At 40.5% G+C, this 71,523-nt stretch overlaps 4 protein-coding genes across 9 annotated transcripts in view; 1 reads left to right on the top strand and 3 right to left on the bottom strand.

The window, feature by feature from the left end:
• The window catches only part of LOC117776027 (RING finger protein 122-like), an 11,630-nt gene extending 3,705 nt beyond the window's left edge, over positions 1–7,925 (bottom strand). Inside the window, exons 1-5 of one of the 2 annotated variants that reach the window (XM_034609704.1) lie at positions 7,283–7,925; positions 3,627–3,783; positions 2,148–2,190; positions 2,005–2,046; positions 833–915 (exon numbers count right to left, since the gene is read on the bottom strand). In XM_034609704.1, coding sequence (XP_034465595.1) covers positions 833–915; positions 2,005–2,046; positions 2,148–2,190; positions 3,627–3,736 — 278 coding nt within the window. In that variant the 5' untranslated portion in view covers positions 3,737–3,783; positions 7,283–7,925. Of the gene's footprint in view, positions 1–832; positions 916–2,004; positions 2,047–2,147; positions 2,191–3,626; positions 3,784–6,982 lie in introns of both variants that reach the window. The other variant, XM_034609703.1, reaches the window with a different exon arrangement.
• A 9,012-nt stretch (positions 7,926–16,937) lies between these two features.
• xpo1b (exportin 1 (CRM1 homolog, yeast) b) lies at positions 16,938–45,006 on the top strand. Of its 5 annotated transcripts, none has more exons than XM_034609693.1 (25): positions 16,938–17,310; positions 18,876–19,007; positions 19,287–19,388; positions 22,795–22,867; positions 24,272–24,333; positions 27,733–27,777; positions 30,057–30,238; positions 31,684–31,732; positions 31,850–31,969; positions 32,088–32,216; positions 32,300–32,458; positions 33,215–33,412; positions 33,832–33,970; positions 34,950–35,131; positions 35,507–35,663; positions 35,778–35,941; positions 36,094–36,228; positions 36,347–36,539; positions 38,285–38,391; positions 38,836–39,030; positions 41,074–41,242; positions 41,602–41,736; positions 41,864–42,023; positions 42,252–42,348; positions 43,502–43,648. In XM_034609693.1, the coding sequence occupies exons 2-25, from the start codon at positions 18,882–18,884 to the stop codon at positions 43,646–43,648; spliced, it is 3,225 nt and encodes a 1,074-aa protein (XP_034465584.1). In that variant the 5' UTR covers positions 16,938–17,310; positions 18,876–18,881. The 5 variants fall into 5 exon arrangements, with proteins under 5 accessions (XP_034465584.1, XP_034465585.1, XP_034465586.1 ...); XM_034609697.1 differs by lacking the exon at positions 16,938–17,310 and adding an exon at positions 23,747–23,795 and having other exon boundaries at positions 18,973–19,007; positions 43,502–45,006; XM_034609694.1 differs by lacking the exon at positions 16,938–17,310 and having other exon boundaries at positions 18,882–19,007; positions 43,502–45,006.
• Positions 45,007–47,096: 2,090 nt separating this feature from the next.
• kiaa1841 (KIAA1841 ortholog) lies at positions 47,097–59,988 on the bottom strand. The gene is made up of 21 exons (XM_034608315.1): positions 59,309–59,988; positions 57,201–57,352; positions 56,924–57,095; positions 56,622–56,721; positions 56,145–56,383; positions 55,857–55,915; positions 55,319–55,479; positions 53,978–54,064; positions 53,770–53,880; positions 53,479–53,602; positions 53,089–53,241; positions 52,188–52,330; positions 51,988–52,084; positions 51,845–51,877; positions 51,571–51,670; positions 50,570–50,655; positions 49,616–49,644; positions 49,373–49,446; positions 48,303–48,391; positions 47,949–48,031; positions 47,097–47,851 (listed from the first exon to the last, which is right to left on the bottom strand). Exons 2-21 carry the CDS (start codon positions 57,348–57,350, stop codon positions 47,815–47,817), a joined length of 2,127 nt encoding a protein of 708 aa, XP_034464206.1. The 5' UTR covers positions 57,351–57,352; positions 59,309–59,988; the 3' UTR covers positions 47,097–47,814.
• A 2,323-nt stretch (positions 59,989–62,311) lies between these two features.
• On the bottom strand, positions 62,312–65,776 carry pex13 (peroxisomal biogenesis factor 13). The gene is made up of 4 exons (XM_034608317.1): positions 65,531–65,776; positions 64,088–64,815; positions 63,312–63,434; positions 62,312–62,994 (listed from the first exon to the last, which is right to left on the bottom strand). Exons 1-4 carry the CDS (start codon positions 65,602–65,604, stop codon positions 62,648–62,650), a joined length of 1,272 nt encoding a protein of 423 aa, XP_034464208.1. The 5' UTR covers positions 65,605–65,776; the 3' UTR covers positions 62,312–62,647.
• Between the last annotated feature and the right edge of the window lie 5,747 nt (positions 65,777–71,523).

Here is a 71,523-nt window from a genome sequence, read left to right as displayed (position 1 = left end):
TACAAAGTAACTCAAACACACATTTTCTGCAAACCTGGTGGGAATATTACTTAGGAGGGTCTGAAGTCTGCCTGCTGCTTAGAACTGTATTCCTGATACACAGGTAAAGAGGTATCTACTGAGTTTATGCTGAATTTTGACTGCCTGCTGTAGTTGTACAACAGGACTGACACAGTTCACAGATGCTGGTGACAAAGACAGAGAAATATCAGTCAGAAATAAACCAGGCAAAAAAAAAGCTACTGTTACCATCACACCTATGCTGCAGGGCAAAAACAGGTCTCAGTTGCATAGAGCTTGTTCATTTTCAAACATGCAGGGACATATGTTGTGAGGAATTTCCTAATCGTTTTCTCAAGGACACCCTGGAAAAGCTGCTTTTCCTGAAAGTCACTCCCTTTCAGAATGCGTTCAGCTGTTAACTTAAAGGCATAAATCAAACAAAAAGGGGAATTTAAACTTATGTGTCATTCCTCATGAATGGTTTAGTCAATATGTTTGCACACCAGTAAGTCTAGGAGTTCAAGGCTAGAACAACATATTGTGGTTTTTAGCCTATTGAGCCACATAATGGATTTGCAGACACAATGGCTGCCACAAAAGTGCTATTCCACATGGTTTCAATTGAAGAGTGTTTCCATCCACAGTCTCAAACATAATAAATGAATCACAAAAATTAGCTGCGTGATATCAATTGTAAAACAGCTTAAGCATTGAATCAAGTCTGGAGTTTTTTCATTTGACTGTGACTTATAAAAACTGTTGCATGTTAACAAGCGTGGAGTCAGCTGTCCAATCTCATGGAGGTTTGAACCAAGTTTGTAGAACTTACTTCTTGTGAAAAGCATGTGAACAAGGGCACACCCCGAGCTCGTCCTTACTGCGAAACTCTTCTAAACACACCGCACATGTTTGCTGAGAAGGGAAAATGACAAGTTAAGAAATTGGGTCAGAGGTGATATGACTGCCATTTTAACTATAACTGTGTAATCCTATGTTAAAATATTACAGATGTAAATGTTCATGACTGCACCGAAATAATTTGATCAATACCTTATTTATAATAATACTACATATACTTCTAATGTCAGCAATACCCAGTTTTTGCATACCTGGAATGAATGTAGATAGAAAATGCACACCAACGTTAGCCTACTACTAATAATATGGTATTTTTAAAAAAGACAGTAAACTGATTTTCAAAGGATTAAACACATGTTGTTTCGGTGATTTTCTCAAAGCTCCCATAGTTTGTAGTTTGTAATCAGCTGTGAGTAATTTTCCTATTTCAGTTGTGTACAATATGCAACAATTCCTGCGGGATGCGCATGTCTTCCTGTTTACACCAGTTTGCACATGCCCAGTGTATGTGAGTGGTTTTGTGATGTGCGTTGTCAGGGGTGTTAGTGTGGATGGGGATTAAAACTGATACAGAGCCAAAACACTAGATATCGTTCTAGTTTAACAAAAACATGGCAGTATACTTTTTTGGGAGAATACTCAGTTTCCTTACTTTAGTCAAATCTGGCCACAATTAGTATTTATTATGTAATTGGAAAATAGTTTATAAGTATAGTTTATACAGCCATAAGAAATGTTATATATGATTGCAATGCAGCACAGCATCAAGGGGAAGCTAGCTGCTGTAGCTAGCTAATCAAAATCTCACAAATCAGTAGTTACGTTATTTTGTCAGCATTTCAGAGACACGCCAGAGAACGCCTGTGGCTAAAATAAAGAGATATTATTTCAACGTGATTATTTTCCCACATAACTTACTAAAAGTATTAGCATAGCACTTTATTTAGTGTAATTTGTTACAGCAGTGAGTTTGCTTGTAGCCACTGAGTCATGTTGCTAGATTTTAAACACGAGTTGCAAACACTGCTGAGTATGTTTCCCACATTCATTTTTGTCCCATTAGCCCATTAGCATTGGTCTGCTATGCCTCTTTCAACTGTTTCATAAAAGTGTTTCATCACATTCACTGTGTGTTGGACTTACACCAAGAAGGCTCAGTTTCTTCTCCGCTCCTTTCAAAACAACCTGCGAACGAGAAGGGATTTGTCACAAAATGAGTTCAAAGGACAAAACGATATAATCTGAATAACAGTTGCTTAACAAACTCGAAAATGCTGTAATGTTACCTCACTGTAGCCATACTGTTCTCGAGCACCTCGTCGCCTCAATCTGTAAAGCACAAAACACAAACAAACTTGTCATACTTTAGTTTAGAGTCTCAAAATTCTACGATGTGCCTGGAGGCTCCACGTTTGTCTTCAGTGCAACATGTCTTGTCATGCTTCATGAATCAGCTGAAGTCCTGGAATTCACACAATGCCACATTCCAGTACCAGCCTGTGTGTCTACACTCTCATTGAAAGTATACACTTCCATTATTTTGGGTTCAGTGACCATAAAATAATAATAAAAAACATAAAAATGTTAATTCCTCATTGAGATATACACCATTTGAGAAGCTTGAGATGTCAAAAATGATCCAATTAGAGCAGTTAGAGGCACCTTCATCTTCAAGGTACAGTATCTGTTTGAACTTGTCCATTTAGACTTTTTAATCCCACAAACATAGTCTTACATTCTGTCCTTTAGTATCAGAGCTAAATAAAACCAAGAACTAAACTCCATCTAATCAATTCAAACTCCAGATTCAGATCATCACTACAGTCTTCTTAGCTGGTGCTTCTTAATCCAATGCCTGGCTGGGAACCCAAATTATATACTGTATTTCCCACAGTCGTGTATATGTTTTTCAAATATCTGGTTGTCAGATAATTAACTAGAAGATCAGAGAACACCATTGCTGTAAGAGTTAACAGGTTTTTCCAGTTTTTTACTTTGTCTTAACCCGTCTGCAGTTGCCTTAAGCAGTGCTTACTTAAACCTTGATGGCCTTAATAAGCTGCGTTTCTTTAGTTCTTTGCAATACTAAAAACCAGTCTGTTCAGAGATTTAAGAAGATCTCCCAGAGCACACAAGATACCATTTGCTAACGCACAGTCAGCTAATAAGATGAGCACACGTGAAAATGGCCCATGATAAAACTTAGGTGGTTTCAGCGGATACGAAGCGAACCCATGTGAAAGTCAGATGATCTGGCTGCTGATAGTTGGATCTCACTGCAAGGAAAATCGAGACGTTTAGTTGTGTCATATACTTTGAGCAGAGGAAGTAAATTTGCCTTTGCGTTATTTTCAGATTTTTAGATTGATTAATAAGATTAAGCTTATGGCTACTATTATTCATGTACAGTTAAAGTCAAATTTCTTAAGCTAAAGTCGATTTAAAGAAGCAATAATTACAGTATATTGTATGCAAGAAGTTCAGGTGTGGTCTCTTAGGGTTGTTGAAAGATAAATACAAAATTTCACTTCACATAGTGACTACAAAATAACTCCTGAAATGCAGGTTAGAGGTTAATGGTATGTGGCACTCAGAGAGGTCCCAAAGAAGGCAGTTCACTGGATGTTTGACATACTGGAGTTTAACTACAATGATGTCTCCAGTCAGAAGTGGGTGAATTTATCTGCTCTTAAATAACATGGTGATACTGATCCTGTGTAGCTGTCTGACACTACCTCAGCCTTGTCTGTCTGTCTGTCTTGTACCTGAAGAGGTAGCAGCAGAAGATGAGGCTGAGCATGAGGACGAAGAGGCCAATGCCCAGGATGATGATGTAGATGTTGAGTGGCAGGTTGAAGAGCTCCTCGGACGTCATCTTGCAGTGGAGTTTGGAGTTCTGCAATCCAAGGTCACACAGACACCCTGAGAGGACGGCACACAGGGAAAAAGAAATTAGATGACTTCATGAGGAAAAAATAATGGTTTGGCTGCAATAAAGAAAAATTCAATCCAGTAGGAAAATGCAATATCTCCTCAAGTGCTTATTCTTATCAGGGTGGAATACTTCTTAAAAAGCATTTAGAAAAGACCATTTTGAATATGTATTATGTCAGTAAGTATGTGCATACTTGTGCTGAAGAGTGTAATTTAAAAGTTTGATTCGAACTTCCTACAGAATTGTTTTAAGTTTTCAATGTTTCTACAATGTATACATTTAGTTTTTAAACTGTGTCATATCCATTATGTTAATATTTTCATGAATGGATGGTACTGCTCAGTATGCAGGTCTAATCGGACTGGGTTCTGCATCGACTTTGTCCTCCACACAAAGAACAATGCAGTCTTGAATATAGCCTACTCTTTGTTATAAAGCTTGACGCACATTCATGTTTTTTACTGCCTGATAAAATTTTTACAAAATCTCATTTTTTATACATAAAGAGCAACAAAAAAACAAAGCCACAGTCAGATAATTGAGTCGTGAGGATTGTAACCTACATTATGAGTCATTTAGAGTCCCAGCACAAATCACAATGACAGAATGTATGACAGATGTCAGCATGAATAGTTTGAAAAAGTCATAGTGACATGGGTTTCCATGTTTTGTCTATCTAAATGACATCATTATTGAACTGTTTTTTTAAAATAACAATGAATCAAAGGTGCAATGTGTCAGCTGTCACATTTAGTGACAGACAAACAAAGAACAATCGGTCTGTTCTGCAGCCCCCCTCAGCTCTGCAGAGCAACAGAGCATCTGTAGGTTATTGTGTTGGTTTCACAACCTACATCCTTACTGTTTTGCAGAAGGGACATGAACTCAAAATGTCAAATAAATTTCTCTCAAAGACTATTTCTGTCATTTATGGTGGTTCTTATCACACTGGTGTATGTTCAAGTGCTCATTTTTGCCAGTAAGTTTGGTTTGAATTATCTGATGCTATAAAAATGAGGTGAGACATTATGATTGACTAACATTTGGACAAGCACATGTATCACATCCGATGCTAAAACATTGCTTGTATCTGCTGAATGTGGCACTTGACAAGAATTACCTGACAAGTTTGCCATAAGAATCTCAAAAGGAGATAATATGTCATTATGTGTATAGCTTGTGTTGCCCCAGTCAGGACAAACCTTGCTAACGCAGAGTTGGGCATGTAGATCTGATCGTTAAGATTAAGGTGAAAAGAAATGTTACGTCAGTTGTGTCACCACTGTATGTAGACTGGGAATATTTTCAGATTTCTGGTGGAATATTAGCCCAATCCACCCTGTCAGAGCCAGTGTGTTTCCATGGCCCACAGAGCGCTGCAGGCCAAAGATAGACCATCATACATGACCTTGTCTGGCAATACCAGACTTCACCTTTGTCCACCTCCTGTGGCAGGGATGTGGGGTTGGATTTTAAGAAGGTGCATGTGTGTGGACGTATCTGTAACTTGCAGAGCCTGGCACACTGACTCCACACTGCATCTGTGAAGCCTCTTGTTTCAAGCTGCAATGTAATACTGCTTTCACTGCAGACATTCTTGGGCTGCACAAAGTTTCGGACTTGGGTGAAAGTTGAGATAATGAGTGCATGTGTGCAGGTGGTATGTGTAACAGTTATGGAAGAACCTAATTTAGGACTTTGTTTTAACCGAGAAGTGAGCGGGAAATGAAGTGGGAGAACTGTGTTGAGGAAATAAGTTATTATTTTCTTGCCTTTTATCAAAGTTCCAAGTTTTTATGGCTGTAAAATCTCTGAGGCATAAAATCCACATTAATCTGGATAAAACTGAATTAATCGACAGAAAAACCGGGTCAGATGAGGTTTATTTCTACAAGTGGTTGCTATCCTCATGACGAGAAGAGGATTTTTGGACACATTTATAAAACTTAACACATCTCCACACTGTGAAATACTTTTCATTCACCACCATCCAACACAGGAATGTGTTCCACTTGCATCTTTGCCTGAAAGTGGTTACTCACTGGAGTTTGAGCTTGGAGGGACAGAAGTGCATGAACTCTGAGGGCCTTGAAAATGGCACTTTTCATTCCAGGCGACGCACATCAGCTCTACTTAACTCTTTCTTGAGGTCAAGTGTCACAACTGATCCTGTAATGGTGACCTCCTGGTTCAAGAGTAATTCTATAATGGACAATGGTTATGGCAGTGAAGTGCAGTTTTGCTGTACACTGAGGGGTTTTGGGGAGTGTTTGACAGGAGATTTGGCTAAAGAAGTCGGCGGCTGTAATCTTAGCACAATGTGAGTGAATCATTGATAGTGGAGCACTGACAGGTAGGCCACTGTGCAAATGCATGTGTTGTGAACAGGATTGTGGCTGAACACTGTTAAACAGGAATAATAGCTTTGGTTTGGTGTGTTTTGGCTGTTAAACTAAATAGTCCTCCCTTGCTTGGATACTGGTATTGGGTATGAATGTCTGATTTTGCTTGCCTCACTGACATTGTTTAGAGTGACGTTGTGTGGCTTCACATTTTGTCATCTTATACTAAACAGCCTTTTGATCAAATTACTACTTTTCACTATAAGACTGTAACTTGTTGTATATTAGCAAACATTTAGCTCAGCATTAATTCCGTTGTGCAATGACTAATCTCTACATTGGAACGAGTTTCTAGGCTGTGACCCATTTTAACTTAGCGTTTTGTAAATGTTCACTTAGCAAACACTTGACAAACAATCGGTTCAGTGTGAAGGATTTAGCGACATCTAGTGTTATTGGTGCAGATTGCAACCAACTGAATTCTCCTCAACCGTTCCTTTCCAAGAGTGTAAGCAATTCTACTGTGGCCTTCAGGTAATGTAAATACACGAGAGGTCCTCTCTAGAGCCATTGTATGGTTTGTTCTTTCTGGGCTACAGTAGAAACATGGTGGTGCAACATGGTGGAACCCATAGACATATGTAGAAATGAAGGATTCATTCTAAGCCTGAGCAAATGAATATAACTCACTGTTTCATTTGAGCTAATGAAACACTACTGAAAACATAATTATGAATATCGTATGGTATTTCTCCCATTAGATTACACTAAATTCTACACACTGGCCCTTAAGATTACAAACTGTCACAGTCATATCTTGCAAAAAGCCTGTGCTGGCACTTACCGTTACACCATTTGACAGGATGCATTAAATGCAGCTGTTCAGATGGCAAAGCTTCACAAATTTCCACAACTTTTGTGAAGTTTGTTTAAAAGGGGATCGGCGGTGGATATAATGTCCACTACCTTTTAAGTTCAGACTAGTTGACCCTGAGAGTTGATGGTGAGAGTTATATCCTTGTGGTCTGGAGTAAATAGACCTGAGATTCCAGTTCTTCAAGAAGACATCAGCCCAGCAAGCAGCTGCTCAACTCAACAGAGTAATAAATCAGTCAGCAGAGATTATTAACTACAAAACATCCACCTCAGTAGAGATTTAGACTCCCAGCTGTGTCCTTCCTCAGCATGGAGACAATCCTGTGGGCGACGTGGATGAAAAGACACCAATGCCACAGACAATATGAGGAAAAAAGCTCAAAATCCAACCCAGCGCTCTGGAAATAAACCTGTCCGAGCACGACTCCCTGCTGTTTAGCTTCGTCTCCTCTTCAGATCATCGTTATGAGGCTCTTCCTTCTCCTTCTTTCTCTCCTCTGTCACTCTCTCCTCTCTTCTCCAGACCTCCACGTCGCTGTCCTCCTCTCAAGGCTGTGAAAACCTGCCGTGGCCAATTATGGAGAGACAAAGGGGAGGACATGGATGGGTTCCCCCGGCAGTCAGGCAGTCAGTCAGTCAGTCAGTGAGCCTCAGTAATGTTGCTGTGGAAAGCAGCTCCTCATCTCTTCCTGGAGGGTTGACACACTGCGGCTAATGCGGATTCAGCCTCTCCTCTCTTCTCTCGTCTGTTCCTCTCACGTTCACCGCGCTCCTCTCTTCTTCCTCGTCTCTGTGCTCCACTTCAGTTTGTAAACAGATCCGTGCTCATGTGATCCGCTGTCTGCATCACAGCTCCGCTTCTCACCGCCCCCTCCTTCCCTCTGTCCTCCCTCCTCCCTCCCCCTGCTGCCCGCCTGCCTGACCTGCCTTTACCCCTGCCCCCCCCCCTATCTGCATATAAACCAGACCGTATATACTTTATATACACTCTATGATCCACTCATTGCTGATCTAGATGCTATCTTGCTAACCAGCTGGGCTAGTGTTAGCTCTAAAAAATAGCTCCTAGCTTTTTACTATGTTGTCGCCTCTGGTCTGTTTACTTCAGGCTGCTCTTCAACACTGTTTTTCAATAGAAGCCATCGACTGGGGTGAATTAAAGGGACAGTTCACCGAAAAAAATGAAAATTCACTCATTAACTACTCACCACTGTGCCGATGGGGGGGGGGGGGGGGGGGTGAAGTGTTTGAGTCCACAAAACACTTTTGAAGTCTCAGGGGTAAACTGTGTTGCAGCTGAATCCGATACAATTGAAGTACATGGTGATTCTTCAAATGTAAATAAACAACATCAACTTTCACCATACTGCTCCTGTGGTGTCATCCAAGTGTCCATAAGCCTCGACATTAAAATCTGACTCGAAACGTCGTTATTTCCACCATGATTTTGGATTTGTCTGCAACTCTGTTCACCCCTGAGACTCCAGAAGTGTTTTTTTTGGACTCAAACATTTCCCCCGCCGCTCCATCGGCATAGTGATGAGGAGATAATGGGTGACATTTTATTTTTCGCTAAACTATCCCTTAAGCCCTCAAAGCTAGTAAGGACATGATCAGTTCACAATCCCATGTGGTTGCTAGCTTAGCATGGTTGCTAACAGGATAATAAGATAACAAATGTGATCTAAAGAGGTAAGTTTGAACAAAACTTGTGTGGATCAGCAGTGAGTGGAACAAAGACTGTATGTATATGTACAGTATATTCAGTCTATGTTCCAATCAGCGCTGACCTAACTGCTTACTTGCTAGCCAGCTAGGCTAGTGCTAGCCAGTAAAACTAGCTCTCAGCTTTTAACTATGTATATATGTATATAACCACTGTTGTATTTACTTCAGACCGGTATTTTGTTCAACATTGTTCAGCATTCTGTTCAATAGATTTGACTGAATTGGTCAAATAAAGAGCAAACAAAATCTCGTTAGCATACTGTATTTACAGTCCATGGTCCACTCACTGCTGATCTAGCTGCTAACTTGCTAACCAGCTGGGGTAGTGTTAACTCTAAAAATAGCTTGTATTTTCTTATTATGTTCTCACCTCTGACCCGTTACTTCAGCCTGCTCTTCTTTTCACCACTGAACAACATTTTGTTTGATAAAAGTCATCAACTAGGGAAAATAAAGCTCTCAAGCTAGCTTGCCAATGGTTAGCTCAGAAGCTCATTACCTTGTTAGCTTAGCTTGGTTGCAAACAGGATTATAATTTCAAACATTTTATTTAAAAGAGGTATTTGTACAAAGAACTGTCATAACTGTTCAAAGGTTTTACTCATTGAGAGGAGGTTATCTGCAAATTGAAGGGTGACACACACCAACTTGGTGTTTCTCCAGATAGCAGTTTACCTCTGGCCTGTAAATTTGCAGGTCAGAGGTAAAAGGGTTAGCATTGAACTTACAGCAGTGTGATAAGAACTAGGCCCACCTAAGTGACAGAGACCATCTTTGAGAAAACTTGATTTGACATGTACTTTGTACTTGACAAAGAAGTCTGTTGTTCATGTCCTGTCAGTGGTGCACTGTCTTTGAAAGTCAATGGCCAGTTGTTCATTAAACCCCCGTAAGGTTTGTTTATGAGTTAGAGTAATTGGCTCCTGTATTAGTTATGATTCAACAATCTGATCTGTCATAGAAGCTGTTCTAGTTTTTCACTAACATCAATATTGGTCACTGTTCCAATAAGCCTCATGTTTTGTAACCCTGGTACATTGACAGTAATTTATAAATACACGTTATTAAAAACATTTAGAAAGGTTCATGTCATTCAAAAAAATTTAATAAAAGAAACCATACATAATTACATTGCTATAACAGCATGGTTACCCCACTTTCCATTTATTTATACACAGTGGTAATCCTTCCACATAATATTGAAATAGTAATTTGAAAATTACAAAAGTATCACATCAGTATCTTGAACCTAATAAATAATAAAAATTTAATTTTAGGCTTTTACAGAAAGCCTGTTTTATATGTATTTTTACATGTCTCGCACATGTCCCGCAAAATTGCAGTATGTCTTTAAATTAATAAACACATGGTTCAGAGGGTAGTGCTTAATTGACTCTTAATTAATCCTGTGGGTGTTTTGGGCAGACAATTCAATTAACGTGATATCAGGTTTCAAAAGACTTATTGATCAAACCATAGTAAATGTCAGGGACCCACAGAAATTCAGTCAGTATTGTGAAGATGAATAAGTGTCAGTGACAGACAAAAAAAGACAGTAAAGAGAGATGAGCAGAAAGTTAAACAATAGGTTATGACAATGTGAAATTTTGATTTAAAAAACATAGATATTGATGCAATGGTGTTTTGGTCTTGTTGTTTCCTGTGGCTCGTTCCCACCTCATTAATAAGCCGTAACACAGTTCTGTTGGCAGAGAGTTGAGACTCACATTTTCAGCTGTCCTACTGTGTTCCTCATTTGCTGCCCCTGAACTAAGCCAAAGGAGTAAACATCCCAGAGTTAAAAAAAAAAATAAACACTCCACACATGGTGTGAACGTGCCCTGAGGTTGTCGGCCATAAAAATCACACATCTTCAGCTCTGTCCAGTGGGGAATAAACAGTTTCAGTTTAAAGTACACAACAAAACATTTTATTGGAGGTAAAAATGTCTGCGTTAACAAGCAACACAAATAAATTTGATTTTAGGAAGCTATGAAAAAAATATATTAAAGCATGTTACGAAGTTGGAAGAGTTTCTCAGCTGAATGAGTCTGATATAACCACAATGCCATGAAATGAAAACAGAAACAGAATGGACAACATGTCACCCCCTCAAAGTCTCTGAAATGTTAACATGAAACAAGTAATACGTTTAAGCTATATGGAAGAATTAGAAGCAAACAAACACATGTTTTGTTGGCGAACTATACATTTAATGTTTGTTCACCTTTCATTTACTTGTAATTAAGACCTAATATTATGTACTTGTTTTCATCCTTCAACTGGACATTAGTTATATTAAAATGAATGGAAAGGTGAGACCCCAGACAAAGAATAAAACCTTTCTATATGGTTGTAAAACCACATAAAACGTCCATGTGTCTTTCTGTAACTGAAGCTTACTTCAGAGCTACTAAAGTTCTGACTGTTCTGGTTGGTGTACAGAAGTGCGGCAAATACATTTGCTGACCTCAACATTATTTTAATTTAAATATTTTATATTGAGCCAGGCAACACAAGCTATTATTCAGCTTACACAAAATTAAATGTGTGTTGCAAAAAATAAGTGAATAAATAACCAAAGTCTAAATCAGCTATATCAAAATTACTGTACAAATTACAATGCTGTAGAAATGTCTGAATCAAGTTTAAATACCACTGACACTTCGATGTTTTGAAGTTATAATTCTTAAGATTTTCATGAAAAACTATTTTGCTTTTGCAATGCTTTTTATGAATTTACATTTGGTAAATATCTTTTTATATTGTGGTATTCACCATGTATATAGATGAATGGAACGTGACACAAGCCTGTTGTAATCGGGTTGAATTATGGGAAATGTAGTGTTGAGTTCTTGGAGCTCGATCATCAAGTGGTTTAAAGATAATGTTAGCTGTTGTCTAACAGGAAGGAAGACATCATTTCAGTCTTCTAACAATTCCTTTATTATCAATATGATAAACGAAGTGCATACTGTGCACCACTCTCCCAGGTACCTCATACACACCCAGGAGCCAAGGACACCACAGGCCCCAACTGTGGCCTGGATGACAGTGTACTGGTTTGGCTGGGATGGCCTGAGATGGAGCAGTTAGCCCCCTATATACTGAGCCTTGAGGGGAAGAAACATTGAGGTCATCCTAATTACTGTTTGCAGCAGCGACAAGGGGAAGATCCCAGGTGTGGAGCTGGTCGTGGCAATGAAGCTGGTCCTGCATTTCCTCCACCAGACGTTTGTGGAGATGCTGATCATCTTGTCCTTCATCGCCCACAGGCGCTGGTGGAGAGTTGCTAACACGGGACAGTTAAATTAGTCACAAACATATGTGAACATTGTGAGTCAAACTGTTAATTTGCATATACACAAAACTATTGTAACTCAGCCCATAATAGCAGATCTTTGTAAAAGTCCCAGTCTGAAGAGTCTACAGGCCAAATGTCAGTCTTGGTCATAGTGCCACCTACTGGCACTAACTCGGTACTTTGAGGAAGCTGTTTCTTAGGGGCCTGGCTTACTTGAAAACTCACAAATCTAGCACACACTTTAGAAGACTTAAAATTTGTCATTTCTTTGGGTTATTTGACATCAATTTGGAATGTACAAAAGTCTTCTTGAAAAAAAGTCTGTTGGGTCCATGACCTTATTTTCCTGTGGGGCCCAAAACAGGTTCAACCAACTATGGTAAACTGAATGTGTACCCCTTTGAGTATTTAAAACTACTTTATAACACTGGCTTTCAACAACTGCCTCCGAAACTTGCTGTAACTATTTCAAGTTTCAACACACACAGGCCACTCGGAATGCAGCCATGATGGTCAAATATTCACTAAAATAAGTCCTTAATAGGTCCGTTTTGTGTGTCTTAGTAAACAATTGTCATGTAAAGACAATCCTGTTTAAGACCCAGGTGTGGATGTAATAATACCACAGTACTCTTGTACACTCCGACAATTTGGTCTCCAAAGTATAAATGCATGACTGGCCAGAGCAACTTCTTACTTTTTTGTTGTGGTTCCTGTGGAACTGGGGTATGATTCTGCCCTGAAATACTAAACAATTAACATTCACTTTAAGACCAATATTGTCACTGATATTTTTGTTTTTGTATGAATATTAGGCAAGACAATTCAAAACACTTTTGAAAGGTCATATCTTCATATGTTAGTGGGACAAAAATACAGCTGCTACTGATAAGACAAGTGCTGCTACTGTCAACCCTGTAATCACTCATAGACTGTATGCAATCACTGCACACGAGCAAACTCGCGAGTCCTAATCATAGTAAGAGTGTACTTTTATCTCGAGTGTCACTCATGAGGCCAGATTTTAGGCTGAACTTGAATTGCTTAGCCAGAGCCATGCTGGCTGTCTGGAAATCCCTATCCTCTCTACAGTATTGCTATTATGATCTGACATGTACCAGTTCATGTTGGCCACACTGGTATAACAAGTTACAAATGTTTACTACAGTGGATCAATAGCTACACTTTTAAAACCTTGAATTTGTGACTGGGCCTCACTCATTTTTGCCATCTGCCTGAAAAAAATATGTCTGCCTGTAAAGTCATAATTTTGTGCTGATAGGTTAATTCACTCATATATCTGATATTTCAACTTGAAGACAGCATCAAATCACATGCCATGTGATTCAGATCATGTAAACCAGATCATGTGATCCAGACCCGGACAAGACATCACAGTTTGAATTACAGCAGGGATTGTCTACTTTCCATCAAACTGAGCAACTTGTAAAACATACAAAGCTTATGTAGTTTGTTCTTATTTAATTATAAACGCCAATTTTATTTTGAAGGGGTAAAAACATAACCTCCTTGGTGTAGGTAACTGTGGAAGCAGAAATGCAGAGCCATGCACAAATATTCCAAAGTGCCAACATGACAATGATAGATCCGAGACATTTAATGACTAATGTTTGATTAAACATTTTAGATTTGTCAGCTCTCCCCGGAATCAGTGCTTTGTTTGCAATAACATGTCTTTTTTGTTGACATAATAAACTCAACTATTCATTGTATTAATTATATTCAATGAGTTTAATTTGTCTTCATTCCAGTTTAGCTGATTTTGATCTCAGTTCATATGTTTAAATTTCTTATCTTGATGTCGTGTGACTTTCAGTGAGATAACGCTTCAGTTTTTCCAGCAGAGGGCGCGGCAGGATCACACATCAGATGCGGGCAGTCTAAAGACTCGTGTTTCAGAAGATGGCGCTGTTATTTGTTTACATAATGTCCGGACTGAAGCATGGACTGGAGTAGAAGGCTAATCACAAGGCAGTATTCTTGTCCTGTGTTAACAAAATCCAATTTCCTGCACACACTCTCTCCAAGTATAAGCACAGGAAATGATACATATATATATTACTCTGAGAGAAATATATATGATAGCAGCTTTACATGTGTTGTCACATTGGCATTATTGTGCAATATCTCTGAAACCGTGCAGCAGTTTCCATTTCTCCTTTCCCTGTTGTAAGCTTCCATGGCGAGGCTGAGCTTTTAGGCAGTGGGACAAGAGCAGCGTGAGCCAGCACAACAAATTACAAGTTTCTTTAGTTGATTGCCACATGGAGGTCAGCCCCCTGGTGTGGTGCAATGTTAATATATGTAAATGGGCTACAATGCCGCGACCAGACAGAACGAGATTTAACCAGCCTACGCCTGGCCGAGGTTGCTTACCTCCAAACTTCACACATGTCTAACAGTAAATTCCAGCACTGCAACAAGAGAGATGGGAGTTGCTGACAGTGAGGGCCTGAAAGCAGCTGATGTTTTGTGGACAAAATCGCTCAGCATGAAATAATGAGGATTTAACAGCAAACTATATCAGCCTGATGTAAACTTTTTAAAGTATTTTGATTGTAAAGCATTAGTGAACATGTATGAATATATTGTGCTTCTTGCTTGTGAAAAGTACTTTTCGACAATAGCTTGAGTGGACCCAGCTTTTAAATCATTATCGCTTCAATGCCATTGACTACCTGATACATTTTCAAGTAGATGAAAATTGTGAAGGGTCCCTACACATGCGCAAACTTATACACACGCTTAGTTTTGCAGGTTTTAGTATATTTGCACTTCTGTGGTTTGAGATGTCATTGGAGACCAAATGGAAAAATACACTTTATACCAAGGATTCAATTAAAACATTTTTTTTAAATGGCAGTCTATCCTGCATTTTAATTTGTTTGCAAATCTTATATCTGCAGTCAAATTCATGTGTGGACAACCGTGAACATGTACATGTAAATAACAAAAACCACAACAGTTAAAGTAGCAGTCATGGGACTTCTTTCACCCCAGACACCATTTGTCATGAACTGAACTTTAGGCAATGTTTTCTTTTACTTCCAAGACTAATGAATTCATAAGAAGTTGTCTGACCTGTTTGTTTGTCTGTAGTGACGTGCATGCATTTAATTTCTTGCTGAAGTAGAGGACTATGGGAATGTGACAGCATGGAGGGCACAGCAAATGGCATCCATGAATCAACGCAGAGATAATAGGCTTTGAAATCTTGTTTGTTAATAACAAAGGCTCAGATATAGGCCAACTGTCTGGGGTGTGAGGCTGATCCAAGGACGTCGACTCAAACAGTGCACAGATACTGTAAGTGAGATTGACAGAATGCTTGCATTTGAGGATGAAACATGGTATACTCAGAATTCAAAATGATTTAAGGTGACTCTTTGTTTTAAGGGCTTTGTGATGCACGGGGCATATGATACCTATATTACAATCAGAAATCCACTCACCATGTAATCCATTATGACATATACCTTGTGGCCCTAACACTGCATGCTATGAGCTGAATTATTATTAGAATTATTACATGTTTCATTTATCCTTTTTTTTTTTGCCACCACTTTTAAACAATGTTGTATTATTTAATGAGCTGTCTTTCATTTCTAAATGTCACTGTATTGATTTGCTTCTTGCCTTTGATGTTTCATATTCCTGATTTGATCAGTCATCTTTGTACATCAGTTTTGAAAGGTGCTATATAAATAAAGTTATCATTATGACCGATGTGCAATCCTGAAACAACACAGCTCAAATAATTGCAGCTTTTGCTGCTGTCAAGATGTTTTCAGGATTAAATGACATTTTCTGTCCAATCCACATCCAACATGCACTTCAAAAACAGATATTGTGCACACACAGCTTTGATCAAATGCAACAAAGTATTTCAAATGACCTGTGCATGTTGTGTGGGTGGAAGAGACATGTAGAAATGAGTGGTGGACAGTGTTGCTGGGTAGGGACTCAAACGCCCTTCGAAAAATCCTCTGTGAATGACTTTCCTGGGCTGTGTACTGTCTCCACTACACACCAAATCCAGTATTTTTCCATCAAGTAGCGCGCTGGACCACGTGACCACAGAGGAGAGGAGGGGGGGGGGGGGGGGGGGGGGACGCTGTCATGTTTGCATCCTCAGTTGACAGCGGTGATCTCCGCTACTCGGCTCTCAATCTGCAAAACGTACACGGCGCTATCACACATCTCGTCCGTGCTGCTGCTGACACCGTGTATTTAAAATCCACTCCACCATTGACTTTGCCACTGTTGCCCGGTCGCGGAACAACATTCTCCTCCAGGTCGTTTTTCTAACCCCGTGCGTTCATGATCGTGTAACCACTCCCACTCGTGGCTGGTGGAAAATTACCAGCGTACAAGCAACAGGCAAATGAATGGTACTTGCGGTTTGTCACGTCACTCAAGCGAGCGGTGAACCTGCAAGAGACAGCCACTGCCTGTGTATCACGTTTAAAGAGGGACACACACTGTCTTAAGTGGATCAAAGCCTTCAAATGGCTGCACTTTCACTCCTCGCACTTTACGCACGTGTAGTAACGCTGTGTGGCGTCTACAGGAAGCGAGGTAATATGTGAGTGAACCCTCAGGAGGAGCAATCAAACAGATGTGGCTGAAGTTATTCTCCATTCTGATAAGCGGAGTCATGAAGGAGTCCATTCTGCATGGGAGTCTGTCTGCCCTCTTTTTCTCTCCGGGCGGAGTAGTCGCGTGGGCGCTTGAGCGAATTGAAATAAACGGACAGCCTTCTCAGCCAATGGGACGCCGACAAGGAAGCGCTCACCGAGGCCGCAGCCAATCGCGGCGCGGTGTGGGCGTAGCACCGGTCCAAACTTTACGCGGCGCCATCGGCTGAAAACTAAACCGAGATGGAATCTCCCAGTCTGAACCGGTTTCAACCGGTTGCGAGTTAGTTGCTTGAGAGAGGAGAGGAGGCGCAGGCACAGAACCTCCACACAGCCCCGCTGGAAATCTATCAGAGTCACCAATTAATTAGTGAAGTAAGGTTTTGTAAAATGTATCGGAGCGACAGATCGCTGGGTTTGCCGTGGTAGTAAGAATTGGAGTCAGTGGTGGTTAGCAGCCATACATCACTCACGGCTGGAGCTGGAGAGTCAACGCTGCAGAATTAGGAAGTCTTTCTCCAATCAACTGTGGTCCTCAACTACTCTCTTTATCTTTTAGTGTCTTTGGCCAACGCCACTCTTTCCAGCCAGAGCCTCGGACTTTCGGTAGGTAACTGGGCTGAAGCGCCAACCTGCTATGCTGTGATTACCTTGACTGTGTGTGTACATGGGATCCAATGCATTGTCCTGCTGGGTGGAAGTTGTGTTAGCTTATAGTTCACATCGTCTGTCACAATGCACCTGAAAAGACTAGCTAATTCAGAATGCAGTAGCATCCACGGGATAACCGCCACCGACTGCCCGCTAGCTAGCCTCCACCACTTTATAAGGATTAGCTAACGTCAGCTGTCATACAAAGTGCTGTAACTTAACCTAAGTAACTGCACAGATAACGCAGGCTGCATGTGTTAACGGTGTGACTGCAGATGAATAAGTAACCAGAGTGCTGTGTGGATAAATCCGTGCCTCTCCCACTACAGCAGCATCACTCGTGTGCGTGATGTGAGCGGATGTCAAGTTGGTGTTGCTAGGTGCCTAGCGGCAGCCAACGTGAACTTTATATCTGTGTAGTGTAAAGAAATGCTAACTATTGGGACGAGCTGCTGCAATTGTTTCTGTAGAGCAGTTGTAATACACAGCATCAGCTTCTCCAAACAGTTAAATGATACCCTGAGTGTAATTCTGAGCGCTCCCAGTCCCTGGGACCACTGGTGGGAGTGGTTGTAGTCAGCAGTGAACCACCACATGTGAACTGTTTGTGCCCCACACTGCTAACACACAGCTAGCCTCGATGCTAGCTCCTGTTAGCATTGTGTGTGAAGTGCGCAGCCTCCGCTCCAACACTGTTTACTTTAGCCATATTGCAGGTAATGCTAGTAGCTCTGTAAACACAGTTGTAGGCTGCACTCAGTCTGTGTTTGAATCGCCAGTGGGCTGAGGCTGCGGAGTGTGTCGTTAGGAGGAGTTAGCGCCGTCACATACGGATGTAAACAACGTGACGTCGTCTTGTATATTTGGCACGTGGCTGCCGTAACCTCCTTAATATGATCGTGGAATAAGTGTTGTGAGGAATCTAACGGAGTGTGCAGCGTCCTGTGTACTAGCTGCTTATTTCCTCTTTTGAATCTGTTATATGTTTAAGTTCACTGGAAATTTCATTGACGCTGGTTGCATGGATGGTGTGCTCACCCCTTTACAGATCGCTGTTCACGTGTTTTTGCTATAAAATAGAGTAGGTCTGTGGTAACCTTAGGTTTTGAGACATTTTCACAGTAACACTCTGGTGTTAAAGGCCACTGAGTGAGACAATTAAGTTAATTTGTCATTGCTGTCTGAGTCCTCACTTGCAATTCCAGACTCCTGGGGTAGATCAGGACACCTTGTCTAGAATCTCCAGCCAAAATGCAGAATTCCAAAATCAGAAATATACACAGTTTAATTGTCCAAATCATAAAAACTTGAACTTCCCTTTGTATACTGTCTGAGCAGTGACAGGCTTGTGGCACTGTGAGCTTAACTTCTTTGAATGATTGCTGGCTGCAGGGACTTGGGGGGTGTTTGTGACATGGTCAGCTGTTTGGAATTGTTTCTAAACACACAGTTCACATGACTTTGCCTATTGAATGTGTTCTGTGCACTCTTGACCCCTCCCTCTGCTGTCCTTGTTGCAGAGCTCTATGCCAGCAGTTATGACAATGTTAGCAGACCATGCAGCACAGCAGCTGCTGGACTTCAACCAGAAACTGGATATCAACCTGCTGGATAATGTGGTGAACTGTCTATACCATGGGGTGGGACCACAGGTTAGTTTTTGAAGCATATACAAATGCACAAAGTGTGAGTGTGTGTACTTTCTGATTATGCCTGAAATAAAAAAAAAGGTGTTTTTCAACTTGAACGTTAACTAATACCTAACCTAAAAATATAGCATGTTAATTATTAATTTCCTGTTCCACCTGTAAAATTAATTGACATGATTGTTTAAGCACAAAAATGTGTGGAAATTGCAGTTGCAATGAAATTAAGTCTCTTGACCCCACCCAAGTGTTTAATCTAAAGTGTCATTCATATTTGCATCACAGCAAAGAATGGCACAGGAAGTGTTGACACACTTAAAAGAGCACCCGGATGCCTGGACGAGAGTGGACACCATCCTTGAGTTCTCCCAGAACATGAACACTAAGGTAAGCCAGCTTCAGTTCAGAAAACATTGGTGAAAAGACTCGTACTTGTGCTTTGAGGACGGAGTCTTTTACAAACAATGTGTGGAGAGAAACAGAACAAAAAAATACACTAGGTCACAGTGGTTTGTCTATAGCATGCTTTTTATAAAAAATATGCTATACGGTGGATCTTAAATTTTTTAAAAATAATATAATAATAACTTTATTTGTATATCACTTTATCACTAAACAAGGTCACAAAGTGCATCACAAAATACAGATATATATATATATATATATATATATATATATATATATATATATATATATATATATAAGTTTAAGCACTAAATCATAGCGTATCAAGGTCGAGACCTTAAACATTATAGAGAAAACTGTTAACCCTAATGGTTAAAAACAAACCTAATGTACTGTGTGTGTGCATTTTAGGTGCACATTGCTCCAGCAGAAGTTGGCTACATAGCCCTTGGAGTATTTACTTCATGCACTAACTCTTGGGCTATGCAGGACCTCTGTTTTTCTGATAAAACAAATTATGTTGGATCTGTACCTACCAGACAAACAAGTATGTTGCCTGTCACCTCTTGGTGGTTTTAAAATCTAAATACCAAATAAGCCTGTTGACATTCTGGCCTGTTGGTTCTGGAAGGGAATTGGCTCCTGCTATTTCACTCATCTATCTTAATCAAACCATCTTATCAGCTGAATTGATGTCAAAAGTTGTCTCGTGTTAATTTGTAGTCAATTGCAATATTGTTTTTTTGTTTACTCCCTTGTCATACAGAAAATGGCCACACAAAATAATAGTGTGGAAACATATTTCTCTGCTCCCTTGAAATGCTTCAGTGCACATAAATTAGATGACACTCAAGATGCAGGAAAAGTCCAACCTATTTTTTTATAAAGAAAAATGAGTGTAGCTTATAAATGATGACATCAAGTCGAAATATAAAATGGGCTGCCCAATTTGGGCACATTTGTACGGCCAGGCTGCGACTAACTCTTCATAAAATGTGATTTGGTGTATCAGTTTTACAAGAGATAATGAGGTTAACAAAGGCCTGGCATAATTACCGGTTAGATAAAGAGATGCAGTTAACAGATGTGTAGTTTGAGTGAAGGCACGCACCCAGAAGCATGTCAGCGTCACCTCTTACCAGCCTTACAGTTTCATGCAATGAAAACACATAATTGTAATAGATTGATGTTAATTATGTATAAATAAATAATTTTATTCATTTTATAAATAAATCATTAACATTCCTTCAATCTCTTCTGTTATTTGAGGTCCTCAGATTAATTCCTTTCCCAGCATGATAACTGTGGCCATCCTATGTTTTGTGATTCAGCTGATAATGCAAACTGATTGTGAATAGTGAACCCAGTGCTTCAATTTTCAGAAGCACCCGCAAGAGATTCACAATTGTATCAACAACACAGAATCACTGATATGATTAATATTTAAACCATATCTATGTCCATGGAAAGTCTGTCTGAACCCGAATGAAGTAATCAAAGTGCCAAACATCCAAAACTTCCTCAAAGTCACAGTGACTAGGTTTTTTTCTGTTTTGCTTGTCCAAGTTTGCTTTTAACACTGACATTCTTCACTAATGTCTGAGTTGATGTATCATCCATATTATTTCTAGTTTTAAATTTGTAATTTGCCCCAAAAATTGGGGCATTAGAGGAAAAGAGGAAACTAAAGGTAAAACCTCTTGAATTCTGCATTTGCCTTGTTTCTTTAGTTTAAAAAGTGCATAATTTCAAAGCACTTTGAATATTTGGCCTCCTTTTCTTTGTAGCTATAGTATTTATAATATTTGAAAAAACATGTAATGAATTCAAGCTGTGACTATTTGATGTTAATCACAATGTCCATTATGTTTATGGCTTGTAATAGGAAGAAAAGGGGTGTGTCATCCTGTGCATCATGACACAGCTAGGCTTTGACGGCAGGTCTCCACAAGGTCTACCCTTTTTGAATTCCCTTTGACTGAATTCTGTTCATCCGTCTCTATTGCATCTGTTTCATTGGACAGAGGGAATGCCATTGCAAAGTGCCTTGTCATGAAGGTGTCTGGGGTTTAAAGGAAAAACGGATACATATTTACAGTTTTTGAGTTTTACAATATCCCCATTTAACACTTGGTTGTATTAAACTTAGACACGCGTTAGATCGTGGGGCATTACGACTATAACTGGGGGTTTAAAAAGCTGCATTCTTGGTGGGCGATCACACCAAAAACAGCCCTGTGTTTAAAAAAATACAAAGCTGCATTGTTGAGGCTGTGTTGCTTCAGGTATTGGTGAAATCAAAGAGGTCCAGTTTGAGTAATACATCCATGAATTCAAAAGCTCATCAAACTGCACAGTGCTTTAATATTTTGGTGGAGGATTTACTTTATTTAGAAAGTTATAATTTTATTTACAGAAGCCATGATCTTAATAAACAAAACATTCATTGTGTAGTATAATTTCCAAGGAATATGCACTTCCACATGTTTCATTTACAACTGCCGCACGTTGACCGTTGATTGGTGCCATTGCAGTAAAACCTGAGGTGTGACTTCTTTGTGGGGCGACCCTGCACTGGCACCCCTGCTGTATCAATAAAATAGTTCCATTAAAATGAATGCAAGGGATGCAGTTTTCATACGCCCAACTTTTCCATGTAAAGTTGTTCTGAATGTGACCTCATTGAAATAAAGGCCTTGTTACCACACATGGATATTCTTTCTTGCACAAGTCCTTTTCAGCTGTGATTACATTTCACTGTTTTAAACGTAGCTGCTCTTTTGAACTTAAGCTCCAGTCTGTCTGCTGTAAGAACTGTACCTGTGTGTGGACACATGCACCTTGAGAGGCAGATGGAGACACTGACGGTTCAAATGTTGCCTTCAGGAATTGTAAATGAAAATCCGATATCAAGTTTTTTTTTTAACAAATTCAAACCAGTCCCAATCGAAAACCAGTTGTCGATGTCCGACCTTCCATAGGTTCCGTAGTCTCTGTAAAATAACGTTTAACATTGCCCTTGTTATGTTTTCTAGGCTACTAGACTCACCCTTGGAGCAATCAGAGCCAAAGCTGCTTAATGAATTGTTTTATTTTTCTGCTGTGTTTTGCTGTCTGGTGTGATGCTGGGAGAAACAGCAGGATTTCTGCAGTGTTCCAGCTCAATGCTGGTTGTGTAGATATAAAAAAAAGAAGATGTGAATATTCTGCATACTACAAAATCTGCATGAAAGCTGTGGTTCAGTCAAATCCAGTGAAGAAATGCAAGTTATCACAGACTGGTTCACTTCATACTATTTTTGGTTTGTACAAAAATTACACAGTGCTTGTTGTTGACTGTGATCATAAGTCTTTATGCTAATGCTTCTCCCTCCTCTGCGTGTTACAGTACTATGCTCTTCAGATTTTGGAAACGGTTATCAAAACAAGATGGAAGATTCTTCCCAGGAATCAGTGTGAAGGTAACACTTTCTTTTTTGGTTTAAATCACCAAATCCTTGCATTCTGTCACCATTGGTGGCCTTTTAAACATTGTGACGTGCTTTTGCCAAGTTGAGAAGTATTCCCCCGTTAAGCATGCTGGTTTGCTTTGTGCTCGACTGGCTTGCACTGGCCACTGCAAAATGGTTGGATTCTGCACTGTAGAAGTTGTTTTATTGCAGAAACCACTAAAAACACCCGATCACTGATTTAATGAAGTAGGGATACCTAAAATCAGAGTTATCAGCTCACTTACTTACTTTGCTTTACAATGTAAAGACCCCAATTTACACATTTTTATGTGACAGATTATTCACATGTTTTTTTGTAGAATAAAAGACATTCCCAGTGTTACTATAATCCTATTAATCTCATTGTACCCACAGGAAAAAGTTACCAAAGTCAGAAGTTTTCACATCCAATCTGAGGGATTCCATTATGTGTCTTTGGAAAAATAAATTTTCCTTCACTATTATTATGAACAATATGAAAAGTTGTTTACAGTATAAATCCTTCTTTTTAAATTCAGGACAATGGGTAGGAACATTAAAGTCTACAGAGTGTTGTAATATATCAGGACCATAATGTAAAGTTTTGAATTTAATTGTTGCATAATTGCCAATTCTGATTTTACCTTACTGCCTACAGCTAGAGTCATTTTAGATTTATTTTTAAGAATCTGAAAAAAGTGGGATAAAATGTCTAAAGAAGATTTTGGTTTGAGCAAAACAGGAATTTTTCTGAAATAGAATAAAACAATCATGTGCAAATCAGTTGATTCTGCCTCCCTCCATTCTTTTATAATTTTGCTCAAAATTCATTTTTTCATTGACCTAAGACTTCCCTACTTCTGACCGTAGATGCCTGAATTTTGTTCAAGTGGCAAACCCAGTGCAGGGCGACCGGCAAGTATGTCTTTTCCCCCCTTGTGCCAGAGTATTGCCTTGTTTTCGGCTCCGCTCACCACACCCCAGCACATCATTGTCAAAACTGAGTACAGTTACAGTCTAGAAACAACCATGAGGGAGCTGAAAACCCAGTTTTTAAAGATGCTCTGCTCACATTGACAATCTTGACTTGTCTGTGAAAACAACTGGTGACATGTCGCTTCCACTGAACTGACCAAACTTTTTCCCAGTAGAGAAGTTCAGTGGGAGCTGCAGCCCATATCCATGTATTTACAAACTGGCTTGGCAAGAGTAAGTCAATGGAGGACCACGCCTTTAAAAATTTTTTTTACTGGGATATGATTGTCAGATTTAGTTACTTATGAGCCAGCAGACAGAGTAACATGCTCCAGGCAGCTGGTCATGTCAGGATATGTTGAGATTTACAGATTTATTTGATGCACACTAACTCTTCTTACATCTTTGTGTATTTTCCAGGTATAAAAAAGTATGTTGTTGGTCTCATAATCAAGACATCATCAGATGCATCAAATGTGGAGGTGAGTAAATTTAATTTGATTTAAACCCATACATTTGTGGGGTAATTGTATGGGTGCACCAATGTTGCCAATAATATTTGATATGAGTCTTTAACAGACATAACATATTGGTATCTGTTTATTGCTGATAAGCACTAATATGAATACCTTAATTTTTCAGAATAAACAATGATAAGATGTGCATTTATGTTCATGAAAAATGTTTCCTTTCTGAATTCAAGTTCTTTATATTTGGTTTTATTTGTGTTTTCTTTTATAGAGTATTAATAATGAAGTTTATGGTTATACTGTGAAATATCAAGCCTCAAATACATTTTTTGTCACAAGGGCTTGAAAACCTCATCTCAAGAATCATTGCCAATTTTTATACATATATATACATACATCGGCTCGTATCAGAAATATTTTACCCCCTCATCGGTTGGACTCTAGTAATCGGGGTAACTATAGTGCTGAGTAATTTAGACCAAAAATGCCAACTTTACCACTTAAGCAGAAGGTAGAATTGTCAAGAAAAAAAGCAGAAGGTAAAACGACTCAAGTGAGAATACTGTCAGCAAGTGACTTTGGTTGGTTGTCAACCAACTGTATGATTGTAGCGTGGGAAGTAGGAAGTCATGGTGTGTGAGTGTCTGTAATAGTCCAACCTAACAAAAGTTACAAGTCATAGCAGAAGCACTATTTTTCCCTTTAGTGCCTAATATTAGAAGTATTATTGCTATCATGCTAAAAACAATAGTACTGCAAAACTAAAAGCAAAGCAAAATTGAAAACCTAATTAAATAAACCCTAAAATGAAACTATAGAGGGGCAATATTATAATATATGTATAACTGTTCAACTGTTGAATTCATACTCCCCCCCCACCCTTCTCAATCACAACCAAGTTTCACTCGTCATGTTGAGCTAACATTAGCTTGAATAAATCTGAGCTCAGTTTACTGTAGAGCAGTTGTTGACATGTTGCCAAACCTGCATGAATTGGGGAATTGCAACCGGATTATGTAACTAGTCTGTAATTTTTTGGGGTTATTCTTAGACTAACGGCAATGATTTCAAAATCAGTCAGAGACGGGTAAGATATAGAGGTGGCAGGAGTGGAGGGCGAGCCGCGAGTGGTGGAGTGACACGAATGAGAGAAGCATCAGTATCTGCAACTTGGGTTTATAGCCTCACAGTTACTGCTCCCTTATCCTCTCAAATTGTACTGAGGGCAGATTAGAAGCTCCAGTGACTAAATTTTGCCTTTTGAGGTACAAAATGGACGTGGTCCAAAAAGGAGGCAGCCTTCATAGTTCATGTAGACGGCTATGGCCGAATTGAAATGAGACTGTCTGGTCTACAGAGGTTTAACACTATTTGCATCATCAGCTTGTCCCAGTCCTAACGCTGCCACCTACCAGGAGAGCTACAGTTGGAAAGGACGGGAAAGTTTTAAAAACGTGTTTTTTTTATACTAGAATTTAAAAGTGTAATCATCAGACGTTTTGGTCTCGTTGCCACCGCTATTAGCTCTTTGAAAAAAACGTCACCAAAGCGCAATGAATCATGGGATAGGTTGGCCTGAGAAGTATCCACCCGTTGCTTAGGGATGAAAGGATGCATTTGTTGGCTGCATTTTAAGGAGCCTTAGAAATGGGATCTAGTTGCGCTGTTGTGACGCAATCAATCTTCAAATGTAGCCCCAGAAGGAGGTTGTCCATAAATTGCGACACAGCTGTTCAAGTCTTTGACATAACATCAAAACTATTACTTCTTCATTGTCTGTTCAATATAATTCTTACATATTCCCACTTTTAAATGCATATTAAAAAATAAACTAGAATTCAGATCAGACATGAGATAGACAGTGGCCACTGTTTGCTGCCAGACAATGTTTTGAGGCAAACATGTTTACCTTTAACAAGAGGTTAGCCGTGGTTAAGAGTCAGTTCTTGTCAAGGCTACATTTAAAAATTACAGAGTGCTAGTGCCAGCTAAATGAAAACGCTGTCAAGCTCTAACTAATGTACAACCACCTCGCTGCTAGTATTTAACTTCATGCTGAGAAAGCAATTCTGGTGTTTGCATGATTCTCAAGCATGTAACTCTGCAAAACATTACAGATTAAACCAAGCTGCACAGACCATTTGAAGCCCATTCAGATTATTGAGCCAGCCAAGCAGACCAGGTTGTCTTTGATTCTATGAATGGTCTGTTATTCAAAAGAGAACCTATCTATTTAGAAATATAAAGATCATTCAGCTTGAAAACTCATAAGTTGCAGTGTGAGAGAAAGTATTACAGTGTGCTTGTTGCATATATTACTTGGTGCACTCTAGCATCAAGCATGGTAAAATGGAGCCATGCTAGTACAGACCTGGTATTAACATCACTCCTGAGTGATCCAATCACAGGGGGAATGCACCAAATGCGTAGATGCGCCTTCAGATCTGATCACCTAGACCAATTTCAGAGGTGGTCTGAGATGCATGTGGCCACATTCTTGTCACTTTGAAGATGCAAGTAGATCCTGGGTCACATATGAAGCGCTGTCTACTCAGCTGACACCCTCCAACCCACTACAGTATCAAATGGGTAAAATCTTTCTGCATAGCAGATCTTCACGCAGCTCATTGATTCATTCAGCCTCTCCGGACTCAGCCTCCTGTCTTTCTCTCTCTTGTACTGACACAATTAGACTGACACACACACACACACACTCAGACTCAGACTCATCTGTAAACTCAGACTGGGTTAAAACAACAATATTTGGTCTTTGCTACCACAAATCACCCACATGGTGACAGCAGATCCATTCAGGATGCATTTTAATGCCAGGTGTAAACAGACAAACTTAGCACTGTCCATTTGTGATCGGATCTCTCAGGACAGATTTAAATACCAGGTTTTAACAGGGCCTTAGACATTTTTAATCCTACGGTGTGAGACTATAGTGAAGCCTCTCAAAATACAACAACACACAAATATGAGCCCCATATTTTGGCCTAACGTAGTGTTTGTCCTACATTTCATCACAATGGGTGCATGTGACATTAAGTTAGAAAGGCAATCACCATCATGATTAGATCCTGGTTGAAGGCATAGCATGCTACATGCTTATTAGCTCACTGACACTGATCAGAATAACGCTTGGTACAGAATGCTGAAGACATTTTTCAATATTCTTTATCCAAGCAGTTTGGTTTAGTACCTGGCCCTAGCTCCGAGTCTTGCGAAATATGAAATGTCAAAACTGAATATTTAACTTATATTTGTGTTGGTGTCCTTTTTAGTCTTACTACCTTTAGTCTAGTTTGTGACCTTTAATTCTACATATTATTTTATTACATTTTCACTATGATGTAAAAAACTGAATGTATTTGTAAAATATCTCCCCTCTTTATTTTTACTTTTTAGAAAGAAAAGGTGTACATTGGGAAGCTGAACATGATCCTTGTTCAGGTAAGTCTTTAATACTAATAACCAGTCAAAATAAACTGTTTTCAAATGAGAGCCATATATTTCAGCTGATTTTACACTTCAAACCCCCTGTTCTTATGTAATGTTTAGTTTATGGAATAGTAAAGATAGTGTTTCTCTTTTCTCCAAACTGGAAACGCTGATACTTCAAGTCAGTCTGCAAGAGTGTTTTTTTGTTTTTTCAAATGAACAGTATTGTCTGTATGATGCCGGCCATTTTTGTGCTCTGCTGAAACACTGCAGAGTTTCCCTAAGCCCCACATAGTTGTGTGTGAGTATATTGTGGCAGCAAACTGTTTCAGTGAAGTTATCCACACTGACAGGAAGAGAGTAGTACATCGGAGCACAGAACCCACTTCAACACTGCAACTTGAATCCTACTCAGTGGCCAGGACAATTGGAAGAGTACTAACTACATGTTAGTTAAGCAAAATGCATATTATTGCTCAGTGTTTGCTGTTGGAAATTCCTGAGTTGTCAAATGGCTTATCAGAGTTGGCATGTTCAACAGCCTTTAGGCAGATGTAAAGTTGAGGTTGATGACTAATAGTGCTAAACTGTAAGTTTGTTTTAGTCAAGCAGTGATTTATTCCTAATGTTGCTGCTTGGTGTATTGATCTTGCATTAATAGTCATTCTTGACTACATTGAGGGGTCAGTGTTATCCATTTATAACCTTGACTTGGGCAGCATTCCACAGTCCAATTTGGCCGGCCACAGTTTCATTTTTTTTTTTTTTAACTCTTCAGAATAACTTGAAGTATCTCTACACCGTTGCCTCCCTGTAGAGCTTTGTGCAGTGCATTGATTTGCTCAGACCCTCCTTGTCTCTCTTGCTCTTTCAAACACATTAACCACACCTGTCTGTCATGCTCAGAGAAATTCCACTACATTGTTGGTCCAGTGAACCTTCAAAAAAAGTATGACAGAGCTTAGCATAACACCAGTTCTCTTTGTGTACCTGTTACTCAAGGTGCACACAGGATTGTCTATCACAGAATAAAGTCAACCGTCACCAAGCTGTTGTAGATAAAATATAACTCTATGGGAAACACAGTGGTGGGGTATGTGCACAACTAGCCGGTGATTTTAACAGATACAATAATACGTTTTCTCACTCTCTCCAAATGTTGTCTGTGAAACACAGAACTGTACAATTCATATAAAAAAAGAAAGAGATGCTGACTGTTGTTATATAAATAGAACTTCAGGATAACTGTGGATTTTGGCATCATGTTGCTGCCTCATTGCTCCCCCTCAGTTTTTGTAGTGATACTTTTTTACCTGAAGATGTCAGTCTTAATTAGTCTATGTCTCAAACGGTCAGTGACAGTTAGTTAGGTTCACAATTCCTTATTAAATTTGCATATTAATTCTTCTCAAATGTCTCAGCCGATGTGTGAAAATTCATGGTTGGGGCCTGATGATTTAAAAAACGGTCATCATGATGCAGGAGAAGCACATATCCTTGTTTGAATGTAAACTGGGATATAAGATCACTAGTCATTGTTCATGTAGCAGTTGTTAACCAGCAAAGTGGTTATCACCAGTGACACAATATAAGTACACAACAACAACATATTATATAACATATAGTCCCAGTGATAATTGTACCCTCACTCCAGGAAAGTGCTGCATCCTGTTAATGCTCTGCTGCAGAAATTAGCTGTTCACTGCCGTGTGCCCTCCTATCAACAAATTAGTCGGGACCACGTGTGTGTGTGTGTGTGTGTGTGTGTGTGTGTGTGTGTGTGTGTGTGTGTGTGTGTGTGTGTGTGTGTGTGTGTGTGTGTGTGTGTGTGTGTGTGTGTGTGTGTGTGTGTGTGTGTGTGTGTGTGTGTGTGTGTGTGTGTGTGTGAGATGTATATTTGAGGGAGGGAGCTATTGGCTCACTGGCTACACGAGTGACTTGGCATTAATGCCAGTGATAATGACTCACTGCTTGCGTCAGCTGAGCTCTAACGTTGTTTTGGCCTTGAGGGACTGTAGAGCTCCAGATTCCACTCTCATACTCAGGAAGGCTGTGTTTCAAACATGTGTGTCCAATATTTTTGTACCTGTGTGGTGGCTTGTTCTTGTGTACAAGTCATACAGTCTATTTACTATTACATGCTGACAGTAGGTTCTTCTGCAAGATTAAACTGTGGCACATTGAAAGAAAGGGATCCTTATTTTAGCAGGATTCACAGATTTGTGCCCCTATTTTTTTAATTTTCAGCAAAAAAATGTTACTCTGATACATGTGTGCTTCTGTGTCTTCAGATCCTGAAGCAGGAGTGGCCCAAACACTGGCCCACCTTTATCAGTGACATTGTGGGGGCCAGTCGTACGAGTGAGAGCCTTTGTCAGAACAACATGGTGATTCTGAAGCTGCTCAGCGAGGAGGTCTTTGACTTCTCCAGTGGTCAGATGACCCAGGTCAAGGCCAAGCACCTAAAAGACAGGTCAGCATGCTCCAATGTTTTTATATTAAACCCTGGGAAGAAAATCACCGTAAAGAAATGTATTCTGATTATTATTTCGGAAAGACCTACAAATTGCTTTCATCATTATCCTAATTATCCTTGCAAGCCCACAGGGTGTAGAATATCATTAAAATCAGATTTCTAAATATTCCGCTTAATTAATTATAGTACTAATAAAGCATTTGTCTGTCATTGAGATGGCAGAGTTTCACCAAATTCAAAGAGTATGAAGTCCAAACTATTGCAGCACTTTCAAAAAATGATCTCAGTGTGTTGGCATTTGGAAATATTACAGTTACAGCAGTTAATCCAATAATTTAATGATGTGATCTGTATCTAACACAGCTGCAGACAAACAGCCTTTGTCATGCACTGACTGCATGGCTGCATTTGCCATAAGCTATTGATTCCTTTTATTACCACAATGCTACATTTGACAAGTCGATCAGTGTTATTCTTATAAATATTATGCAAGGCATCACATCTAAGATGAATAAGCTTTTTTCCCTCATATCCAAAGACCGTTGTCTCCTGTTGAGCACAATTGATTGTTGTTGATGTTTCATTGCATCATCAATGTATTGCTCTGGTTTGCCTACAGATCATTTTGCTTCTTTCATATTCAGATGTTCCCCAGTCATGTTCACTGGATCTGAGGTCTTGTAACTGAGGGGAAAAGCTGCTCATGTTAAGTTTTATGAATCTCTGAATGTCCGTGACAGCTGTGGCCAGAGGCGTTATTTTTTCAGGTTGTCTGTCCGTCTGTCTCATTCTCATGAACGGGATATTTTTGGAAAACCTCAAGGGAACTTCTTTAAATTTAACATTAACGTTCAATTGGACTCAAGAATAAACAGATGACAGTTTACGGTCAATTGTCATAGGTACAGGGCACTTAAACCTCACGTTCTTCTGAAGACAAGATATTTGAAATGCCTGGATGGAATTTACTCTGGTTTTACTCTATTACTAGAGTATAATTTATCTTTGGTCTCAGCGCTGTCACAGACTTCATACAGGTTTTGTGCACTGTTACGTCTTCTTCTTGTGTGCGAAGTAGCTTCCAATGGGAAATAATAATTTCACTTTCATTAAATAAAACAGGATTAATGTGCAGAGGCTTTTTTTTCACATGGAAAATGTAATATCATTGATAAGTGATTGTTAAGATAATCAATCACATTCAGTAAATACATAAAAAAAAATTGTACAATATTGTATGTAATGATCAGTTAGACATATCTCAGCAGGTGGTAATTTAATTAAGCCAGACATGTTTCACAGTTAACATAAATATGTTTATTTAAACCTCAACATTTTGTTTTCAGGAGGATCTGTTGAAAATCTGTTGCAGCATTATTGTATGTAAATGTTTTATAATGTTTAATGTAAATGTTTCTAATGTGTCTCTTTGTTTCTTTTAGCATGTGCAATGAATTCTCCCAGATATTCCAGCTTTGCCAGTTTGTTATGGTATGCACATCATCATCTCTTCTTTTTAATTTTTCAGCATGGTTTTACAATGTTTAATTCTGTTACAAACCAGTGTTTATTCTTCAACTATTTGTCAACTCATTGATTGCACCTTAGGAAAATTCCCAGAATGCCCCCTTGGTCCACGCCACTCTGGAAACCCTCCTACGTTTTCTCAACTGGATTCCTCTGGGCTACATCTTCGAAACCAAACTGATCAGCACATTGGTGTATAAGGTGTGGACGCACACAATATCCTGTAGCAACTTAACTTTAATTGCTTAACTGTTCCTATGTCAGAACAAATTATTGAAGAAAAAGTCTTCAACTGAATATCTGTTTCAACTGTTTTCAGTTCTTGAACGTGCCCATGTTCCGCAATGTGACACTGAAGTGCCTGACAGAGATCGCCGGTGTCAGTGTCAGTCAGTATGAAGAGCAGTTCGTCACACTCTTCACACTGACCATGTGTCAACTCAAACAGGTCGGTGCAGATAAAAACAATTCTGACAATTCCCTGTCTAAACTGCTGAGTAGAATTTAATTCTGAATAATGTGTCTGTTTAGATGCTGCCTCTGAACACCAACATTCGACTGGCCTACGCCAACGGGAAGGATGACGAGCAGAACTTCATCCAGAACCTCAGTCTGTTCCTATGCACATTCCTCAAGGAGCACGGGCAACTCATTGAGAAGCGGCTCAACCTCAGAGAAACATTAATGGAAGTAAGTCAATCACAGGGAAATAATATTTTATTTTCTATAGTCGTGTTACTGCTCATATATACAGCCTGGAGCGGAAATATATATTACAGATTAAACAAACTAGTGCAGTGCCCGTTCTAAACCTGCCAGTTTGCTTGGGAGCTACTTCAGAATTATTCCATGTTATTAGTGAGTCCTCTTCAAACAGTCTTAAAACATAATTTACTTTACCTCACTTTTTATTGTTTGTGTGCTTTTAATAGTTGGGGCAGATTGACTTTGCGTTAATCAGACCTGGTTTGTGAAGATTTTATAGTCAATGTTTTTCAGAAAATAAAACTAAAATCAATTAACCAAAATTGTCTTTGCGGCATTTTGGAACCGTGGTTTGACCCAGTTACTGATCACAGCTGAAGTTTATCCTAGGATGTAGAAGAAGAGTCTACTGGGTCCGCGGACTGACCATTGATACCTGCTGCTCCTGGCTTCCCACTATCGCCACACACTCAAATAAACTGACTGCTACAGAGCGCTGGTTGCATGTTTATTCGTTTTGATTGATTTTTGATTAATTTTGAACGTATCGTGGGTCTAAATTGCACCAAATTGGGCACTGCACTTCCTATGACCACTAAGAATACACATGCCAAGTTTAAAGTTGATAAGATGAACAGTTCGCGTGATATGAGTTCAACATACAGACGTTTGTGGAATTGATAATTGTATTTAAAAAACTGATGTAAACAACATTAATAATCTCATTGCTCCCTCTTTCAGGCCCTCCACTACATGCTGCTGGTGTCAGAGGTGGAAGAGACTGAGATCTTTAAGATTTGTCTGGAGTATTGGAACCACTTGGCTGCGGAGCTCTACAGAGAAAGTCCCTTCTCTACATCCACGTCCCCTCTGCTCTCTGGCAACCAGCACTTTGACGTGCCACCACGCAGACAGCTCTATCTGCCTGTCCTCTCCAAGGTACCGCACACAGCCAGATATATTCCACTAATAAAGAACGAACCCTTTCCTATACATTGATTTATTTGATTGGCATTGTACCTTTTTTCGAGATGATATTTACATCCACACCGAGGCAATAGGATACAGTATGACAAATACGTTTTGGGATATCAGCAACATGGCCATCAGCTAACAAATTCAACATTATATGTTACATGAAGGTGGAGCTGGCACAGACAAATGGTGTTTAGAGGTGCAGTAGGGTTTCAGTAAATGCAAGCTCAGTCATACTAGAATCAGCTGGCACTGGTCAAGCGTCAGGTGGTTTCCAAACTGCTGTCAAAAGAGTTGCTAGTTCCAATGTTACTGAAAATCAGATAAGCGAGGCAGTTCTTCGATGTGTTAACGAGCTGACACATTTTTATCTCTCGCGACAGGTGCGTCTGCTGATGGTGAGTCGGATGGCCAAGCCAGAGGAGGTACTGGTGGTGGAGAATGACCAGGGGGAGGTGGTCAGAGAGTTCATGAAGGACACAGACTCCATCAACCTCTACAAGAACATGAGAGAAACACTTGGTATGCCTCAGGAATTAGCGCATCCACTGACATTATTCTTAGTCCGCTTTTTCTTGGCCATTTCCTTTGTATATGTATTATTCAATTGATCATACCCAAAAAGATTTGTGCATAACTTCTAATTGATGTATCCACCTAGTCTTATACAATCACAGCACTGTGTCAGTGCTGCTCAAGAGGCGGTGATGATGTGCCTGCTGAATAGTGTTGGGGTTTATTGTTTTTTTTAATGTGTGGAGTTGATCCCGATCATCAAAATGGCTAATTCTCCACAAAGAAAAAGCCACAAAAACAGAAAACGTAGTATGTTGACTGTGTGATTGCACAATCCAAATCATAAACATGCCATTTTTAGCATGTGGATTCTGTAAACTTTTAAAATGCCAAAGGAGGGGAGGAGAATGCAGTGTGAAAAAGGCGTCCAATGGCAGGTTTATACTAACAGACTGCCAACAGTAAATACTGACTGATCACATCAGTCCATTAACAAGGTGAATTTTACTCGGCGCTGCTGTGAAATTCAAATATTGTTGGATAACCAGGTGGCACAGTGGCACTGCCTGTTGGCTGGGGCCTGTCTGTACGAAGTGTGATGTTCTTCCAGTGTGTACATGGATTTTTTTCCAGGTGCTCTGGTTTCCTACCACAGTCCAAAGGTATGCAGACCTGTGAACCTGGTCCACTAGGACAGACTGATTCTCTTTAGACCAAGAAGAGGATAAGCTGTTTAAAAATGGAGGGATATAGGGAAAGATGTAGCTTTTATTCTTGTACTATCTACAATTGTGTGGTTGGAACATTGATTCTAACTATGTAGTTTGATGTTTTTATTGTAAAACATTTCTCTGTTTTGCACGTTTGTTGTGTTTCCAACAGCTTTAGTCCTGGTTCATTTCTGTTATGAGATGTCCTCTTGGCTTTTTGTTTAGCAGCCATGATACACTGACCGATACTAAGATTGTGCTCTGTTATCTTGCAGTGTACCTCACTCACTTGGACTACGCAGACACAGAACGCATCATGACGGAGAAGCTTCACAACCAGGTGAACGGCACTGAATGGTCCTGGAAGAACCTCAACACATTGTGCTGGGCCATTGGATCAATCAGCGGGGCAATGCACGAAGAGGACGAGAAGAGGTTCCTGGTCACAGTTATCAAGGTATAAAAAAGACCTGCGTAGAGTTTCTAGGTGATAGTGGAGATCCGGTAGCACTAGTCCATTTAGGTAGTAACAAACAAACAAGCTTATTAATTCTAAAAGTTAATATTTAAGCAGCTCAACATCCAAGACCTTGTTTCCCACACTCACGAGACAGAATATGAGAGGTGCTGGTGGAGAGGTTGTCTTCAAAAGATTATATATAAGATCTTATAAACAGCGGGTACCATTTAAACAAATTTGACAGCACAACAAATAAAATGTGCAGAAAGCGAAGGGTTCTGAATACTTTCTTAAGCCTGTGTACATTTAAAAACACTAAATCCTGAGCCTGCGTTGCATGTTTGTGATGCTGAGTTATCTCCATTGTCTCAGGATCTGCTGGGTCTGTGTGAGCAGAAGAGAGGAAAGGACAACAAGGCAATCATAGCCTCCAACATCATGTATATCGTTGGCCAGTATCCACGCTTTCTCAGAGCCCACTGGAAGTTCCTCAAAACTGTGGTCAACAAGCTGTTTGAGTTCATGCATGGTGAGAAATTTAAGACCTTGACACAGATGAATGAATAAAAGTTGAATCTATAAAGATCTCATTTTGAGATTCTCCATTTTTTTTTTTAACATCATCCTCTTGTCCCTTCATCAGAGACCCATGATGGAGTTCAAGATATGGCCTGTGACACATTCATCAAGATTGCCCAGAAGTGCCGGCGCCACTTTATCCAGGTGCAGGTGGGAGAGGTGATGCCCTTCATCGATGAGATCCTCAACAACATCAACACCATAATCTGTGACCTCCAACCACAACAGGTCAGCACAGTGACGCACATGGATTTTTTTTATCATTCGTAGAGTTGCAATAAAAGACAAACCTTCTAACCAAAATTCCACTAACCCTAAATTAATCATCTCACTTGCCTGCTCAATGTTGCATGCTGATCATTTCCCCTCTTTGTGTCCAGGTGCACACGTTTTACGAGGCGGTAGGTTATATGATCGGAGCCCAAACAGACCAGGCTGTTCAGGAGCACCTTATAGAGAAATACATGCTGCTACCTAATCAAGTGTGGGACAGCATTATCCAACAAGCCACTAAGGTAAGACACAAGTCTACTATTACCCAACATATCAGTTTATACATCCATGAACGACAAACAAGAACAGTGTGTTAATCTATTACCATCTCCATGTCTCCTCCTGCCACTCACCTCTCAGAACGTGGACATCTTGAAGGACCCAGAGACTGTGAAACAGCTGGGCAGCATCCTGAAGACCAACGTCAGAGCATGTAAGGCTGTGGGACACCCCTTTGTCATCCAGCTGGGACGGATTTACCTCGACATGCTCAATGTCTACAAGTGCCTCAGTGAGAACATATCTGCTGCCATTCAGACCAATGGTAAGGGAGGTGTGTGTTTGTGATCTTACAACTCACTCATAACATGTCTGTAGGTTGATCTCATTGTTGTTCTTCTATCAGTTTGCGGGTATAGCAGCTCTGTAAGCAGCAGACACATGGAGATGCGTTCTAAATGATCTCTGTAACATCCTAACCAACCATTTAATATGTCTCTGGACAGAATAACACCAGCAAATGAATCCTTCTAACTCTTATGACATGCTAACTCTTCTGTGTTGCACTTGCACATATTTTGATGTGATAGTGTTTTAATTCCTGTGAACAGATCAGCTCTATATTGTGCTTGGACTCTGACGCTTCATTGTTGTTATGGCATGCCGTTCTTTGTGTAACTCCAGCATTGCATCAGTGAGATGCCAGGTTTGAAAAATGCCCACATGCTTTCAGTGGCATGTGTTAGTACTTTGTGTGGAAAGAGTTCATCAGGAAATTAAAAATTAAGCTGCACTCACCTACACAAAATATCATTTAGTTATTTTTTTAGTTGGTCCTAAATATATTTAAGTTCTATTCAAGACTTTTTTTCTTGCTTGTGCTTTTGCTGACACATCTGAGCTGGAGCTGTGTCAGTAATGATCAAATATCACAAAACATGTACCTCGGAGCAGGGGGGAAATAGTGACAGAAAAAATTATGATGACAATAATGTATTAGTCAGTTTGACTTTGAATCTACTTATAAAAAAATTCAAGTGTATGAAATTTAGATTAAAGATATCTGCTGAGCAAATAAGCTTTTTAAGGAAAGGTAGTAATTTGTGGTTGACACCAGGCTCACCTGTAGGGGAAGGAAATGTGAATACAGATATGCTTTGATGATTTGTTTGTTGGGAATATCCATTTCTGGCAATCCTATTAACTGATTTGCATCATTGCTTTTAACTGGGTAGATATTCTAATACCATAACTGAAATGGTGGTTTAAAGTCTCCATGGCTAATTTATCATCTCAAAGTATATTTTATCCATTACATACTCCTGCATAAACATAATCTTAATGTTTTGCTGGGGAGCAGTTTGACATTTACCAAACTAAATTATACAAATGCAATCGGGAATACAGAGGCTCATAAAACGGCTCCTGCACATCTTTATTTTTTCAACTGCTCAACCTTTTGAGCACAAGCCTAACAATAATAATTCCCCAAATCAATTCAAAATAATTTCTTTAATCCTTCTGATTACTGGCAGAACACTGGTCCACTTAGAAATGTAACCCCTTAGATTTCACAATGGAAATGATACTGATCCAAAAAATACTGTGGCACAAACATGGTAAAAACATGCTTTTTAAATTTTTTGTAAATTTTTTTATATACATTAAAGAGAAATGTAAGGCATTTAGTAGGAAACCACTTTGGAGCCCTAACCACACGTCTGAAACGACTGAGTTTACAGCTGCTGTAGTGATTCTGCGAAATGGTTTGTATAGATACAAGAAGGAGCCCTTGCTTTTAAACAAAGTATAGTTAGTAAAAGGGTGTGTGAAGCTTGAATCAAGTACAGACCAAAATTAAAGTAAGTAAAACATCCCACTTGATGGAAAATGTGTCTACGGTGTTTGTTGGTTTGAGGCTGTTGTTTGTGGGGGGGGGGGGTGTAGTGCACGTTAAACTTTTCTTCTTCATCTTTCTGTTTTCACGCAGTTTCACAAAACTCAGCCAGAATCGTTATACTAAGTCCTGGTTGAATGTTTTTCATACAGTGTGTTAATATGTGTCTCCTTTGTGTGCAGGTGAGATGGTGACAAAACAGCCCTTGATCCGGAGTATGAGGACAGTGAAACGAGAGACTCTGAAACTGATCTCAGGCTGGGTCAGCCGATCAAACGACCCACAGATGGTGAGAAATGTGGAAGGAAAACCTCAGCTTTTTCTAATGTTGGCACTAGGAACAATGGTCCAAATATTTTGGGGTGATGACCTAATTTCACAAAGTAAAAGTATATCTTACTTCTTGAGTAAACAGCAGAGATATATTTTCAACGTTGTGCATCTTCAGGTCATTGTCACTACACACTGTGGCAATCAATGAACCGGCTGACAGTAGAAAAGAAATAGAGCTAATCCTGTTGGTATTTTTAGATCAAGCACAAAACTACATTTTCTTGTGGAGGACTTGGTTGTTTCTGCCCTCAGCTTTGTCTTTATCTGCATAATAATTCATGTTCAGTCTCTGTGTAATACACTGAGAAGCCACAACTAAAACCGCTAACTGGTTTTAATATTGTAGCACATCAGGGTCTAACATCTTGATCCATGTTGATCTCTCCTGTCATTCTTCCAGGTCGGGGAAAACTTTGTTCCACCACTGCTTGACGCCGTCCTCATCGACTACCAGCGAAATGTCCCCGCCGCCCGAGAACCTGAAGTCCTCAGCACCATGGCAACCATTGTGAACAAGCTGGGGGGACACATCACCGGCGAGATCCCCCAGATCTTTGATGCCGTCTTTGAGTGCACCCTAAACATGATCAACAAGGTGAGACTGTTAAGTATTTGCCATTGATTAGCACTAGTTTGAATACAATTTTAGATAGAGATAACAGTAGGTGTTTTCTTAGTCATCAAAAAAACTAAATTTTAGAAAAAGGATGTCGGTTGACACGGACATTACAATACAGGAACTGGGACTTTCATGTTGTAACAGTTACATTGTATGGGTGTGTGTATTTCATATATACTGTATATTAAATATGAGTTTTTAGTGTAATACATTTAGTTCATATTGTAGTATCAAAGTATAGGTCAGTTACTCAGAACACTTAATTTCATGGAGTACTGCAGCTCAGTCGTCCTCGGCTGGAGGGTTTGATTTCATATTCCAACAAGAAGCCAGATGTGATCCCACATGATTGGATGACACTTCAATAATCTCCACATGGAGAAAAAACAGGAAAAATAGGTGAAAAACAATGAAAAACTGTCAGTCATTTAGACTTTTGAACCTTTATCTCTGAAACCAGAAAGCAGACTTCAGACAGTTCCTTCTTGGCTAAACAGGACACAGTCGAGTGTCACATCCCTGAGCGTCTGAGAGGGGGAGTGAGTTGAGTCAGTTTGTGATAGTTACACCATTGGTCGACTGGCTGCATTTTGGGAGTTGTCCCATATGACGTTGTTCTGCCAAAATGAACAGTTTCTGTTAATGGACTCTTTCAGTGACTATTCTTCTCCTCAAAAAAGCACCTTGGGACAAATCTAGTGAATTTTTTGACAAAACGAGAGCCACAGCTCAGAGTGGCGGAGCAGCAGTTTGTTACCCAGATGGAGGCTGCACACTATGTGACAGAGAAAAGCTGATTTTAGACAGGCACTGAACTTTTCTACACATAACTAAAAGGAGCTGCGTGAACCTGTGTGATGTCTGATTGAGCTGATGAGCAAACAGATAAAGGACAGAAACCACCTGACACTCAGTGGAATGCAAATATAATGTGACAATGTCATCAATATGTTAATTACCATATGGCGGTTCCATAACTGTTTTCAAATGATCCTGGGACATTGAACAGACACAGTTAAGCTAAGTACTAGGTTTTAACTTGGTCTCATGTCATGGCTTAATTGATAAATAATCAACAGTTCAGGGATGGGTTACATCAAATTTTAACCGTGTAACAAAGTAGTGATCTGAACCTCCTGAAGGTGTGTGTGTGTGTGTGTGTGTGTGTGTGTGTGTGTGTGTGTGTGTGTGTGTGTGTGTGTGTGTGTGTGTGTGTGTGTGTGTGTGTGTGTGTGTGTGTGTGTGTGTGTGTGTGTGTGTGTGTGTGTGTGTGTGTGTGTTAATCCAACCTTGAAACTATTGTGTGAAAGTAAAAGTACAAATAAATACAAAATAAAATGTACCACAATAACTTTTCTACTTGAGTAAAAGTACTTGCTTTTAATATATTTAAAGGTTCAGTGTGTAGAATTTGGTGACATCTAGTGGTGAAGTTGCATGTTGCAGCTGATTACCCCTCACCCCCACCCTCCCCTTCCAAACATGAAAGAGAAACTGTGGTAGCCTTCAGTTGTCATAAAAACTCAAAAGGAGTTTAGTTTGTCCCGTCTGGACTACGGTGATGCAGCTGCTGCAGGAGGCGTGGTCTAATGTTACCTGCCTGCTCAGATTGGATCAGTGGACCAATCCCCCTCTCATTATTGATTCCTTTGGAATATAGAAAACTTTTTGAACATGTAATGCAATGCTTTGTAAAAATGTAGTTGTGTAGAAATACAGCTATTTGCTGATACATGTAGTGCAGTAAAAGTACCTGAAAATAATCTACTTAAGTAAAGTACAGAGACGTGTGCTCATACAGTAATGAAGTAAATGTACTTTGTTACATCCCACCACTGCTGAAAAGCCACATTAACTCATGGTGCTGATTATTCTGCATGGAATAAAAGATCCACACTCACTGATGCAGCTGTGGTCTCTAAACACCTCTGCAGGCCTAATAACAATGTTTAAACTAGACCTCTTGAACTATATAGAAGGCGAGAACATATTGAAACACGTGTTGTGTGTTTCCACCAGAACTTCGAGGAGTATCCAGAGCACAGGACCCACTTCTTCTACCTGCTCCAAGCTGTCAACTCTCACTGCTTCCCTGCATTCCTCGCCATCCCCCCGGCCCAGTTCAAACTGGTGCTGGACTCCATCATCTGGGCCTTCAAACACACCATGAGGAACGTGGCGGACACCGGTAAGACTGAAAACACACAACCATTTCACTTAAGAGACAACAGCAACAGTATAAATAGTCACCGCTGTAAACACCACCCTAGGTTCTGTGTTTTCTCATGTCATGAGGACAGAGTGTGTCAGACCTGGGATAATCTTCAAACAGTGAAAACTCGGTGGCTCACTTTATCTGTTTAAAAGGCAGAAATGTGACACTGCAGGTGCACGGTGATCCTTTACCTCAGCATTGTTCAGAGGGCTCATATTAAGATCTCAAATCAGGCTCCTGGACCCACACTAATGTACAGGTGTAACGGTCCTGTGGTGAGGAAGAAATGTAAAGAATGCTGACCTAAGGATGCGTTCATGTTTCTCATCCAGGTCTGCAGATTCTCTACACGTTGCTGCAGAACGTAGCCCAGGAGGAAGCAGCCGCTCAGAGTTTCTACCAGACGTACTTCTGTGACATCCTGCAACACATCTTCTCTGTGGTCACGGACACGTCGCACACTGCCGGTGAGTTCACAGCACAGATGAGGGGACACCCGGGGCCCCCAGGACCTGATATTAACACCCTTAGAAAGATAACACAATTGGAAGTCTCTGAAGTAAATGTGTGGGTGCTGTTGTGTGTATCCTGCAGGCCTGACCATGCACGCGTCCATCCTGGCCTACATGTTCAACCTGGTGGAGGAGGGGAAGATCACAACGGGGCTGAACCCTGCCAACCCCACCAACAACCAGGTTTTCATCCAAGAGTACGTGGCCAACCTGCTCAAGACCGCTTTCCCTCATCTACAAGAGTGAGTACACACACACACACACACACACACACACACACACACACACACACACACACACACACACACACACACACACACACACACACACACACACACACACACACACACACACACACACACACACACACACACACACACACATATACACACACACATATACACACATACACACATACATACATACACTGCTGTAGGTAAATCCTCACTGTGTCTGTGTTTGTGTTTCAGTGCTCAGGTGAAGGTGTTTGTGACCGGGCTGTTCAGCTTAAACCAGGACATTCCTGCCTTCAAGGAGCACCTCAGGGACTTCTTAGTCCAGATAAAGGTGAGGTTGTTAGAGTCATGTACAACTTTCAGTTCACACTATTTCAACTAGGTGTCATGATAATGAGTTTGAATAGAAAAACCGTAGTTTTTTTTCCACTTAGGTACAGTATAAATACATCCTTGTATCTGTATCTGTATTCTGTTTGTTTGTTAACGTGAATCTAACTAAGCTCAGTCTACGACTGCTCAGCCTTTGTCTCTTCTCAAAGAGGTTATCGGTGACTACATAGTTTACTGGTTAGCTGCTGTTTCCAGAAATAACATTTTCCTCCATGGCCAGGTTCCCTTCTAAATATATGGGAGGTTTGTGGCTGCTGTGCCAGTTTATTGTTGGAATAAATCTATGTATGACACAGTGATGTGATAAGCCACTGAAGGACATGTAGACTCTTTCTTGTCTGCTGATGGCTCCACTTTTCAGCTGTCCGGATCAAAGAAAGATCATTTTATGTGCCGCTTTATTTGTGTTGATCATTTCAAAATAAAGATATTTTCAGATGGAATCAGGATTGAAGCGAAAACACTTAAAGGCCATTTTCTGCTGGTCACAAACCCACTAACATCTCACCTTTGTCTGCAATTGGAATGAATACAATCATCCACTCCCAGGTCAAATGACTTTGAGGTAGACACGTTTTTTATCGGCTCCTGCTTCAATGAGCAGTGATGAAACATGAAACCCGTGCTAATTTGGCAAGGCGGTGAGGTGAGAGAGCGTTCATGACGTTGAACATGACACACCGATGGAAAAAAAACGAAAGGCAAACTTGTACTGGCAACGGGAAAGGAGTCAATCGCCTTTTAAAGCGAGTTTTCCTGCCTTTAAAAACCTGTGTTTACCTGCTAATTTTGTTGTAAAATAGGTATAATTCTCAACAACTTTATTTATTATGACACAAAATATGAGTTAAACATTTACTTTCTCTACTTTCTGTTTCTCAAAGTAAATAGATTTATGTGATGTCACATTGAGCTTTATATTTCTGACATTTTTCTTAAACTAATCAATTGACCATAAAATGAATCAGCAGATGAATGATCACAAAAGGATCATTAGTCGTTTCCCCAGTCAGGATCATACAGTAGGATGTGTGGATGGATGGAGGTGAAGTTTGACTGAAGCCTTTCTTTCTCCTCCGCTATTCTTCCAGGAGTTTGCGGGCGAGGACACCTCAGACCTGTTTCTGGAGGAGAGGGAGGCGTCGCTGCGTCAGGCTCAGGAGGAGAAACACAAGATCCAGATGTCGGTGCCGGGCATCCTCAACCCTCACGAGATCCCAGAGGAGATGTGTGACTGAGCAGCAGCTCAACCAAACTGTACAGTACTCCAGACAACCAACAAACAAAAACAAACAAATAAACCCTGACCACAGCAAACACAACAAAACCCAAGAGAGGCACTTGAGTGTGGTGGGAGGCCACTCCCCCTCTGCAGAGCGGGGCCGTCCCACTGGATGTTTGTTGACCAAAACGATGCCAATAACGTGTAAATGAAACCGCGTCACCCTGTGGCCCTTTTTACATAATCTGCATTTTTCTATGGGAACCTTTTGTGTGAGCTCTTTCCAGAAGCATCAATCTGAGCTTATGTTTTGTTGCGCTCCGTTCCATCTGACCTGCATGATGAGGTTGTAACGATTAGGACACGTTTACGATCTGTCTTTTTTTTTTTTTTCTCTCGTTCTGTTCCCTTCACCTTCCTCGTTCTTTTTCTCAGCTCTTCCTCCCCCCTCATATATTTGTTTATATATAAATATATTATATATACAGTCTGAGCCGGGTTTTTGTGAGGACACCATATGTGTCACGTCGGCATAGAGGCTTCTAGACCTTTGGCGAGACAGACAGGAAGTGGCTCTTTTGGAGGCACACACGCCGCTTATTTGGTGCCCCACGGCATTGTGGGAGAATGTGAATCTAACAGATTATGAATGAAGGCTGAGAGATGCTGAATCATATTTCAGCATCTGTGGCTCCCGAGTTCTGCTTCACCTTAAAAAAGTGTTTGGCTGCTGCCGGCAGGAGTTCTTTTTTGTTGTTGTTTTTAGGGAAAGCAAAACCGAATATGTGCATATCATCCCAATTGTATAGCATCTTTACTACCATGGGAAATTTTTTTCCTTTTATTCTATTATTTCTTTTTTGTTGTGGGTGTGTGCGTGTGTGCTGTCGCCTAGTCGACATCAGCGTTTTGTTTTCCTCTAAGAGGATTGTTGCTCATTTGTGAGCCTTCATTAATGGGATGTTTTACGGACGTGGCAGAGGTATTTATGGGTTCTTGGTTGGTTGCATCTTTATAACAACTCCTGTTTAACTCAGATGGCTTTCAAGATTTTGAATTGTACTAATTTAGATTGTTTACCATGCAGTAGTGCTTCAAGACACTACCTTTAGAGCAAAATGAAAAATAAAACTGGGTTTACATTTAATTTTGTATTTTTGCATTTTTTTTTCATTTGTACCTGTTTGCGTTCTGTCCAAATAAACAAAAGGCTTTTTGTCCACAGAGCAAATGAAATGCCAACGAGTTTAATTAGGAAAAGAATGTATAAATCCAAATAAGTACCCGATCTCTTATGGCAAATTTCCCTTCTCGAGGTGTTACATTTGTTGTGAGCTTTTTGAACTGATTAAAGTTGAGAATTTTATAACCCTGCCTCTGCTCAGATTTCTTTATTTCACGACAGGGACACATATTTTATCACCATTTGTTTCATCACTTCTTCATAAATGTACTGAGATGTACATTTAAATGCTAACAAAAAAAAGATAAATAATCCTGAATATTTAATCAACTGTCCAAACTAGGCAGAAGCTCAAACTAATGTTCAGGTTACACTTGAGTGTTGCGTGAAATGAAGCTCAGACCCTTCAGTCTGAATACATCTGAAGCAGATGAAGTGATAATGTGTTGGCACAATCCTGGGATGTGGAAAAAAAATACTATTGTGAAAAAAAAGTTTAAATGTCACATTTGATGGACCCATCTGTGTTAATAGTGACTGACTTGTGTGAGCTGCCAGAGTGTTGCATCCTGGGAGTGTTGGTCTGGTTTCTCCTTATGAACAGACACACTTTTCTGCACAACCTCTCCAAAGACTGAGCTCCGATTATTACACTGGGTTTATGAGCTAAAAGAAAAAGAATTTGCCTGTAGCTAAAACTGATTCCAAGGCAAAACTTCACCGGTTCATCTGCACAAGGCATTTTGTAATGTTAGAAGTCTGATATTTGAGTGTATTCTCAACATTTGTACTTAATTTCAATGTCGAAAAATGTTATCCTCAGTAAACAAAGTAAAAAAATCTCTTAATTAGTTCGATTTTAGTATTGACATTTTTACGTTATTCTTAAAATGAAAATAAAACCCTCTTAAGCCTGGCCCTGTATATAAGTAACAAGTATAAGTAAAAGTAATATAATACTGAAGTTGAATCATCAGTATTATGAGAATTGGTTATGAATTGTTTGTGACATAAGACGGCATGTTGCCATCAAAAATAAACTTTCTGGTTTAAACAAGTAAATATGAAATAACATCTATGTACAGTTTGTCTCTGTGTAAATCACAGATGTGGATCTAGACTCACCTGGACAGCTGTGACCTGAACTCCAACACACCTCACACACACTGTCGTCCCTTGGTACACACAGTGTTCCCGCAGCATCCGACTGCTTCCGTTCAGACACGTTTGGCTGCGGCTGGTGAAGTGTAAGGCGAGCCGGCCACTAATCCCTGTTAACTTACTGGTATTACAGTGAAGGTTATGATGATGCTTTTCCAGTGAAAGTTGAAACACTCGTCTGACACCAGTCCAACAACCTGTCGGCTCTGATGCAACCAGAGAGGAAGCTGCTGGACCTGAACAGATATCTGCTGTCAGACTCTAAACTCCACATTAACTCCTGTTATTAGGACGTTGGTTGATTTTTCTTTTGCAAATCTCAAATGTGGGTTTTTTTGTTAGTTTTGTTTCCGGAGGCCTTTTCTTCTTCTGCAGTGGAGGGAGGGGGTTTTGTGGTTATTAGCAGTAAAACCACTTTGTGCATGGGCTGCCTGTGGTCTTGTGTGGACTCAGCATCTCTCTCTCCTGCTGCATTACTGCTGCATATGTCGGCTTTGATGCTGCATATCTAACCATCTCTCTGGGACCATAATTCAGTCCGGCTGTACTGTAACTGGACCCCTCCCTCCCTTCCTGACCCAGATCCAGAGATCCTCAGCCATTCTCGGCATCCGCTGTCGAGGAGAAGAGGGAACAGCTGGGGGAGCCCCCACCTGCCCACCAGAGGAAAAAAAGCCCGCTCTCTCCACACTCTACACCCCGTTATGCCCCGCTCTGTGTGTGCTCTGTGGGCAGGAGCGGTTATTAATACCCCTGTGAGTAAGTTAGACAGGAAGAGCCAGGTTAACACACCCACTGATCGGAGGCTATCAAACAGAGAGGGTGGTTGACCCTCTACCCAGGGGCACATACCAACCCTCTGCACAGGACTTTCACACTTTCTACAAACTGCACTTGTTCTTTTAGTCTCATGCACAAGAATAAAAAAGAGAAACTAAAGCGACACAGTTAGCGAAGAGTAAAATCACCCCGATGAAAAGTGTGTGATATCACCTGGTTGTTAGCCGAAAGCAGAGGGGACAGTTTGTGGTCTAACTGGGGCAAAGTTAACTTTCGAGGTCCCAGTGTCCCCCCGGAGGTGATATACTGCCACCAAGTGGACAACGAGCAGAAAATGAAGGTCAGTGTCATTCATGTTTTATTGGTCCCGGTGTCATACAGAACACTCACATTCCAGAACAGATGCAGGTGACTACACATCTCTCTATAAGAACTGGGAGTTAAAACATTTGTTAGTAATTGTAGCATCAGTCGAATCCAGACGTCTGCGCTTCGCCACATTAGACAATGAGAATTAGTGCAGAGTTAAATGTACTGACTGATGTGCTGTGATGAGCAGAAACAAGCTGAGCTGTCTGTGCTGTCACAGATCTGAGGTCGGATCTTTTCGTATCGTCTTTTACTCTCAAAGCTTCACAGGCTCTAAACAATTCGGATCTAAACAGTTCAACTTCATAAACCAGCTTTTCTCATGTTGAACCTGCACTTCACTGGCTCCAAATGAAAAAGAAATCCTGAAGAAGCACTGAGGTCGTCAACGTGCTTTTCCTAAGAGCTGAGCTAGATCCAGAGTTCTCCTTGTTTTTCCAAGGCTGGTCACAGCTGCACAAATACACAGCGAGCTGAGTGATAGAGGACGCAGTTAACGGTGATCCATACATAGTCACCTGAGATAAGCAGAGAGGGGGGGGGGGGGTCCACAGTTATAAGAGGGGGCCGTGCTGGAGGGGGCTGCCGGTAGGAAGTTACTTTCCTCCTCACAGGAAGATCTCGCCTCTTCCTCGTTTCTTCTGACCTGTCTTTTCATCAGCTCAGAGGCCTTCTTCCCATCACGTCCTTTACGTTGTCCGGATCTGAGCGTAGCGAGTTTTAGATCTAAAGAGGCAGAAGAAGATGTGGTCAGATTATGACAAACAAGATGTACACATGTGGTTGTGTGTGTGTGTGTGTGTGTGTGTGTGTGTGTGTTAACCTAGGTGTCTTCTCTGAACTCTGTCTGGCTTGAGATGTACTCTTAAACTGCCCTTCCAATCTGGAGTAGGTTCCCCCTGCAGGCTGCAATAACACACACACAAACAGGCACACAGTCCAAAAACAATCCAACTTCAGGCAGCTGCAACAACTAGAACAACTGTGCTGACAACAACAACCTCATGCTGTGAATAAATCCTGGTCACATTTCCTGCAGCAGTGTGATTCTACACATGTGATCACTTGCCATACATACCGTATCTATCAGCAGACACACACACACACACACACACACACACACACACACACACACACACACACACACACACACACACACACACACACACACACACACCTCTTTAGTGTCCTTAGATCTGCTCTGCTCCTGGTCTCCAAACCTGGTCTTCGTCAGGTGGCCGATGATCTCCACCATGCGACGCTGGTCTGGTTCATAAAGACGATAAAACAGTGAAGAGAAGAACTAAACAGTTTACATTCATGTCTTATTCATCTCTAAATATTTAGTGAAGACTTTCAGGGAACATAATAAAAGGTACTTAGTGCATTTTGTCGTTATCTACAAAACAGTGTGTTGTGAAGTCACAGTGACCTTAACCTTTGACCTTGACAATATAGTCAAAAATATGATCAAGATAAAAATGTTCATGTCAGTTGACATCGATAATCATCACGATAAATGTCCCATTATTATATTTTTAAGTTAAAAGTTCCTGAGTGAAGCTTGACAAACACTTGATAAACAACAAAACATTTTACAAATCTGAGGTCAATCAATTATATGTTATAACTCCTCACAGTGCTTACACAATGCTTAAGTATTATATCTATATATAATGAACCTGTGTTTTATTGCCACTGATGAAAATTGTATTGTGATAATTATTGATTGAATTTTGAATTATTGAATACGTTTCTATCTCCACAATGATTGTTTCCAAAAGTCTGTTTCTGTCCAGACTAAAACACAACCCTGGAATTTTCTGAATAAAAGTCGGCCAGCAGTTTCTCCAAAGATCACAAGTGATGTGCTCTAAAACTGAAATATTCATGTAAATGTTTGTGCCAGATGTAATGAAATTCCCAACTCACATTCCTGATAAATTCACAAAACATAACGTCACAGTGAACACAGAGACCACAGAGATCAAAGGGAGTGAAGTGAAGGTTTAAGTTTGATGGGACTTCCCACTGTGTTCCTGACATGTTTATGACAAATACGGTTTATTTGGCCACATACATGTTTTGTGAGGTAACAGTGACTTTGACCACAACTGGACAGTTGTAAATGTCATAATAAAATAATCAAGTAGGACTCATTCTGCTAAGAATAGATAATACATACTTGACATGCCTAAAAATATAGAAGTATTAATAACATTGACTTCCTGTGGACGCCTCCTTTACCTTCTTCTCTCTGAGCGTCCTGGTTGTAGCGCATGGAGCGAGAGCTGTCCCACTTACTTTTCTGAACGCTCACTCTGCAAAACACACACCACAGGCACCAGCGTCAGGCCCGGCTCATTCAAACGGCCAACACGAGCACTGAGAAGCAGCACTAACAGCGTCAGGCACGTAATTACTGCAGCAGATACACAAGTGTGTGAGAGGAATGTGTGTGAGGATGATGGTGTTTGCAGATGAACTCACACGAATGGTGTGTTGTCCCTCGTCTGTGACTGAGAGGGAAGAAAAACAGAAGAGTTCAGGATTTCAGACATTAAAGCGTAAACTACTGTTCCAGCTGCTCCGTGTTGTTTGAGCAGGAATAAACAAGAAGAAGTTAAAATGCAGTTCATGGTTGAATTTGTCAACTGTGTCACTTTAGGCAGATGTTTTAGAGCAGTCATGCATAAATATTAGAGACAACTGTGAGTTCAAATTCTTTCAAGATGAATTATTTAGCTTGAATTAACTTCATGTATATTGTACGATGGGCCACTTAAAGGGAAAATAAATAAAGTCACAATATTATAAAAATAAAGTTGTAAATTTGCGTTAGTAAAGTGTTACTATTACAGGAATAAAGTTGTACATTTGCGAGAGGAATATGCAGCATTTTGTTAAGTTATACTTTAGTTTAAGTTTCACAAATAACTAAATACATACATATTATAAGTATCAGGACTTTACTGTGCAAGAAACCAGTGGTCACATGGGCAGGACATGAGATTGGTTCAAGATTTGGGATCCAGAAGGAGTGAAACTCTGTTGAGCACAAATTCTCCTTGCTGCTTATTTCCTTAAAATATTCTTTATTCATAGAATATTATGCCTTTTTCTCATTAAATCAGAACTTCACTCTTGTAATATTACAAATTTTCTTCTCGAAATCTCAGAATATTTGTTTCTTCATAAGGCCCTGATACTCCGTAGTAATATTGTATATCTAACTTCATATCAAATATAAGTGACTATACTGTGAAAACCAAGTTCTATATCAATATTGTTCCATAATTGACACACCCTGTTACAGAACTTTTTCTGTGCAGCTTCCTGACACTGAATTAAAGACCAAAGCAGTGAACACGTCCAGGTTTCCCTCTGCAGGGTTTTACTCCACTGAGGAGTGTGGACTGAATATTAATGAAATCACTGACTCACTTTCTCTGGTTTGTCTTTGCGTTGGAAGTTGGGAGAGGACATTTGTTTCTTCAGAGGTCTGTGGGCCTTCTTTGCCTTCTTAGCAGCTGGAGAGAGAGAAACCAAACATATATCAACAGCATCTGACGCCACCTGCTGGACAAACACAGCAACTGTTATATTTTCCAGTCTTAAAAATGCAAAGACTGGAACAATGAAATGATAAAATGCAGAGTGAGAGTAGAGCAGTGATGAAGTGCTATAAACAGTTTAATCATTTAAACAAGTCAATGGAACCAAAATTCATTGAAACACCAACAAACATGACATTTGTGATGAGGCGAGGGGGATTACTCCCATGTATGACATGACAGTATATTTGTGATAGGAAAAAAAAAAAAAAAAAAATAGTGAGACAAACAATTATCCTTTTTTTTTACCCATTGCTACCCATTTAGATATTTTTGTCAAACTAACACTTTAACTGCTGATGAGGAGAAGTGAAGTCAAAGTTGTGATTTTTAAATTCTTAAATGGTTAAACAGAAAGTTAAATATGAATAATATTAGTTGTAACTATAAGTTATGATTCTAGTCATTCTAGTATAGAGTAAAATACCAAAAGAAAAGCTTGTCTGTATTTCATCTATCATAAAATCAATTAATACTTATTTTGACTGCTGATCAAAATCAATTAAAAAGAGTAGTTGAACTAACCATAAACACACACACATATTATACTATAAGTTGATGTTATTATCAGGGAGAATATATTATCGTAGCATGAAGCTTTGTGAAGAATGAGACGACAAAAACTGATTTGTTTCATTTGTCTAAAGTAAAAGTTTCATCTGGAGTCTTGTCTTCACATCTGCACTAAAGTGTTGAGGGAATACACCAACAAAAATAGTTCCTGTTTGCTTGGACAAATGCTAAGCTAACCACGTCCTATATAAAATTATCTCTTAACTTTAAAATAAAACTTCTGTGTGGCATCAGGATAAAAGTACACTGTTATTTCACCTTGTTTCTTGGACAGCTCCTCTTCATCCCCCACCTCATCTTCAGTGACCTCTGACCCCGTGGTGTACTCCTCGTCCTCTGACAGAAGAGACTGGTGCCTCTGAGAGGTCACACACATTACCACTCAGTTGCTTGATGAATCTGACCGACATTTTGACTGATCTAACAAAAGATCTCAGTAAAAGCCCCATCTACAGTTCCCTTCTAACAAAATGAACAATCCCAGGTTAGAAGCAGACACTGTGTAATGAAGGGAATGAGGGAAAAGTCCTACCAGCTGCAGACTCCAGTTTTTCAAGAGGGAAAACTGGTAAGAAAGAGAAAGTAGCTGAGGTCAGAGGGAGGAAAAGTACCGAGGCAGAGACACAAAGGTGAACAGATGAAAAGCATCAGACGGACAGAGAGAGGGGGACTTACAGTGCTGCCGTCTCCTCTCAGAGGTCCGAGGAGTGTTGGCTCCAAGAGAACATCACAGTCCTGAACCTTCTCTGCACTGGACGGACTCTCCTCAGTACTGACACACACACACACATCATCAGAGGACTGTATTGCCCTCTCACAACAACGCTGCTTTAAAACAATTACACACTGGGAGAAAAAGAAGAATTGTTGCTCACCCATCTACCGGTGGTGTGTTGGACACACACACTGCGTCTCTGTGCAGCAGCAGGTCATTGAGGACTCTGGTCTGAGCTGAGGTCACCTCATCACAGTTCTCTTCATCAGGTAGGTTCACTATGTGGTCTCGCATCTTACAGCCCTGCAAACACAGACACACACATATGATGCAGCATATGATGATTTCCTCCGTTTACAAGAATCCTACACAGCAAAGGCAGCAGCAGGTTGAAGCAGCACTAGAAAACTACCACGTTCATGGTTTATGTCAAAGTAACTGAGTGTCCTCCTCTTTGCCACTCGTACAGACATTTGCAGCTGGAATGTGCAGCAGACTGCAAGTCAAGTTTTCAAATGTAACTGGTCACAGCTTGGACGCTGACTGCAGACGTGAATAAATGAGCAGCAAGAAAACAAAAGTTCAAATGACGGTTATATTAAACACTGACAGGGCAGCCATTACTGAGTCCACCTGTTCTACTAATCATATGATGGAGCCTGCAAAAAGCACGTGGGTTGATTTGTTGGTCAAGCAAATATTCTACTAACAAAGTAGATTTATTTTATGAATAAAAGCCATTCTAAAGGTTTTCATCAAACATTAGTAACTTGGCAACATCTATCTAATAGTTCCAGAAATCTCTCAGTCTGTAGCTCGCATAACTCAACACTGTTCAACTTGATGGCTTCACACTCGGCATGAATGGGTCCAGTGAAGTGCAGTGTCAAAATTTGAACAAACAGGTGAACAGCTCTTAGTGCAGCAGCATCAGGGATCTTCTGCTACACATCACTTTTACAAAATCACAAAGAAACCTGTGACCAGCATCACCACAGGCCAAGCTAACGGCACATTTGGAATGGGCACTGTATTAGTTTCCATTGAATTGTGGTCCATACCTTGGGAATTCCAGTGGGGTCGAAGCGGAGAACCCTCTGGTTGCAGCAGGGATAAATTCCTGCACCATGCAAGCCTTTCTCAGCACCAGGGCCAGGGTACAGCACACTGTCTTGGTGGTACTTGCAGTGGGTCAGCTCTGCACAGACAAACAACTACACACACACACACACACACACACACACACACACACACACACACACACACACACACACACACACACACACACACACACACACACACACAAAATGTACATGATAAATATGTCAGATTCATAGAATAAATCTCAAATTTTCTCCTTGAGCATGTTCTTGATTTATATCAGAGTCACACTCTTAAATTCCTCATTTGATCATTTGAACACACACACACACACACACACACACACTAACCTGTTGGCACCGGGAGCAGGTGAGGTAGTTGATTGTACCCCAGATTCTCCAGTAAACCAGGACCCAGGACTTGAGCTCCTCATATAGTCCACTGATGTAATCATGCACGTCCCAACTCTTCTGTCTGCAAATACACACACACACACACACACACACACACACACACACACACACACACACACACACACACACACACACACACACACACACACACACACACACACACACAATTACATGAATCATGTCCTCATACATGTGAAGCGGAGTCATAATGAACGAGTGCTACTATACCTTGTGTGGGTATAGATGATTTCTCCTTGAGCGTTGATGTTGATTTTCCCTGGAACACAACAAATCTTCCTCTCTGTGTCTTTGGTCAGCATCTTCACACACAAACCACACCTGGGATCCAACACACGTACGACAGACAATAACAGTCAAACGAATTAAGGTAACAGACTGAAGGAAACGTGAGGAAACCAAGAAGCTTCCTGCTCACCTGTAGAGGGTCGAGGCGTTGCCCGGTGAATCTCTGCTCTGATAGCTGGGATCGAAGAGACGCTCAATTTTCTTCTGGAACAACTTGCTTTTAAGGTGAAAGGAAATAAAGAGAAAAAACAATCAAACATTGTTTGCTATTGCACTGTAATGCAGAGGACAAATATAGAACTATATTTAATTCCCACACAGTGCTGTTGTATCACCTACTCGGTGCCATTCAGATGCTGCGAGAAATGGCTGTTCATCACCGTTCAATCAAATACACTCTGAACCGGGAGCAGACGGTAATAAGAATAATTCATCTAACATCAGTGCAGGACAGTTTCCACACACTGTCGACTGATCACATATACACCACTTCAACCATTTTACTGAAACATGTTTTTTCTGTTTATTGTTTTTTTCTTTACGTTTTAATACCACAAACAAAAACTGCTTCAAAATAGCAAAGTTTCAAGAGTGAGTCACTTCTAATTCCATGATTAAAGCTACAGGAATAAATATTCATACATATAATTTGTAATTTTTTTTATATTATATTTCTGTACAGAGTGAGTTCTATCATCAGTGTGACATTGAGTATCTTCACACCGTTGTATTGGTACTTTTACTGCAGTAAAAACTGTGAATACATTTTTCCACAACAGATTCTCCTGACAGATGGCTGTATACATACATATATATATACAGTATATATACATATATTTACCTCTGGAGGTTATTTTTTCACCCCTGTCTGTGCGTTTGTTTGTTTATTTGTTTATCAGCAGGACTACGATAAAAACTACTTAACGAATTTCCACGAAACTTAGTGGGAGCATTGGTCATGGTTCAAGAAAGAACCCTTTCAATGTTGGCAAAGATCTGGATCAGGGGGCAGTCCAGGATTTCTATTTTTCACTTTCTTTAACATTGCAAGATAGAAAGTGTCTTTTAACATTTTAACAAATGTCCCAGAGAATAATCTTGTTAAAATAAATTCAAGCATAATTAGGGGACCGATATCTATGATGGTGTGCAATGTGGTGCAGCTTGATTGAATTTATCGGGACTATTGGCCCTTGGCAAAGCTACGTGCTCTACAGAGTGCCATTCTTGTTCCAATACTAATTCCCCAGTATCCAATTTTCTGCATAACATGACTAAGTGGTGATTGTTTTTTGAAACAACAGAATCAACTCAGGAAGGATAGTTGTGATATTATGCTTTTTTCCAAACTCTTATCATGTCACTTACCTGTGAACATATGAGTCATTTCTCTGTTTGTTTTCCTCACGGAGCTCAGCCACACACTCTCTCCACACACTGACTGAACACTGTGTTGGTTGTTTACACTCACCTCTTGAACTTGTCCTTTTTGTCCCTGATGTCGTCCGCCTCGTTGTGGCTGAAGAACTCGGCGATGCGTGTGGCCAGGTTGCTGTTGATGCAGTTCATGTTGCAGGGTGTAGCCACGATGGCGCTCATGTATTTGTAGCAGTACTGGATACATTCGTCCACCTAAGCAATAAAAAAGGTAAACCGCTTTTACAAGAGCCTTCGACTTGGACTGTAACATTCATATGATCCCACCTTCACAAACACATTAAACAACACTGCTACAGTTTTAGCTCCTCTACTAGAACTTAAACTCCTGGAGGCAAAAGAAAATCTACACTAACACTAACATCCATGCAACATCAACTATCTATGGGTCTCTTGTTTTTCCTGTTTCAGGAGAAGTTATAAGATGCAAAACATCCAATTATTTGTATTATAAATATAAATGTAAATATGAAAAAGAGAAATTTTACAAGAACAATTCTGTGCAGTGCATCTGAAAAACAAGGGGCCCGAAGGACAACGACACAGTTGGCGTCAAGCGTCACAACACTTACTAACGTATCCATCTTCAAGAACTCGGAGGAGATCAGGATTGAGATCACATTGCTGGGCTCTGTAATGGACAAACACCACATGACCAACCAAGCAAACCCCACAACCGACAAACAACACAGAACACACAGCCAGTGGCCCAGCAAACACACACACCACATGACCAACCAAGAAATCAAGCACCATCCACTGATTCACACCAACAGGTGCTGAGAGTGACAGCTCAGGCGTTGCCATGAGGAATAACGTTGTGTCTGATGTGGTTTTACAGTTTTTCTGGGGAAGTTTACCGAGCCGGGGTTTGTCCCTGTTCCCCTCTCCTGCGGAGTTCCTCCTGACGTAGTTCATGAGCCAGTCGAAGATCTGCACGTCACAGTGCACTGAGATGTCCACCTCCTCCCATCTCTGGGCGTCCACAGACAAGTACTCAGCGAAGTAACGCATCTCTTTAACGAGAAGATCTCTGGGACACGTGAAGTCCTGCTTCAGGTTCTTAGTCTCATCACACACGTGGATGACCATATTGGGACTGTGGGAAGAAAAGTTTGCATCTATTTTTTGCAATACAGTCAGTCATTAAAACATTATACTAAATAAAACTATGTAAACTTGCAAACTTTTTAAATCCTATTTTCAAGTGGACAGGGGGTGAGTTTCACTTTAAGCAGATCTGTATGTTTGAGCGATCCACACTTTTATCTAGGTTAGCTGGCTTCACTGCTCTGGAGAGCAGCACCTTGTAAGGACTAGGAGTTACTACCACTTACTCTCTTGGCTTCTGAGGTCGGTCGTCCTCATCTACTGACACTCGTTTCTCTTTCTTCTCCACACCCCCCCCATTCCTTCCTGAGAGTGTCGATTTAGAGCCTGGACGTCAAAAAAGAGAAAACCATCAATAACACAGCTACTGACATACATTTTAACCAAGTGAATTATATTCAATAAACTTAAATTATTCCTAAGATGACACTAAACTGTAAGAGCAGAAAAGAAAATAAGTGTCAAGAACAGAAACTAAAGAATGTTTTTTTTTTTTTTATCTGTATTGCTCAGGCTGTCACTGACCAACCTGTAACTTTGCTGCTGCTCTGGCTGTCTCCTGAGTCGACCGTCTCCCCAGTGTCCAGCAGGATAGACAGGCCATTTGAAGGGGAGGTGCCTCCCTCTGTCAGAGTATTACATTGGTTGTCGACATGAGGAAACCCCCCTGTGTTCTTCAGCTCCTCAAATCGACGGGCACACTGCAAGATCACAGCAATGTCAACATTTGTGTTACTAACCTTGTGTTACTAAGTCATGGGATAATTGGTGAATGGATGGAAACAGTCACCCGACGTTGACGTTACCTCCTTGGGAGTGAATCCTGGGACCAGCTTGGCGACGTTGTCCCAGTTTATGGGCTGGGGTACTCCCCACATAGAGCCCAGCACCATGTCCAAAACCAGGACGTTGTTGTCATAGGGGAAGTTGTTGTTGTCCGAGCAGTAGCGGCTCATCTCTACAGAGACAGAGATAAGAAACAAGTGGTCGTGAGTCTACAATGAACAACCCTCACATCCAAATCAGCCTGGAAATGATTGGTTGGCTGATCTGAATGATCTATCTTGTTAATTGTTTCATTCATTTCAAGCAAGACTGATGCACAGTCTGAATATCTTTTGGTCTGTGGACTGTTTGAAAACAAAGGGGTTAGAAAGTCATGATGAACCTTTTGTCTCCATTTTCTGAATTTCTTTTTAGCTCAGACGAGAAATTGTTGGATTGAGAAAATAATCACCATATAATCGATACTTAAAATAAAGGGTGAGATGCAATTCTTATCCAAATTATTCATGATTGTATTTTCGTACAGGACCACCCCTACCTCAAGTGAGGTGTGGTAGCCAGTGGCAGCCATAATATTTAATTATTCTTACGGCACTATTCACAGGGTGTTGCATCGATACTGATTCATGCAACACGACTTTGAATGCAGACAGTGGAGGGGACTCACTTTTACTTTCACTTCAGCCAGCTTCCATAAAGTTAAATATCCATACGACTTTGACCTTCAAATGGTAAATTAACACAACGTATTTAAATATTACAAAAACAAACTCAGATTAATCTAAACTACATAAATTACAGCTCGTCTACAATGCAGAAGCCATACTTCTCACCAAATCTACTGAAAGAGAGCATATCCCTCCGACTTTAGCTTCTCTTTACTGGCTTCTAGTCAATTAAAAGATTTAATTGTTGAATTTTAAGGCGATCAGGCCTGTTCTGTCAGGGCTCCCTCTCTTTGGAACAATCACCTTGAGGAGATCTGTCTGGTAAACTCTTTAACTCTTTTGAATCTCTCTTAAAGACACATTTTGTCATTTCTCCTGGCTCTGATCTGACTATTTTCATCATTTTATCTAGCTTTTACCATTTTCTCGTTTGGGAAACTTTCTATTTTTGTATTTGTGACATAATGGTGTGTGATCTTCTAATAGCTTTTTTATCGTTTCCTGTTGTGTTGCCCTCAATTGTTTATTTTGAACTTGTAAAGCAGCTTGTTACTGTTTTGTGTTGGAGATTTCTGAGGAATAAGGAGCAAAGTCCACACAGGTCTTTCTGGGATTTAATGCGGCACCTGCAGATGAACTCACAACACATCACGTGCATGAGATGTGAAAACAAAACAATATTTTGGTGGTGACAAGCAATTCAGGACATCTTGCCTTGTCCTTGGATGTGCAGTGAAGTGCTGGCTCTTACACAAGTGTGTCATGCAGAAGATAGTAAAGAATCCTGTGCCGGATGAAAAGACCATTTACTGTTTCACATAAGGAATAATAAATAATTAAATAAAATCAGGCTTAGGACTTAGAATTTCTTATACTGCGGCAGAGAGGGTAGAGCGGTCGTCCTCTAACCAGCAGGTATATGGTTCGATCCCAGTCTTTCCCATCTGCATCCTGAAGTGTCCTGGGGCAAGACACTGAACCCTGAATTGCCCCTCATAGAAAAAGTGCTGCCCATAGATGCACAGTATGAATGAATGGGTGAAGGACAATAACCTGCAGTGTAAACAATTTTCATCAAGACAAGAGAAGCAATATATAAATACAGAGAAATAATCTCTCCACTGTATATTCACTGGTTTTGTCTATTCACTGGTTCTGTCTGGTGACCCACTGCTGAGTAACGCATCACTAGAAGTCAAAGTACTGATAATTGTCAGTGCCATGACATCCTGATGGCTCAGTGCTGTCAGACTGGACATCAGATGAGTCACATCATTTATAACATCTGCACATTTGCGGGTGCACGTGTATCACGCACATCCAGCGGTGGTGAAGGGGCAGGCCGAGCCCCTCTTGTCCTCCTGCTCCATCAACATCTGCTGCTGGCGGGTCACATAACAACCAGCTGCTTCTCTCCACACCCCTCACTCAGACACACGGAGGACATGTTGTTCACTCACTTGTCGTCACAGTCCGTCCTCCCCCGTCGTGTGGTTCTCGGTCCTAGGCTTCAGCGGCTGTCATGTCGGTGTGTGAGGATGATGCTGCGGTCCTCTCCTCCTCTACCGGCTCTCTGCCTCCATTGCTAGCTAACTTTGCGGGACAGCATCTGCTGCCTTCGAGGACTCCTCGTAAAACTCCCGATCTCCAGCCCACAGCGTGCGTCACGACTGTTGCTGTTAAAGTTGCTCAGTTGTTTCTGTGCTGCTGTTTCATCCAAATAATAACTATGTAATAATAACCGCCATAAACTATGTAATCCCTAATGTCTGAGGAGAGAATTTTTGCAAGAATAAAATAGTTATACGGTAAGATATTTAAGAAACAGTGGAAATAGACTGAAGTCTCTTATCAATATTTAATGAACATATTCAAAATTCAGCCTCAAATAGACTAACGCAGCTGTACAAATCCCGACAGTCCTTGAAGGCAGCATTAGCTCCAGCTATCATCTAAGCTAAAGTAGGAAGTGTCACACATTTTAAACTCGGTAGAAAAAGACGCGTGTGGTCCACAGCTGTTCTGTGAACATACAAACTTAGTGAACGAGTCCTGGAATAGAAACGAATAAACTCTTGAATAAATGCGCAGTCGGATCTGCAGCGGTGACTCGTCCCTGTTGTCGCACTGCAGCAGGTTCAGGCGTCCTGTTGCTTAGAGACAGAGGTCGTAAACCTGCTGTTTGTGCAGGAGATCCTCCTTAAGACCTTTAAAAGTGTCACATGAGAACAAAATATCATCGTTTCATATGAATTAAACTACTACTACTACTTATAGTAATATTAATACCTCTATTTCTAACAACAATAATGATAAGGACAATAATAATAATTCTGCACTGAATCCTCCTTAGAACTTTGAAAGTGTGACATTTAGATCTGCATCAAGTTGCACATTCTCCTAAATATCAGTCCCCTAACCGTGAATGTTTTTTCATCAAGAGCCATTCATTTTTCTCTGAGAAATCAACGGAAATGGTTTTGAAATGCAAAAGAACATTGAAATAGAAAAATGCCCTCATGATGTTAAAGAAAGTGAAACTAATTCCTGGACCTGCACCAAAATGAAATGGGTCTTCCCTGACTCATACCACATCTTTCCACCAAGTTTCATGGAAATCTGCACAGTAGTATTTGTGTAATTTTGCTAACTAGACAAGACATAAAATAATTAGGGCCTGAGCACCTCCGGTGAGAGGCCCTATTGTATTTCGAAGGATTTGTATTTCCCTTTTGGGGCTTTTTCAGGGCCTAGACATGCTCAAATTGTTACCAAAGTTTGCAGGGAATTCTGGAGTAATTTGAAATGGGCGTGGAAAAATGGCTCAACAGCGCCATCTATGGAAAAGCCCCTCAGTTAGCTTTCACCGATCTTCACAAAAATCGTAGCCCAGGTGTATCATGACCAGACGCACAAAAAAGGTCAAAGGTGCAATGGGAAAAAAGCAACAGGAAGCCCGCCATTTTGACTTTAGTGGCCATATTGGCCATTTTCCACATTTTTACTTTGATGTACTTGTCCCAGGGCTTTCATCCGATCAACTTCATATGGAGATGAGTGTCATCACAACAAGATGGAGATGAAAACTACCTCAAAGATCGATTTTTCGTCACACGGTGTGACCGTGGCGAGGCGTAGAATTTTGTTTACACGCCATCAAAACATGAGGTTCTGTATCTCAGACATATTTGGTCCAATCGAGTCCAAACTAGACATGTAAGACAAGAGTCCCGGCCTGATGACATCTACACAGAAATCATGACTTAAAATCACAGCGCCACCTGCTGGCTACAGGAAGTGACATGTTTTATACTTTGATGAACTGCTCCCGGCTGCTTTACAATAAACAGCTCAAAAGAACTCAGTCAAGTCATTGGATCATGATCAGAATTGTGACATTTCCTCAAACCGTGTAAACATTGAGGTGCGGCGAAGGTTCATCCTTCGCCAAAGGAGAAGATGTTGTCATAACTCCAGTGTGCATTGTCCTATCACCGCCAAACTTCTGTCTCATGATCAGAGACCAAGCCTGAACAGCTCTATGTGTCAATATTTCCTCAGTGTCATAGCACCACCTACTGATTCGCCATGAAACAGGAAGTACTTTGTGAATCCACTATGCATTATCCAACCGGCTCCGAACTACTGACCTATGATCACAATCCTGACCTGAAGACATCCATATATTAATATTAGTGCAGGGTCATAGCGCCACCTACTGATCAGTGTGAAAATTAAGTTGTTGTAACATTGTCCAATTGACACAAAATTGCTCACGCTACATCAGAGCCCCTACTTGAAAAGATCTATTAGTCTGTATGTAATAATATTGATGGCGCCACCTACTGGCAACAGTAAGTAAGCTTTGTTTTACAACTATCATTCGATTTGCATACAATTTTCACAGTGTGATGTGCAATTGATAGTGTGGACCGTAATGAGCAATTAGCAGGCAAGGATCGCAACTCGTGACGGATGCAGGAAGTGAAGTGTTTGTCCTTGCCGCAGTGCGCAAAACGCGTGCAACGCGGAGACGTGCGCTTGGTCATTGATCGCTCCCTCCACCGACCGCAACAGGCTTGAAAATGCCTGTGCTCGGGCCCGTCAGTGCTACAACGTAGCCCTAGTTCCATTTGAGTTTATGTATAACAATACATACTTGGACATCAATTTATTAGTGTATTGGCAATAGTGCTGTGAAATAGATATAGATAGATAGATAGATAGATCACAATGGCCAGATCATTTGGAAATATATTTATTTTCAAAATTACTATTAAATATTTTTTTACAAATTTCATCCTGTGAACTGTTGGAAACTTGCTAAATTAGCCCCTCAACCTGGATGAATCAAATCCCATTTGCTTCACAGAGAAAACAGTGTAAAGTCCAGACCAAACACAATGTTACATCATTACAGTATCAAACCAAACACCCTGGCTTTGTTTTTACACCGTCACACAGGTGATACATCAGTGCACCTCATTTACTTAAACATTAAAATAATTTCTGTCTCAATCTATTTCAATCTTGACATAATATTCTGTATGAGACATGATTTTAAGAACCTATTCTGACCAATGACCTTAGTAAAGGCTCCGATTATGTTAGATGATTTGAATCATCATAGATGAATCTATAAAGTACTTTGAGCTTCTTGGTGAGGTCCATGATGTTTCTCCAATAATCTATTGTCAGCTGATTATTAGTTCAACGTTTCTAACAAGTACGGACTGAGCAGATGCATGTTATGAGCCCACACAGACCTGCATGTAGCGGTATGTACATATGCGTAAACCTCACAAGTCTATTGTCTCATTAATGTTTAGCACTGTGCAGGAGGGCACACTGGAGGCAGCTGGTGCTTCTCTGTACACTGACTCTAGCAGCTCCTCTGAGGAAGGCGAGGTGGAGGCCGACCAAGGGCCTGGGGTGAAGCCTTGGGTGGGATTTGGTTGTGGGTGTGAAGACGAGGCCGTCTGGGAGGCGTGTGTGTTTGCTTGCTGGATCTGAGAAAGCCTCTCCATCTCTGCGTGCTTACGGCCTCTCCTCTTACCAAGTACCTTAACGTAGTTGGCTGGGACAAGCCCTGTGGTCTGACTGTCCACGCTGGCTAGCAGCCAGCCGCGCACCCTGGGCTGTTGCTCTGCACACAAGAGAGAATAAAAGGTCTGAGCTCATCGACATGGAGGAAATATCATGTTATCAATATATACTGTATATTGTGTGCTACGACATTTTTTTTTTTAAGAATCAACTCAGAAAACGTTAATAGATCAGAAAAACAGATGAAAGCCTAAAAAATAAATCTTACCCCAATCTAATACATCTGTAAAATGTGTTCACTGATTTGCAACATTGAACATAAAGGTTGAATGCACCAAGAAACATTCAAAGATTTCCCTGTGGGGGAAACCTGAGGGCAGAAAATAATGGCCCTCAGTCACTAAGGAGCTCTCTCACCTTTAGGGGCCAGGTTGACCATGTCCCCCGCCCGAACAGAAATCTCCTCCTCAGACGCAGCAGTGAAGTCGTACTCTGCTCTGGCCACTACATGGTCATCCTCTCCACTGGCCCAGTCGGTGGCTAAATAAAGAAGCATTAAAGATGGTTATTTGTTTGGAGTAAAAGACTGGCTGGATACACCAATACTATGAGATTCACTTTCTAACCATGTATAGAATATCATTTGAGAAATATTTATGTTTTAATCAAACACGTAGAACATATGTAGAGTAATGGTTGCCTTTGGTACAAGTGATGTAGTTCTTGCATATTTTCTAGTATTTTCCCAGTGATCAGAGGCTGTTGTCTAACTGATACTATCTAGACATATGGTCCTCATCTGTTTGCCTATGTGCAACAAGATGGTGCAAGTTTTCATTCCAAGTAACTGATAAAACCAGGTGTCATTGTGTATGGAAAACCACCTGCAGTCATAGGGTTTGATGTCTCGAGGTGAGAGCTGATGATCGAATATATAAAGTAACAGTTTTGTGTTTATTATTAATAGTTTATAGTATTAATAGGTTATTTATTTATAATAATTCATAACAAATTCAGTCTTCTTCATCATACGGTTGTAATAATGACATCTTGGGAATCAATATCAATTATAAAGGCCAATATATTGGTATCAACCCCAAAGGAATCCACTTGGGTCAAGCTCTAATATAAAAACTTGGGAAGGCATTATCTCATCTACGAGTAGCAAATCTTAAATGTGCTGAAAGTCTCACCATTTTCTTCAGGGCTAGGGCTGGAGCTTAGCAGTTTCCAGATGAGGTAAGGTCCGCCCAGAACCACAGCAAAAAACAGAAAGATTGGCCAAGATTTGACAGTCTGTTCCTCCATCCCTGCTCCAAGCCCTGGGGATGCATTCGTAGCAAGGGCATCAGTAGCACTGTCTGCCCATAAGTCCTCAACTTCTGCATTTGACCTCCGCCCCAGCAGCCTCTGTAACCGCCGGTAGAGGTAACGCAATGTTCGCACCAGAGCAAAGGCTGACAAGACTCGGGTGAGGTGAGTACGTAGCCGCGTTAGGTGGTTGGCTACGTCCAGCACGGCACGGAAACTGTTATACACGGCAGAGAAGGTGGCGTCCATCATCATGCTAACTGAGCCAAAGGCCTGAACGATGCTCTCGATTGACTGGAAGGCACCGCGGCTGCTCTCCTCTGCCTGCTGCACAAACCTGCTGGGGGCCACGTCTTCTTGGTGGGAGAGGCGACTGTACCCTCCCTGGCCATAGCCGCCACCACCACCCCCGTAGCTGTAGGGGCTGTAGCCGCTGTACATGGAGCTCCCATAGGGGCTGTAAGATGAGGCAAAAGGGCTGTAGGATGGACGGTAGGACTGCTGGACGGGATGCTGGACAGGACGAGCGGGCACTGGGGGCACCATCCTGGTCAGGATAGGAGGGCCGGAAGAAGTGGAGGGCCCTAAGGCTCGTCCAAAGTCTGCAGACCTATAAGATAGAAAGGTCAAGATAAGAAATTAAATTAGCCATGTGACTGATGTGTGACTTACCCTACAACAGGCATTAGGTTAATCATTAACAGGATGTTCAAAACAACCCTCAGGGTTAACTCGTACGAAAAACAATACGATTTGAAACAAGATTTTAGGATTTGTTCAAACCCAACACACAACGTTATTGGTATGAAACTACAATTGCAAGCAATGAGGTAACATGTTGAATCTGATGGCTCACGAGTAAGCAGAGAAGATCTAATATAATGTGACTATCGTGTTAAATATTACCTACAATTATAAATACAATTCATTTATGTTTAGTCTGATGTACTCTACAGTGTTTACATTCATGATCACGTAAAGAAACAGAGAAGCAGGACGTACAGGTGACGTCTGTAAAGAAACCCCAGGGCCTGAACATAACAGGGCCTCGTTGGGCCTAGCTCAGAAGTTAGCTGTCCGGACTCGAGTCTTTAGCTAGTTAAGTAGACTGAGAGGATACAATTTATACAGAGGATACAGTTTGCCTAAGTGTGTGACTGCTAGATAACAACTTGTCATTCCCGCCATAGTCTTTACTTTTTGGTTTCTCGTGCAACAACTTCAGCATTAGCTAGCTAGCAACCAGAGCTAACCAGCTGCAGCCAGTAAACACCGAGCAGATTCCAAGATGGCGAGCGAGCTGCCGCGGCTAAAGGCGCGTTTACCTGTAGTTCACAGGCGCAGATATCATCCCTGGAGCCCGTCTCTCCCACGGCTTTGGGGGAGGCTGTGAGTCCATTATGAGACAAACGTGTAAAAATAACACGGAACAGTCAGACACTGTTTCTGCTGCTGCCTTCCAGGGCTCCTCGTAATTCTCTCCTCCTGACACCGCCACTCGTGCTCTGCGTGTGGACTGTGTGGACTATACAAGACTTTACGCAACACTGGCTCTGTTTAAACCTGTTTTGACCTGAATGTTGTGTGTTCGATCTTTACACGACTTTAGAGATTTCAATCTCCAAAAAGATATAAAGGAAGTATAAGGGTGGCAATGAATGTCCATATTCACATCAGCTCCTGAAGGCACCACCTGTGCTTGTCGTTACAGGAACATGTGTGACGTGACTTTATCATATAAATGCAGCAGTCACTGTAATTAATTAATTTAATTAAAAAAAACACTATAATACACTTCACTAACTTAAAATACACACATGCATTAATAATATTTCACACTCGATTTACAAGGCCTGAGCCGTAAAATGAGCCGTAAAATAAGCCGCACTTTACACTTCAGTCCAGCAGAGGGTGCTGTAACTTAGCAGAAAAGGCAACGCACCTACAATAATAGAGATAAAATAAGATAATAGTCCCACACCGGGGAGATTTGCTACAGCAGTAAAGAGGACAGCCAAAAATGGACAGGAGGAAAGTAATACTATGTAAACATGCAATATAAAGTTAAGGAAACAGGGAATAGAACATAGCATTCTCTTTTAATGTGTCTATAAGAGGCTTTTCAAAATGTGGAATTAAATTAGATTTGGTCTCATAATGGAGGACAGAAAATCTGATTAACCAACCAGAGATTCAGTATAAAGAATTGTCACACAAATTCTTTCACTGGAAAAGATAAAAACTGGAAAAGCCGCATATTATATTTGTCAGCAGTATCACTTCATTAGTCCCTAGATAAGAGATTTATTAGATCGATTTCACATTTACATTTTATTTATTAATAAAATTGTTTATACATTTTCTTTTCAATTGTCTCACTTATGTTTGCATTTGTGCATGTTTATGGATGTAGTAGGATTTTCATTGATATCATGAATAAAACACGTTTTTCTTAAAGGCTGTTGACTTGTGGCTTCTACAGGAACATATGACATTGTTTCACAATCTCATAGTTTGTGGCAAGTCTACCTCGGATGATTCAAAATATTATGGCTGATAATCAAAATCTCTATTCAGAAAATGAATGAATACTTCCACAACCAGGCTGTTGAACTCTATACAGTGTGGATAACAAAGAACATAGGTTTTCATTAGTGTGATTTGACTCTAGAGAAACATTAACGCTGCTGTGCTGAGGTTTGGACTTCATTGTTTGCCTGTCCATCCTGCACCTCAAGCTCAGATGTAAAACTGAATAAACAGATTACAGTTATCATGTAACCATGATCCATGGAAGCCCTCTGTCCTATAAAGCCTCTTCATCGCCTTCATTAATGCTTCACTGTTACTCTCTGAAATTGCATTCTAAGAAAGACATTACATTTAACCCACACCGATCCAAAATAGATCATTTCACACAGTCAAACCACTGGCAGGAGATGGAGACCTGTCTGCTAAACATAATGCTTATGGTCCTAAATTAAAAAATACAAATACAAACACTATCTAGTCACACTGAGCACTGTCCTATCCTACATCAATCTTCATTTATTAGTTATGGAGCAGCCCTGAGATTTGACATATAGACGTGTGAATTTCATTTGATGATGGATTCCCCTTTGGGCTTCCACCAGCGCCCAGAATCCAGCCAAGTGTTCAGTTAACCCCATAGTGACGGTTGTGAGGGGGCCGCTTGTGACTGTGCTGCGGTGAAGAGAGCTGCTCTTGAGCGCAGGCAGTGAGTGCAGAGGTGTATGCTGTGGGTTTAGGAGGGAGCCCTGATGTCAAGAGTTTTGGGTGTGTGGGTGTGTGTGTGAGTGTGTGCGTACAGAGCTGTCACTCTAACAGCGGGTGCAAGCCGTAGTGTAGGTGTGACAGTGACATGCTGCTGTTCATGATGGCGTTAGAATCTCCGGGGAAAGGTGGGAATCCAAAGTGCTGGCCTGAGATGTCGCTGTGTGTGGGAAGACCCCGCGCTGAGGATGGCCCTGGTATTTAGGGTTTGTGCAATGCACCTGTGACATTTCCCACCGTGAGGTCATAGGAGGGTCAAAGGCAATAAAGGACCTTTCAAGAAATACTGAAAAAATGATCTTTATAATAATAATAATAATAAATGTATTTATAGAGCACCTTTCATACATAAAATGCAGCTCAAAGTGCTTTACAATAAAATCAAAAACATGAAAGAATAAAAATAAAACAGAGAAGACCAATTAAAAGCAACATAGTAGAAATAGGTCTTGAGTTGTTTCTTAAAACTATGAACAGAAGAAGCTTGTCTGATGTGTGGTGGGAGTTTGTTCCAAACCTTTCGTGCATAGCCAGAGAAAGCTGCTTCCCCAAACTTTTTATAGTTCGTTTTTGGGATATTGAGCAAGCCCGCGGTAGATGACCTGAGGGAACGGTTTGGAACATATTCCGATAAACAGTATGAGATGTTTGAGGGTGCTGTACCATTAAGAGACTTAAAAACAAGTAAAACAATTTTAAAATCAATCCTCAGGGATACTGGAAGCCAGTGTAAAGACGCTAAAACCGGACTAATGTGATCTCTTTTCCTATTTCTTGTTAAAATCCTAAAGTTTTAATAAATAAAACCAATCTCAATACGTGGCCAAATAAACACCAATCTTTGTCTATTTCACAGAAATTGAATCAAATGTTGGGCCAGGCACAGAGTGTATCTTGTCTGTTCCTGTGGCTATCATGAAAGACCATAAAATAAAGATCAAAGAATCCCTCGGCTTCCCGTATTGCTCTGTATCTGTCAGATCTCTTTCTGTTCTTGAGTAGAGATTTAGCCAAGTGGTTAAACAAGCCCAATGACTTCACTCTTACAGCATTCCTTTATGCGCTCTGAAATTCCAGTGTTTGTAACTGGTTGAATGGTGTATTTTTTCTGGGCAGCACGCAGACTGGCATTAAAGAGATGTGTGTACTTTACAGAGACACACGGTTCCGTCTTGCTCTGTGTGCCAGTGCTTTTTTTGTGCTGTGTACATGGGTATTGCACAAAAATATGCACAACAGAGGGGAAGATGGAGGAATTCAAAAGTGGAAGTGTCGAGGGAGGGAAAAATTGGTGGAACGTACAGAACTCATTGAAGTTTTTCTGTAACATCTACAGTGTGTTGACATGGTTGTGTGGCAGAAAAGGAAAGAAGGAAGAAAAAAAGTCCTGGCAGTGTAAAGGGCGAAGGTTAAACAGTCCAAAGTGTCTAACACACTTATAAAAGTTATAAAACTTTCCATTTAAAACATATAGGATAATTATATTGGGATTTGTTTTGATTTGATATTGGGTTTTGTGTGGATGGGCATCTAAGGCTGGACTTGCTTTAGCAGGACATATCTGTTTTATTCTTTCTCATTTAGCTTTTGCTTGTGTATATTGTCCAAGAAAACTAAAACACTGAGGCAACAAAACAGCTTTTTCAACCATAAGAAACCAAAGGAATCATGAAACACACGAAATAAAATCAACAAGAATAAAGTCAGTAAATTAGCTGGAGCTAAAATGTAGTTTTTACCTATTTTTTTGTTTCTCTTTGGCGTGTGCAGACCTTACACGTTTTATAATGCATAATAATATTATTAGTCTAATATCAACAGAACGTTTCATAAATTTATGTTGTGGGTTTGTAGCATATTGTAAATCTAGTGTTGAATAAATTACAGGAGCAGCTATTCCACTATACCACATTTGGCAACTTAAACATAAATCATAGTATCATAAATTAGAGTATTCACCTATAGAGTGGTACTTAAAAAAAACAATAGAGCTACACATACAACCTGTGTATAAACACTTTGTAACAAGCATGTATACGGTTCTGGTCAAACATTCACAGTGAGAGCTTTGTGGGATTTTCCCTGCTCTGAAACATGAGTTGGGTCTTGCACGAGGAGCCTTTCTAGCTACACATAAGGTACAATACCTATAATTAAAATGTGCTGAAGGAAGTTTGCAAATTGTAGGATCAGGGAAATTGCTCTCAGAGAATGGGAGTAATAACCGTTCTCTGTATTTGACGGAGAGGTGTCGGCTCAGTGATTTTACAGGTGCTAAAGATGAATAAATATGGCTGTGACATTGTTTTGGAATCATTCCATGAGTTTACTCAGAAGTAGTGATTCAGATAGGTTTAGAAAATAAGTCACAAAATGAACGGACGTTATTGAGCATGTTTTGTCCCTCAGTGGTGAATTATTGAATTATTGCAGACTGAAGTGTGAGGAATCTTAAAATCTAAATCCTTCACATGATTTAAAAATAATCACTGTAATATTAATACCATTTATGGGGCAGGGGATACATTTGAGATTTTGGGGTCCAGATTCGTCATTTAAGCAAGACACTCACATACAACAAGGAAGTGTGTTGTAATTTGAAACAAATATTAGATTTTTTTAATTGTTTTAACCTAATGTGAATGTTTAACTGCAACAGACAAGAAATTCATTATCGTATCTCTGTGATAAAATTAGACTGTCCTCCACTACCCGTTTGTGTGCAGTGCTGTTTGAGTACAGCCTGCCCTTTTATAACCCCAGTTTACTTTGGTGAGATAATAGCACTCATTCAGGTGCAGCGTGACCACACGCCGGTGTCGTCAGCAACCGTTTGCAGTGAGATGGTTTGTGAGCTTCAAAGGAAGGAGGGGAGAACGAGGAGGAGACAGAGCAGCAGAGGAGGGGCCTTACTGGAAATAGGTGGCTAAACAGGTCTATCTGGCCTTTTCCAGGACGTGGTTTGGAAATATTCAAAGAGACACGCTGCACCGTGTGTCTTGGACAAACTGTGTGTGAGCACAGGAGCTAACATGATGTCAAACACAGACACACCACATTACATGCATGTGCACCAACCCACCAGTGAAATGTTTTACAGTAAGAGCTTTCTGTCAGGCACAGCTCCTTGCGGAATTTAAATGTCCTGACTGTTAAAGAATTACTTCATTGTTCTGCCAGTTAGAGGAGACATTTGGTTCACTTATCATTTACCAACATACTGGATTTGATGCTGTAATACCTTGTTTCATTAAACAGCCCAGTGCTAGTTCAACCTTTCTCAACATATGTATTTATTGACTCTGAACCAGTAAGTGCTGGGTTAAGGACTCGCACCCAAACACTCAGCCCAGCATTAACATCTTCAAAATGCTGTCTTAGAAATAAACATGGAAATGACCAGGCAGAGATTAGATTAGCCCAAAAAAGTTATTTGAAAAAACATAGAACATACAACAAGATGTGAGAAGAGAGAAAGAAAAGTTCATATACATGTCAATGTCAGCCCGTGGCCCGTCTATATTGACTGACCAACAACGGAGAAGAAAATATGCCAGATTAAGCAAGATGTCAAAATATCAATGATCTGTGAACAGGTCAATGTTGAAATAAACATGACAGGAACAAACACATTAGGTGCATCACCATCATTTCATCAGACATCCATTCCACTGACCTGTGATTTTGTTTGCAAGCTGTTCGATTCTTTTACAGATCAAAACCTTAATGCATGTCTGCTCTACTCAGGGTTTTAGCATCTTTCAGCTCATTGTTTTGGTTTAACAGCTACAACTTCCCTGTTTTGTTTCAGACTTTCCACTTCAACCAATCCTGTTTCCAAGCGCAGCAAACGGTTGTAAAACAAAAGTAGTTGCAAGCTGTCCAATGTACTGGAGAATTTTGCAACTAGAACCTGGCAGACCAAAACAGAGCTAAAAGGAGAGTCAATAAGCCACACTCTTGACCTTTGACTGTTGTGGAGGTCTCCTGAAACCTTGCAGAATACAAAGGCTTATTAGTGTAA

This window comes from Hippoglossus hippoglossus, chromosome 15, assembly GCF_009819705.1.
Source record: "Hippoglossus hippoglossus isolate fHipHip1 chromosome 15, fHipHip1.pri, whole genome shotgun sequence".
NCBI lineage: Eukaryota > Metazoa > Chordata > Actinopteri > Pleuronectiformes > Pleuronectidae > Hippoglossus > Hippoglossus hippoglossus.
The sequence above is the reverse complement of the archived record's forward strand: the minus strand, read 5'-3'. Positions and strand labels throughout refer to the sequence as shown.

Excerpts from the sequence above, each read along its gene's own strand:
- xpo1b (XM_034609694.1), top strand. The coding sequence starts at position 18,882 with ATGCCAGCAGTTATGACAATGTTAGCAGACCATGCAGCACAGCAGCTG. Across the intron at positions 31,733-31,849 it reads AGCTTTGCCAGTTTGTTATG|GAAAATTCCCAGAATGCCCC; the intron begins GTATGCACATCA and ends ATTGCACCTTAG. Across the intron at positions 42,349-43,501 it reads ACTTCTTAGTCCAGATAAAG|GAGTTTGCGGGCGAGGACAC; the intron begins GTGAGGTTGTTA and ends CTATTCTTCCAG.
- kiaa1841 (XM_034608315.1), bottom strand. The coding sequence starts at position 57,350 with ATGAGCCGCTACTGCTCGGACAACAACAACTTCCCCTATGACAACAAC. Across the intron at positions 51,878-51,987 it reads TGAGAGGAGACGGCAGCACT|TTTTCCCTCTTGAAAAACTG; the intron begins GTAAGTCCCCCT and ends CTTTCTTACCAG. Across the intron at positions 49,447-49,615 it reads AGGGACAACACACCATTCGT|AGTGAGCGTTCAGAAAAGTA; the intron begins GTGAGTTCATCT and ends TGTGTTTTGCAG.
- pex13 (XM_034608317.1), bottom strand. The coding sequence starts at position 65,604 with ATGGACTCACAGCCTCCCCCAAAGCCGTGGGAGAGACGGGCTCCAGGG. Across the intron at positions 64,816-65,530 it reads TCTGCGCCTGTGAACTACAG|GTCTGCAGACTTTGGACGAG; the intron begins GTAAACGCGCCT and ends TCTATCTTATAG. Across the intron at positions 63,435-64,087 it reads CCCTAGCCCTGAAGAAAATG|CCACCGACTGGGCCAGTGGA; the intron begins GTGAGACTTTCA and ends TTCTTTATTTAG.